At 32.1% G+C, this 71,642-nt stretch overlaps 7 protein-coding genes across 13 annotated transcripts in view; 4 read left to right on the forward strand and 3 right to left on the reverse strand.

Moving 5' to 3' along the window:
- The first annotated feature begins 2,073 nt into the window (after positions 1-2,073).
- LOC119610251 (paired amphipathic helix protein Sin3a) lies at positions 2,074-34,560 on the forward strand. Of its 4 annotated transcripts, none has more exons than XM_037965386.1 (12): positions 2,074-2,571; positions 8,133-9,408; positions 11,871-13,075; positions 13,138-14,828; positions 15,096-15,408; positions 15,473-15,616; positions 15,710-15,944; positions 19,471-20,294; positions 20,368-20,904; positions 20,984-21,253; positions 29,656-30,051; positions 32,873-34,560. In XM_037965386.1, exons 2-12 carry the CDS (start codon positions 8,814-8,816, stop codon positions 33,536-33,538), a joined length of 6,876 nt encoding a protein of 2,291 aa, XP_037821314.1. In that variant the 5' UTR covers positions 2,074-2,571; positions 8,133-8,813; the 3' UTR covers positions 33,539-34,560. The 4 variants fall into 4 exon arrangements, with proteins under 4 accessions (XP_037821314.1, XP_037821313.1, XP_037821312.1 ...); XM_037965385.1 differs by having other exon boundaries at positions 15,108-15,408; positions 19,453-20,294; XM_037965384.1 differs by having other exon boundaries at positions 19,453-20,294; positions 32,873-34,555.
- Positions 34,561-57,388: 22,828 nt separating this feature from the next.
- Positions 57,389-60,934, reverse strand: LOC119610255 (H(+)/Cl(-) exchange transporter 7). Its single transcript, XM_037965391.1, has 11 exons — positions 60,518-60,934; positions 60,227-60,412; positions 59,959-60,160; positions 59,606-59,871; positions 58,934-59,542; positions 58,778-58,871; positions 58,541-58,710; positions 58,085-58,471; positions 57,861-58,019; positions 57,704-57,787; positions 57,389-57,634 (listed from the first exon to the last, which is right to left on the reverse strand). The coding sequence occupies exons 1-11, from the start codon at positions 60,773-60,775 to the stop codon at positions 57,512-57,514; spliced, it is 2,538 nt and encodes an 845-aa protein (XP_037821319.1). The 5' UTR covers positions 60,776-60,934; the 3' UTR covers positions 57,389-57,511.
- A 2,416-nt stretch (positions 60,935-63,350) lies between these two features.
- LOC119610262 (protein kinase 4) lies at positions 63,351-66,309 on the reverse strand. Of its 2 annotated transcripts, XM_037965401.1 has the most exons (5): positions 65,631-66,309; positions 65,119-65,424; positions 64,283-64,426; positions 63,629-64,174; positions 63,352-63,553 (listed from the first exon to the last, which is right to left on the reverse strand). In XM_037965401.1, the coding sequence occupies exons 1-5, from the start codon at positions 66,090-66,092 to the stop codon at positions 63,542-63,544; spliced, it is 1,470 nt and encodes a 489-aa protein (XP_037821329.1). In that variant the 5' UTR covers positions 66,093-66,309; the 3' UTR covers positions 63,352-63,541. The 2 variants fall into 2 exon arrangements, with proteins under 2 accessions (XP_037821328.1, XP_037821329.1); XM_037965400.1 differs by having other exon boundaries at positions 63,351-64,174.
- Positions 66,310-68,256: 1,947 nt separating this feature from the next.
- On the forward strand, positions 68,257-69,072 carry LOC119610257 (putative ATP synthase subunit f, mitochondrial). The gene is made up of 3 exons (XM_037965394.1): positions 68,257-68,362; positions 68,440-68,525; positions 68,620-69,072. Exons 1-3 carry the CDS (start codon positions 68,286-68,288, stop codon positions 68,862-68,864), a joined length of 408 nt encoding a protein of 135 aa, XP_037821322.1. The 5' UTR covers positions 68,257-68,285; the 3' UTR covers positions 68,865-69,072.
- Positions 69,073-69,262: 190 nt separating this feature from the next.
- LOC119610256 (protein lethal(2)k10201) lies at positions 69,263-70,300 on the forward strand. The gene is made up of 2 exons (XM_037965392.1): positions 69,263-69,397; positions 69,482-70,300. Exon 2 carries the CDS (start codon positions 69,497-69,499, stop codon positions 70,229-70,231), a length of 735 nt encoding a protein of 244 aa, XP_037821320.1. The 5' UTR covers positions 69,263-69,397; positions 69,482-69,496; the 3' UTR covers positions 70,232-70,300.
- Positions 70,243-70,880, reverse strand: LOC119610258 (dolichyl-diphosphooligosaccharide--protein glycosyltransferase subunit 4). Of its 2 annotated transcripts, none has more exons than XM_037965396.1 (3): positions 70,671-70,880; positions 70,393-70,513; positions 70,243-70,326 (listed from the first exon to the last, which is right to left on the reverse strand). In XM_037965396.1, the coding sequence occupies exons 2-3, from the start codon at positions 70,494-70,496 to the stop codon at positions 70,305-70,307; spliced, it is 126 nt and encodes a 41-aa protein (XP_037821324.1). In that variant the 5' UTR covers positions 70,497-70,513; positions 70,671-70,880; the 3' UTR covers positions 70,243-70,304. The 2 variants fall into 2 exon arrangements, with proteins under 2 accessions (XP_037821324.1, XP_037821323.1); XM_037965395.1 differs by having other exon boundaries at positions 70,393-70,518.
- A 353-nt stretch (positions 70,881-71,233) lies between these two features.
- The window catches only part of LOC119610252 (transcription factor grauzone-like), a 3,188-nt gene continuing 2,779 nt past the window's right edge, over positions 71,234-71,642 (forward strand). For both annotated transcript variants that reach the window (XM_037965388.1, XM_037965389.1), the window contains exons 1-2: positions 71,234-71,393; positions 71,460-71,642. The exon at positions 71,460-71,642 is cut by the window's right edge. In XM_037965388.1, the coding sequence (XP_037821316.1) occupies positions 71,244-71,393; positions 71,460-71,642 (333 nt within the window). In that variant the 5' untranslated portion in view covers positions 71,234-71,243. The remainder of the gene's footprint in view (positions 71,394-71,459) is intronic.

Here is a 71,642-nt window from a genome sequence, read left to right on the forward strand (position 1 = left end):
TAGACTAGACTATAGACTAGACTATAGACTAGACTATAGACTAGACTATAGACTAGCTATAGACTAGACTATAGACATAGACTATAGACCTAACTATAGACTAGACTATAGACTAGACTATAGACTAGACTATAGACTAGACTATAGACTGACTATAGACTAGACTATAGACTAGACTATAGACTAGACTATAGACTAGAAATGCTAGACTATAGACTAGACTATAAGACTAGACTATAGACTAGACTATAGACAGACTATAGACTAGACTATAGACTAGACTATAGACTAGACTATAGACTAGACTATAGACTAGACTATAGACAGACTATAGACTAGACTATAGACTAGACTATAGACTAGACTATAGAATAGACTATAGACTAGACTATAGACTAGACTATAGACTAGACTATAGACTAGACTATAGACTAGACTATAGACTAGACTATAGACTAGACTATAGACTAGACTATAGACTAGACTATAGACTAGACTATAGACTAGACTATAGACTAGACTATAGACTAGACTATAGACTAGACTATAGATAGACTATAGACTAGACTATAGACTAGACTATAGACTAGACTATAGACTAGACTATAGACTAGACTATAGACTAGACTATAGACTAGACTATAGACTAGACTATAGACTAGACTATAGACTAGACTATAGACTAGACTATAGACTAGACTATAGACTAGACTATAGACTAGACTATAGACTAGACTATAGACTAGACTATAGACTAGACTATAGACTAGACTATAGACTAGACTATAGACTAGACTATAGACTAGACTATAGACCAGACTATAGACTAGACTATAGACTAGACTATAGACTAGACTATAGACTAGACTATAAACTAGACTATAGACTAGACTATAGACAAGACTATAGACAAGACTATAGACTAGACTATAGACAAGACTATAGACAAGACTATAGACAAGACTAAAGACTAGACTATAGACAAGACTATAGACTAGACTATAGACTAGACTATAGACTAGACTATAGATTAGACTATAAACTAGACTATAGACTAGACTATAGACTAGACTATAAACTAGACTATAGACTAGACTATAGACAAGACTATAGACTAGACTATAGACTAGACTATAGACTAGACTATAGACTAGACTATAGACTAGACTATAGACTAGACTATAGACAAGACTATAGACAAGACTATAGACAAGACTATATACAAGACTATAGACTACACTATAGACTAGACTATAGACTAGACTATAGACTAGACTATAGACTATACTATAGACTATACTATAGACTAGACTATAGAATAGACTATAGACTAGACTATAGACTAGACTATAGACTAGACTATAGACTAGACTATAGACTAGACTATAGACTAGACTATAGACTAGACTATAGACTAGACTATAGACTATACTATAGACTATACTAGACTATACTATAGACTACACTATAGACTAGACTATATTTTGGACTATATACTAGATAATAGGCTAGACTATAGGTTTGGGAAAACGATATAAATCTCCAAATGTTTGTTAAAAATCTCCAAATTTCCCACTTACCACTAAATTGCATCTTCAAACAATTGCCACAAAGAACGTAAGAGATGACGTTAAAAACGTCAAATTGGCAGCAGTGTCTATAATTTTCCTTGTGCTCTTGTAACAAACTCAACTCTCTTCTCTATAAAATTTTCCTCTAGATAAAATTGTTGTTGTCGTTTTTTTTTCGTGTGTTATATATACAAACAAACGTAAATACGTATATTTGTTTTATTGTTGCTTTGCTGCTTATATTTATAATAGTGTGTGTGTTTGTGTGTTTTTTTTTCTTCTATATGTGTAATATTATGTATGGTTGTGTGTTGTTATTGTATATAAAAATTGTTCAGTTTTGTTGCTGTATTTAAGTTGCTTGCCGAAAGTCATCATCTGTATTTTGTTCGTTTTTATTATTTTTTTTTTCATAGTACTTCGTGTGTATTCGTTAGTTGAATTTTTTAAAAGGTTTTGCATTTGTCGTCAGTGCCGTGGAAGTCGTCGTTTTTTTTAATCGAAATTATTAGCGGTTGTAGTCAGATGTATACAAAAGTTTTCTCGCCAAAAAAATGAATAAAAAATTGTGAAAATAATTATAATTAAAATCAGAAAATTTTACAAATAAAATTAACCACCAGCCAGCCATAGATAAAAGAAAAATTTTGTTACAAGAAAAGAAAATCTTGTAAAGTTAAAAATTTCAATAACAATTTAAGAAATTTATTAAAATTTATGTTCAAATGTTATGAAAAAGTAATGTATCATTTAAATATCATTCAACGTTTTATATTTAAAAGAAATAATCAGCTTTTTAAACAAATCTATTACTTGAATTTGAAAATTTAAAAGTGCAAAAAAAAATTGTTATTCTTTTGCGTTGTATATTGAAAAAAAGTTCAGAAAATATTGATAGTGCTGCTAACGACTGTCATATAAACAGTCACCAAAATTAATTATTAGTTAAATAATTGGTGTTATACTTTAAATTAATTCATTTACATAGTTTGCTGCTGATGTAAGTAAAAAAACCCCATAATTTTCTAAAAGTTTTAAATCCCATAGCGTTTTTTTTTTATTTTATTATTAATTTAATACAAGTTTTAATTTTTAAGAGGATTTTATTTTAATAAATTCAACGAAAATTACCATAATTGTGCAATAAAAACATAGCATTTTTTGTTTTAGAAAAATATCTATTTTTTGTATAAAAATACATATTTTTAGGTTAGGTCATTTTTTTTTTATTTTATTTTTCATTCAATTGGTTAATATACGTCGTTTTGTGAAGTAGTCGTTGTTCATTGTCGTCTTTTACTTTTGCCCCCCCTTCACCGTAAAAAAAAAATAATAAATATAATAAACACACACATATTTTTATATACATACAGAGTATACAAGTTTACATACTAATTTGAGTGGAAGTATATAAAAACATATTGACTTTGTGAGAAAGAGCAACAGAGAGAGGGAGAGAGATAATATTAAAAACTCAGTTATGTATAGTGTTGCCATCTTTTAAGTTTTGTTTATTATTGCAGTTATTTAAAAGGCAAACCTTAATGTTTAATGTTTCTCATTTGTTAAACAAATTATTTGCAACATTTTTGGATGTTTACTATCGAGAATTATTGCTATCTGTTGTTCGACATATGAACCAGTATTTAGACAAATTCAAGGAAGGCTTAAGAGCTTAGAGGTTTAGAACTGACTTGTCTGTCTATACCGGTAGGGCCACCCATGTCCACGAGGTCTAAACTGGGCACGAACTAAGAACTTCTCCCCTGTTAGTTAGCATCTTTTTCTCTTAGTTAGAGCTGCTAATGTAGAGTGCTTTGGCCCTTAGCGGCTTCTGTTTGGCCTTGGTGACCGTCGGTCGTAAATTCTCCTGTGGAGCGGGCAGTCCGATGTATGTCTGGCAGTAGGCTGTAACTTATCAAACGCACTGAAACTTCGAGCTACTTGTGCGCTAAAAACTAAACCGATCGGAAAACGATCTTAACACATCGTGGTCCTTTGAAACCAGGTACCTCCCAAGTCCTTAGAAACTCCTGCCTCAGGTACCGGCAAGGCAGTCCAGATTCAATCTATCACCAAACCGGTTTCCTCTCTGTGTCGAACATTTATGCAAGAGGGTCATTTGAAAAAAGATTCCGCGTCCCACGAAGCATCACCCTCGGCCTCAAGTTCAAGTTACGCCCTTAAAAAATGATTCGGAAATTATTCCGATATACGAATTCTGAAAACTCTTAAAAACTGATTATTTGAAAAACAATAACAAAATGTTTAGCAATCATAAATTGATCATCCTGATCTTTGAAATAAGATGACATTATTGTCATCATGACATTATTGTATTTGTTTATAAGAAGCCTAAAAATGACTCAAATTGCTAAAATATAATTAAAAAATGACTCAAAAAGACCAGTATTTCGACTCGAAAATTACTCAAAATAGATAAAAAAAAATAGAACTGATCAGAAATGTGGCTAATAAAAGACTCTTAGAAGAGTCGCTGATAGGGTACCATTTTCTCCCGACGAATGTGTTATGATCAGAAAATGAACACATATGTAGCTGAAGTCTTTTCAGCGTTTTACTAAGCATTGTGGTCTGGGTTTCATCCCCAGCAACACCAAAAACAGTTACTTTTAATTATTAAATTTCTATTAAAGATAAGATTCTTCCTTCGGTTATAAACCCATTTTACTAAATCGTCGCCAAAGTAAAACAAATATATATATTGGCTATACTTATCTTCAAATATACGGAAATACTGATAGTCGCTTTATATGTCGATGACACTGGAATTGATTAACGTCCTTTATAGAAGATTTCCTAAATTAGTAATTAACTTAGAGAAAGAATCAACAATTTACGGAGAAGCTGTAAAAATAATTAAATGCAATCAATATCAATATCCTTGTATAGTTGCTCTGGTAGTAAGTGTACAGAACGAAGTTAACAACTAATTATACCTAAGACCCTTTTGTGCCCCATTCGGGAAATAGAGATGACAAAACATTTGTATCAAGAGCTGCCCTAGGTATTGGAAAGTTCAAATGTTCCTGGGAATAGCAAAAATTATCAATACTTCCTTTAACTGATATCACTCGAACGCACATAAAGATCTTCAAGATGTTAATTGAGCAATGAACCATTATAGGACCTATGTAGCCCCATACCATGACCGACTATATATTATTATTATAGGTACATACTTGCTAAACTTGTCAACATTTTAATACACTAAAAGAAATTTGTAGATAAGTTTATTAATAAAATGTTGATCATTAATGGGGATTTATAACATTCCAAATAAAATTCCTTTCTATACCTTATATTATTAATTAAAATTTAATTGATAATACCCTGTTTTTTGCGCAATATACTCTCTCTCTTCTGTTTACATTTGTTTGTATTCAATTCTCTTCACCTTTAATAAACGCTCTCTCGAAGTGATTTTTGTATGTAGGCATTTTTGTTTTTGTATGGTATGTGGTGGTCTCTCCTCGGTGGAAAAAAAATAAATGAAAAATCAAAAACAACAACAACAACAAAACTTCTTTAAAAATGTACGTAAAATTATTCCTGCCTGATTGTTCATTGGTATCGTACGTACATACATCGTCATTGTTGGTGTACGACCAACCATCCATCTCTATCCATACCTTATCACTGGTACAGTTTACAAAAACAAAAAAACTTCTGAGAAGCAAAAATAACAATAACAAAATTAAATAAGAAGAATAATAAAAAAAGTGGTGTACATGATTAAAGAAAAAAAAATAAAGACAACAACTAACAAGATTTCTTTCTTCTTACATTAGGCATACAAACATGCACACATACTAGGTGTATGGGAGTGAGTGTAATGAGAATTTTTTTTGTATAGAAGAGAAAGAAAAATATATAGACGAATGTGTGTTTTCCATACGTGATGATGGAAATTTTAATCAATGACAAAAGATTATAATTTAAAAAAAAATATATAAAAACAAAAACTGGTGTTTATATTAATTTGGCGGTTTTCAAATTATTTTTAGCAAATTTGCAAAATTTGAAAATTAAAAAAATGGAATTTCTTTTTCTCCCCCACTTCGTTAATACTTCTTGGGTAATTTGGTGAAATACACGAGCAGTAAAAAATAAAACCAGTCATACGGAGCTAGCTGCTAGCTAATAAAGCCAGGCACAACAAAAATGTGTACATATTAAAAACAAAAACAACATGTATAGACAAGATTTAGTCATACTTTGCGCGCTTTTTTTATGTTTGTTTATGTATTAGTATTAGTATTATTTTTTTCTTTTTTATATTTTCTTATTAACTTCTTAAAGGGGTGTATATAAGATTCGTTTTTTTTTTCTTCTTTTTTTCATTCATTCGTATATTTAACTTACCTCTTTCTCCGTTTAATTTCAACAACAACAATAGTATTGTTTTCTTACACAAAATTATATTTATACACATTTAAATAAAAATACAACAGCTCTGTGTTTATTAAAAAATATATACACAGATTTGCAATTAAAACAACAACAACAACAAAAAAATACTTGATTTCACACACCTTCTGCCATTTAATGCATCCACATTTACTTTGTAAACTCCCTACCTTTTCCTCCTGTTTATTTCTTCTCCTATAACAGATACAGATAATCACCCCACTTACATTTATGATTTGTTGTAAATCCATATAAGCAAAAATAACAAACACACAAACTTATATGTTCACTCTCTTATTTTTTCACGACCTCAAACTTTTCTCTTTTACTCCCTTTTTTTTGCCTCGCTTTATTACAAATATATATATACAAATGTATGTACTTATGTAAAGTGCAATTATTTTGTTGTTATATTTTTCCCCTAAAGAGTTAAATCTGGAAAATATCCCTTTTTTTGAACTCTTGCTTTATTTTTGTTTTTTATTTTGGCGCTTATTTACTCTTTCTCATAGGCTTGTTGTTTTTGTGTTTTTTTTTTATCACAGTAGTGTTTTTTCTTTGAGAGTTTCTTGAGAAATTTGTATAATTTTTTGCAAACGTTTATAAAAGGGGGTGTTTAATTAATATTTGTTGTACAATTTGTGTTCACTTTTTAATATAGGAAATTATTTAAAAGTTTTGCAGAATATTTAAAATAAAAAATTAGCAATAAAATTTTAATAAAAATGTGTTGCTTGTGCAAAAAAAGAGTTAATAAGTAAAGTTTCCATTGAAAAGTGATTTTGTTGAGGAAAAACTCAATTTTTGTCAATATTTTCTAATAAATAAAGAATTTGTTTATCAGTAAACAATTAAATTTAATAAGAATGTTATAATCTGCCAAGTTTCATGATCGATGGGAATGGGAACTGAATGCCACCTGAAGTTTGTGACAACAAACGAACGGATGGACAGACATACATATTTATATTGAAAGTGATTCTGCCAAGTTTTTTACAATTAAAGTGAAGGGCTAATATTTCGGCTAGTAACCCGGGAATTTTGACCAATAGACTATTGTATTGTAGCAGAACTTAGAAGGAATAAATTCTATTTTGAATTCAGAGAAATATTAGCAAAATTTCTATGAAATATCTTTGAAATTGCAACAAAAAGTTTGAAAGTGTTATAGTGTTTCAAAGATGGCGTTCAGTATGTGAAGGAACATTAATAGTCCCAAGATTTATTGCTATTCAAGAATTTGAAGCGATTCTGTTTACGACTTACTTACAATTCCACTGCAATCGCTTCGGAATGACTTGCGACAAGGGATTGTCAACTCAGCTACACCGACTTTACACGTGTCGCTGCTGCTACAACAACAACGACTTCAATATGTTTCGAAAATGACTCCAAATACTAATGAGACTCACAAATACTAATCAAGAATGAGATAAAGTTAATCAAAAAAACAAGTAATAACACATTGATTGTTCCAAGATTGATTGATATTCATAAATCGGTTCTGTTGACAGCTTAAATATGATTCGAAATTTAACCGAGTTCCAATAATGTAAAAGTATTGCTTCATAGAAAACTCTTCAGAATTACTTTAACATCATAAAAGTGTTCAAAAAAAGGTGTTATGGACTTTGTTAACGTCCTAAAATTGATTGCTATTAAAAATTTTAAAGTGATTCTGTATGCGTTTGTTTTATTCTAATACAAAAGAATCGATTCACAGATATCAAATCAGAATTACTTTAACATCACAAGAGCGTTCCAAAGAAGGCTTTCCGGGATATAAAAGCAACAACAAATAGATGTTTCAAGATTAAGTGATATTTATGAATATGAAGGTGTTCTGTTCTAAAACTAATTCTAAACTTAAAAGCTTTACATATAGATCGAATTTAAGCTTAATTGTAAGCTCCCACAGATAGCAGATCGTTGGAAATTGTCCTATATAGCAAAATATTTGAAACATACTTGCATGAAGGATCATCGTCGCTTTTAGTTTCAATAGATCCTATATGTATTTATAATATGATTATTAGATTTTTACAAATCTTTAGCGATTTCAAATTTTGTTATTTACAATTATTTTCTTTCATAAAACTAATAATATTTTCTTTCTTTTTCTCATTTTAGATTTTGAAGAATTAATAATCGCCAATAAGTAGCAGGTCACTCCAAATTACACAGACCTTAACACTCCCAATTAAATACTACAACGTCAACAACAACACTAAATAAACTCTTGTTCAAATCGAACAATTGTTTATCATAGCTAAAGGATTACAAAAAAAAAAGAGTATACAAAATATAATAATTTGTATACACAAAATACACACATTAATTTAAAGTAAAACAAGTGTAAAATGCAAAATAATCCAATGAATAAACGACGTAATTATAATATACAAAAATTCAAAAAATACCAACAATTGCAATTGCAACAACATCAAATCTTACTAAAACAATTAGTAGTTACAAATATAGAAAAACGTTATAAGCGTTAGACAAAAATCTCCCCTATATTTATTAAAGATAATAATATTTATAATAATAAAAACAAAATAAAAATAGTAATAAAGTTTTCCACATACAAAATAAATAAACACTAATAAAAGTGTTATTCAATATTTATAACAAGTTACATACAAAATAAATAGAATTTGAAAAGATAAACTAAATAAAAAAAAAAAGACCGCTTAATTAAAAAAAAAAAGTTAGAAAAACCAAACAAGTTCACACTTTTTGCAACTTTCTCTCACTCTCTCGCTTACGCAAAAGTTTAAAAGCAAGATATTAAAAGTGAAACCATTAAAAATGATGAAACGTACTCGCGAAGAAGTACAATATGGTGCACGCCCAGGTCCTGGCGGTGTGGGTGGTAGTGGCGGCGGAGGAGGAGGAGGAGGTGGCGGTGGTGTTATTCCCACCACAGCTGGTGTTGTAGCGGGTACAGCAAATGTCACCACAGGCGCTTTAAATATCGGCACTGTTGTACCCGGTCCACATACAACAGCTGGTGGTGGTGGTGGTAATACTGCCATAAATGTTGGATTGGGAGCTAGCAATATAGCAACGGCAGGTTCCATTGCCCACCATCGTATATTGACACCACAACATGGTGGCGCTCAAACTATAGCCTATTTACCCTCGACAACACCCGTTACGGCAACTAATCTTAAGTCTGGTGGTGTTGTAGCTGACAGCAGTGCTGGCGGTAATAATGATGGCAGCAATACTGTCAGTGGTGGGGTCGGTGGCGGGGGTGTAGTAGGTACCGGCAGCGGCGGCGGTGGTGGTCGCATAACACAATTAAGTGGTGGTAACACAGTGGTGACATCAGGTGTTGGTGGTCCTGGTTCGGGAAATGCTAATACTGTTGTCCAACCTCAAACTGTACAGTATTCAACCTGTAAGTAAATTTTTTATCTTCATTTTTTTTATGATTTAAAGTATTTATTAAATTATTAGTATTAAAATTATAGAAGTTATTCTTTTCCTTACTTGGACATCTGTACTTTTCAAACCGATTCTATTAAGTTATTTTAGAAGTAATTTCTGTGTAGTGTAAGACAAAGAACTGGATCATAGAAAATCCTTTAGAATAGTTCCAAGATTGATTGCTATTCAAGAATTTGAAGTACTCCTGTTTGCATTTGTTCTAGAACAAATCGTAAACTTGAAAGCTTTAGAGAACATGAACTAGTTTGTGACCAGTCTAATGCAAAGTAATTTGTTAGCAGAAAACTTTTCGGAATTACTTTTGTGTCACAATAGAGTTCTAATAAAGGCGTTCTGAAAATAAAGGCGACTTCAACAGTTTCAGGGTGGATAACTATTCTTGATTTTCGATTGGTTCTGTTTGAATTCCTTGTAGAAGTAATGCTAAACTTGAAAGTTTAAGAGAACAAGAACTAGTTTATGACTAGGGAATGACTCATAGAAAACTCTACAGAATTACTTTAGCAACACAACAGTGTTCAAAAGAACGCGTTCTGGACGTTAAAATAGTTCCAAAATTTATTGCTATTCAAGCATATGAAGTTTTTCTGTTTGATTCTATAACAATTTCTTAACTTAAAAGCTTTAGAGAACAAGAACTAGTGTAATGTAAAGGGATTGGTTTATAGAAAAATCGTCAGAATTACTTAAGCTTCTCAATAGTCTTACAAAGAACACGTTCTGGATGTGAAGGCGACATCAATAGTTCCAAGATTGATATTCATTCATAAATTTGAAAGGGTTCTGTTTGTATTCTTTCTAGAAACAATTCTTTAATTGTAAGTTTTAGAAAACGTCAACTAGTTGAAGACTAGTGTAATGCCAAAGAACTAACTGGCAGAAAATCATTTAAAATTACTTTTGCACGACAACAGAATGCACTTCGGAAGCATAGGCGACATCAATAGTTCTAAGATTGATTGGTATTTATGAATTTGATGCGGTACTGTTTGAATTCGTTGTAGAACTAATTGTAAACTTTAAAGCTTTAGAAAACAAGAACTAGTTTATAAATAATATAATGCAAAAGGACTGATTCGTAGAAACCTCTTCAGAATTACTTTAACATAACAGTATTCCAAAAAACGCGTTCTGGACGCAAAAGCGACATCAATAGTTCGATTCCATGTGCATTTTTTTTATAATAAACTCTTTAAAATAACGTTAGCAACAAAGAACGACATCAATAGTTCCAAGTCATAGTGTAATGCAAAAGAACTAGTTCGCAAAGAACTCCTTTCGAATTTCTTCAGCATTACATAAATGTTCCAAAGGACGTGTTCTGGGCAGAGATACAAGCCGATGGGAAATGATCGGCGGCGGCGGCGCAACCATTTTGGGTCGGCGGCGGCGGCTTATTACAGAAAATATCGGCAGCGGCTAAATTGTAGGCTCAATTTAACTTTTTCTTTAGAAATTGACCTTATAAGGTTTATTATATTGAAAAATCTTTGTATAATAGTCTGTTACATATAAACCTGTCTCTATATAAGTTTTTTTCTGCAGAAAATGGACATTTATAGTAGTTTTCACTATTTTAATATTAGCACAATATTGTGTGGCAACTCTTTTCAATTTGCCATAAGAATTTAAAATAGTGGCAACTCCGTTCAATTTGGTGAAATTATGTTCTGAAATACATGTGTGATTCTAATCTTTATCAGCGACTACGTTTAAGCCGGCTTAGCTTTTGAGCCGAAAGAAGTCGGCGGCGGCGCGGCTTGCAAAATATTACCGGCGGCCAGCCGCCGCCGATTTGAGCCGTCTCGGCTTGTATCTCTGGTTCTGGGTTCTAAAGAATACTTATCAAAAATTAGACGAAGTTGATCCAAACGCGAGTAATAATACATCAATAGTTCCATGATTGATTGATATTCATAAAACGGAATAGGATTAGAAAATGACTCTAGAACCTTTCACTAATTCGATTGAAAAGTAACTCACAAATACTAATCCAAAATGAAAGCAAAGTTGATGAAAAGAGCGGGTAATAAAATATGATTAGCAAAAGAATATGATTATTTTAATCATGTAGAAGATCATTGAACTGATTCCTATAGAACACAGCAGAGGTGCTTTCGAAACTCAACGGTGTTTCAAAAAGCAACTTCCTGAAATAAGGAAAGATATTCAAGTTTTAAAAGTAGTACTCTCTGGCAGAGAGTCTCTGCAGAACTAGAATTAGTTATTTAAGAAGAAAACATATTTCTTCGATTCATATATCAAATTCAATAAAGTAATGTTATAGGATACCATAGATAGAAAAGCTTTGAAGAAATTTATTCCCTAATTATTTTTTTAAATTGATAAATGAAAACATTTACTTGCTATATAAACAAATCATTAACATTTCCATTTTTTTTACATTTGCAGCCTATAATGTCTCTTCCCTACCCACTGGTGGTACCATCAAGACAGGACCCGATGGTGGTGTACAAATTCATGTTACCGGCGGCACTGCCGGCTCCGTACCCATAGTAACCAATCCAACTGTGCCACAAACCGCCAACTCTGTACGTCAACGTACAATAAGTGGTACACAAAGTAGTAGTATATCGTCATCTTCACAGCCTCTCGTACAGCAGCAGCAGCAGCAGCAACAGGCAACAACAGCACAGACTCCACAATTAACAGGCGGCGGAACAACAGCCTCAACACCACAACCCGGTCAACCAGGAGCACCACCCCGCCTCAAAGTGGAGGACGCACTAAGTTATTTGGATCAAGTTAAGTATCAGTACTCGGATCAGCCGCAGATCTATAACAACTTTTTGGATATAATGAAAGAATTCAAATCACATTGTATTGATACGCCGGGTGTTATACAAAGAGTGTCGACTCTTTTTAAGGGTCATACAGAGTTAATCTATGGCTTTAATATGTTTTTGCCACCCGGCTATAAAATCGAAATTCATTCCGATGAATTGGGCTGTTCAGTACCAGTAGTATCAATGCCTTCACCTCCGGGATCGGCACCAGGAAGTGGTACTACCATACATGCAGTATCTGGTACGGCCATGACTAATTTGAGTCATAAAACAAGTAGTGGTGGCACTACAGCCACAGTACATCAACTACAGACTACTGGCACAGGGGTGGCGGTAAATCTAATGACACATGGCGGTGCTTCACTGTCACAAACAACCATACATGCTTTGCAGCCGCCCTCAGCAGCCGCACAACAATCGCCCAGTGGTGCAGCCGGTAGTGGTGGTCATACTCCCACTCATGTACCACATGCTAGTGCTTCGCCAGCACCGGCTCAAGTAACGGTGGCAGCTGTTAATGCGGCGCCACCACCCAATATGCCACAAAACTATTCGCGTGATCGTGAGCGCAGTACGACAGCTGCCAATATAGCCTCCACAGCCGGTGGCATGGTTGTGGGTGGCACACCAACACCTAATGCAATAAATGATCTTAATCCTCAGACGGGCGCTCAAGCTCATCACAATTTACATCATATTTCACAAGCTCATCAGTCCATGATGTTGGCAGAATCGGCAGCCGCACCGGGATCAGCGCCCCAACAGCCAGTAGAATTCAATCATGCCATAACTTATGTTAATAAAATAAAGGTAAGTTACGAAATAATTTACTATTAATATTAATTATAATAATATTCTGTTTTCACTTTCAGAATCGTTTCCAAAATCAACCCGAAAAGTACAAAAAATTCCTCGAAATTTTACATACTTATCAGAAAGAGCAAAAAGTCATTAAAGAAGGTTCAACGGGGGGAGTCAATCAGGGAAAAACCCTTACCGAACAGGAAGTCTATACCCAAGTGGCCAAACTATTCGGTCAAGATGAGGATCTTTTACGGGAATTTGGACAATTCTTACCCGATGCCACTAATCATCAAGCCCAACAGTATATGACAAAATCTCATAATGATCATAAGCGTGCTACGACAGCAGCATTAAGTGGTGGTGCCCATATAACAATGTCACCGGCGGGTGCTTCGGCCACTGGCTCACCTTTACACTTGAGCAGCGGGGCCACTTTGTCGCAAATCAGTGCAACATCTCATGCAGCGGCTTTGGGCAATCTAACGGCGGTAAATACCAGTGTCAGCTTAAAGTCTACCTACAATAACACGCAACAAAATCATATAATAAGCTCCGGTCGCGATAGTAGTAGTGGAGTACCCACGGGTGCTGGGCCAACGGGTGGTGATATTTATGATAAAGATTTTCGTGGTACTGGTCCAGGTGGAGTACATGTCAATGTTCATCATCAGGTGGGTTCACATCATCATTTGCCAGGTGCTGGAGCAGGTGGTGCTGGTGGCAATTTAAGCAGATCTTACGATACTAAAGATACACATCGCAGTAATCATCATGCGGCCTCTGTGGTAACAGGCGCACAAAAATACATGGCTCACCATCATCATCCACACAATCAAACCGCCTCAAATATGGCAGCCAATATGGGCAATATGACCAGTCATATTTCAAAGAAATCTCCCAGCTATAGTGGTCTCCCCTCGGGCATACCCTCCAGTGGTTTGCCTCATATGGGCGGCACTACAAATACTAGCAGTCTTAACTATGCCACTTCCCAAGTCAATGCCTATCACAATCAAATAACCCACACAGGGTCACGCAGGCATGCAGTCGATGATATAGGTGGTGTAGGAGGCCTGGGAGTACCACCGACAAAACGTCACAAACCCATCTGTCGTGATATTTCCTTCTCAGAAGCCTCACGCAAGTGCAGCATACAAGATGCTGCCTTCTTCGATAAGGTACGCAAATCACTGCGTAGTCCCGAAGTTTATGACAACTTTTTGCGTTGCCTAACGCTATACACACAAGAAATTGTTTCCAAGACTGAACTGCTCACACTGGTTACACCGTTCCTTAGTAAATTTCCAGATTTATTCCGTTGGTTTAATGATTTTCTCGGTCCACCCATTTCCCAAGTGTCAGGATCAACGTGTGGTGTTGGCGGCAATAGTGGCAGCGGCGCTGGTGGTGGCATTAACTCCGGTCATCATTTAGAGGGTTTACCCCTGCAAGCAGCCCAACGACAGAGTGGTGCAAACAGTAATAGCGGTTCTGCGGCGCATGCAGGCAATCTAAATGATCGTCAAAATAGTTTACAAAACAGTGATCATCATCAAGAAATTGATTTGTCATCGTGTAGACGTTTGGGCGCATCGTATTGTGCCCTGCCGCAAACGACAATACCGAAAAAATGTTCTGGTCGTACACCACTGTGTCGTGAGGTACTAAATGATAAATGGGTTTCATTTCCCACCTGGGCTAGTGAGGATTCAACGTTTGTAACATCACGTAAAACACAATTTGAGGAAACCATTTACAGGTTAGTTTGTCGTTTAAAGACTTTCGTTATTTTGTTTGTTATTAAGTTTTCTGACAATTTTATCACTAAAAATTCTCTGCTTTAATCTAGAGATTTTTACATTTAACAAAAGTTTTTAGTTTTTTTTTAACTCTTACAACCAACCTTTCCCCCTAAGCATTCGTTTTCTTTAGTTTTATACCCTTAACCCACAAACCAACACACATTTTTCTTTTATAATTTTTTTTAACTTAAAAAATCATTAAAACAATAAATTCTAAATGAAAGGAATATTCACAGAACTGAAGATGAACGCTTCGAATTGGACGTGGTTATCGAAACGAATAGTGCAACAATACGTGTCCTAGAAGGAGTACAAAAGAAAATGTCACGCTTATCACCCGAAGAATTGGCACGCTATCATTTAGACGACTATTTGGGTGGCACATCACAGACAATACATCAACGTGCCATTTATCGTATATACGGCGAAAAGGCCGGTGAAATTATACAGGGTCTTAAAAAGAATCCCTCCGTTGCGGTTCCTATAGTCTTAAAACGTTTAAAGGTCAAAGAAGAAGAATGGAGAAATGCTCAAAAGGTGAGTTTTAAAAGTAAAATACTTGTTACACGTGATAATAATTTGTTTATCTTTTTCTTTAAAGGGTTTCAACAAACAATGGCGTGAACAGAATGAAAAGTATTATCTTAAATCTTTGGATCATCAGTCTATCAACTTTAAACCCAATGATATGAAAGCATTACGCTCTAAAAGTCTATTCAATGAAATTGAAACACTTTACGATGAGGTAATATTGTAAACGACTTCTTTAAATACTTTTCAAAACGTAGATTATTTTCAATTCTCTATTTAACACTTCACTTTCCCGTTTTCCTTACAGCGTCACGATCAAGAAGATGAAAATGGTGAACCTAGCACTGGCCCACACTTAACATTACCCTATAAAGATAAGACCATCTTAGATGATGCTGCCAATCTCTTAATACATCATGTTAAAAGACAAACTGGCATACAAAAACAAGAAAAAACCAAAATTAAACATATTTTAAGACAATTTGTGCCTGATTTATTCTTTTCCACAAGGCAGCCCTTAAGTGATGATGAACGTGAAGATGGTATGTTTGTTATTTAAATTATTTTTATTATTTTTTTAATTTTATTGTTATTTTCCATTTGTTTTTTTGTAATTATATACTATTTGTATGTATTTCGTATTGAGAGTAAAGTATTTAAACAAAAGTAGCTGACCATATGTTCTATTAAAACGTTAATGAATGAGAGATGAAGTGAAATTGATTTTATTTCTCTTTTCTTTTAATACGTTTCACTAATTATGTTTGTGTATGAAATAAAATCAATAAAACGAAAAAAAACTTTGCCAGCTTGTTTTTATTTATTTCACTTCTATTGCTCTACGCTTTCTTTTGCGGTTTTAAGAACATGTGTGTTGAGTATTGCGAGAATACCGTTTTAGTTTCTTTTTATTTATAACATTTTTATACTAATTAAATGATTTTTTTTATAAATAAATGTTTGATTACTAAGAAATTTAGAAGTAAAGTAAACAAAAAACTGAAAATTGTGTTAATTTTAAACAATTAGAAGCAAACAATCTTAAGAAAACAAAAGTCAAACAATTCTCTCTCACCTTCTGTTAATATAGCCTAGACTATAGACTAGACTATAGCCTAGACTATAGACTAGACTATAGACTAGACTATAGACTAGACTATAGACTAGACTATAGACTAGACTATAGACTAGACTATAGACTAGACTATAGACTAGACTATAGACTAGACTATAGACTAGACTATAGACCAGACTATAGACTAGACTATAGACTAGACTAGACTATAGACTAGACTATAGACTAGACTATAGACTAGACTATAGACTAGACTATAGACTAGACTATAGACTAGACTATAGACTAGACTATAGACTAGACTATAGACTGGACTATAGACTAGACTATAGACTAGACTATAGACTAGACTATAGACTAGACTATAGACTAGACTATAGACTAGACTATAGACTAGACTATAGACTAGACTATAGACTAGACTATAGACTAGACTATAGACTAGACTATAGACTAGACTATAGACTAGACTATGGACTAGACTATAGACTAGACTATAGACTAGACTATAGACTAGACTATAGACTAGACTATAGACTAGACTATAGACTAGACTATAGACTAGACTATAGACTAGACTATAGACTGGACTATAGACTAGACTATAGACTAGACTATAGACTAGACTATAGACTAGACTATAGACTAGACTATAGACTAGACTATAGACTAGACTATAGACTAGACTATAGACTAGACTATAGACTAGACTATAGACTAGACTATAGACTAGACTATAGACTAGACTATAGACTAGACTATAGACTAGACTATAGACTAGACTATAGACTAGACTATAGACTAGACTATAGACTAGACTATAGACTAGACTATAGACTAGACTATAGACTAGACTATAGACTAGACTATAGACTAGACTATAGACTAGACTATAGACTAGACTATAGACTAGACTATAGACTAGACTATAGACTAGACTATAGACTAGACTATAGACTAGACTATAGACTAGACTATAGACTAGACTATAGACTAGACTATAGACTAGACTATAGAATAGATATAGACTAGACTATAGACTAGACTAAGCTAGATATAGACTAGACTTAGACTAGACTATAGACCTAGACTATAGACTAGACTATAGACTGACTATAGACTGGACTATAGACATGACTATATGACTAGAATATTAGACTATACTATGACTTAGACTATCAGCCTAGACTATAGATAGGACTATAGAATCGACTTATAGACTAGACTCTAGACTAGACTATAGACTAGACTATATACTAGACTATATACTAGACTATAGACTAGACTATAGACTAGACTATAGACTAGACTATAGACTAGAATATAGACTAGACTATAGACTAGACCTAACCGGACTATAGACTAGACTATAGACTAGACTATAGACTAGACTATAGACTAGACTATAGACTAGACTATAGACTAGACTATATACTAGACTATAGACTATAGACTAGACTATAGACTAGACTATAGACTAGACTATAGACTAGACTATAGACTAGACTATAGACTAGACTATAGACTAGACTATAGACTAGACTATAGACTAGAATATAGACTAGACTATAGACCAGACTATAGACTAGACTATAGACTAGACTATAGACTAGACTATAGACTAGACTATAGACTAGACTATAGACTAGACTATAGACTAGACTATAGACTAGACTATAGACCAGACTATAGACTAGACTATAGACTAGAATATAGACTAGACTATAGACTAGACTATAGACTAGACTATAGACTAGACTATAGACTAGATTATAGACTAGACTATATACTAGACTATAGACTAGACTATAGACTAGACTATAGACTAGACTATAGACTAGACTATAGACTAGACTATAGACTAGACTATAGACTAGACTATAGACTAGACTATAGACTAGACTATAGACTAGACTACAGACTAGACTATAGACTAGACTATAGACTAGACTATAGACTAGACTATAGACTAGACTATAGACTAGACTATAGACTAGACTATAGACTAGACTATAGACTAGACTATAGACTAGACTATAGACTAGACTATAGACTAGACTATAGACTAGACTAGACTAGACTAGACTAGACTAACTATAGACTTGTCTTTAGTCTAGATTGCACTATAGACAAGACTAAGTCAAGACTATGGACTACACTATAGTCAAGACTATGGACTACACTATAGTCAAGACTGTGGACTACACTATAGACTAGACTTTAGACCAGACTATTGACTAGACTATGGACTACACTATAGACTAGACTAGACTATAGACTAGACTATAGACTAGACTACAGACTAGACTATAGACTAGACTATAGACTAGACTATAGACTAGACTATAGACTAGACTATAGACTAGACTATAGACTAGACTATAGACTAGACTATAGACTAGACTATATACTAAACTATAGACTTGTCTTTAGTCTAGATTGCACTATAGACAAGACTATAGTCAAGACTATGGACTACACTATAGACTAGACTTTAGACCAGACTATTGACTAGACTATGGACTACACTATAGACTAAACTATACATAGATGTAAATTACCTGTAATCTTCCGTTATTCATATTTTATATTGTATATTACAATAATATTTATATAAAGTTAAACAAAATTAAATAGTCATTTATAAAATACTTATTAAATTTGTTATTTGAGTAATTTAGAATTTGTTTTTTTTTTTTCTTTCTTTTTCTTGTTTTTTTTTTCGATTTGTTTTTTTGAAATGCCTGCCTGCGCGTTTTGCATGATGAATTTACAAATAAATATAAACTTTATTTATGCATGTATAACTCTAAAACATCATATTTTGTAATGTTTTACCTATAACCAACTACTACACCTACTACCCAACTCCCTCTTACACTTCCCTTTAAAAACTATTGCCTTTAAAACCCGCCTTTGCTGTACTACCAATTCCCTCACCGCCTCTTCTTTAACCTTTATTTAAAACTATAAAGTATTTCCATTTTTATTAGATGACAATGATAAAATGGATGTAGATTCCATATCATGCAAACAGGATAAATATAAAAGCACAAATGTAACTGCAGCAACAACAATGTCATCAACAGCAGCAGGTACAGCGTCAATGACGACAACAACTTTAACAGCGGCTGGAACGACGACGGCTATTAAAACCGAAGTCGATGCTATGGAAACAAAAGATGCAACAGCAACAACAAGCACAACTCCCGTCATAAATCATACATCAAGCGAAGCCCTAACGACAACAGCAAATCCCATGGCCACAGCTGGCACAACGTCAAACACAGTAGCCGCTACGTCAACGTCAACGTCCTCCTCCAATACCAGCACCTCCTTGGCAAGTGATATTAAACATTTAGAGTCTAGCAATAATAAAAATGCTGAAACAGCTTCAGCCACCTCTATAGCAGTGGCCACCATAACCACTACTAGTGGTACAATGACAACTATGGCCAGTGCTAATGCTACAACATCTTCAACGCTGGGAGCCAGTGAAGGAAAAACTACAACATCGGCCGGCTCCTTAACAGGTGATTCAAATGCAAAATCTGAAGGTATAACAGCAGCTACAACGACAACAGCATTTGCCGGCAATAACAACAGTAGTTTAACAACTACCACAGCGGCCAATACAACAACTACAACAAGTGTATTGTCCAGCAGCAATTTGGCATCATCCAATAATACCACAACTACCGGTCACACGGGCATGGCTGTAACGGATGAGAGTATTAAAACGGAAATCAAACAAGAAGACGAAGAAATGCCCTGCTCCGATATACCAGTACCGCCCCATGCCATTAGCAAACACATGGTATGTATAACAGAATCTTATTTAATTTATATTACAAATTAACTAAAAAAATCCATTCTTTTCCTACCAACAGGATGAAGCCTACACGCTATTTTTTGCCAACAACAATTGGTATTTATTCTTTCGTCTGCATGCCATACTTTGCGAACGTTTGCGCACCATGTATGAGCGTGCCCAGCTAATAGCCGCCGAAGAAGAAAAATACAAACAAAATCGTCGTGAAAATATTGCTCAAGCTTTAAGACTGAAACCCAAATCCGAGGTTAGTGTTGAAGATTATTATCCAACCTTCTTGGATATGTTGAAAAATGTGCTAGACGGTAATATGGATTCAAATACATTCGAAGATCAAATGCGTGAAATGTTTGGCATACATGCATACATATCATTTACTCTCGACAAAGTGGTCTCGAATGCTGTCAGACAATTGCAAAATTGTGTTACTGAACGTACGGCCTTAGAATGTGTTGAACTGTTTCATTTGGAGCAAAAGAAAGGAGCAGCTGGTGGTCTTTGTCGCAATGCCCATAAAACATTTAATGCTGAAATGCAATATCAACATAAAGCAGAGGAAATATTACACGAAGAGAATTGCTTTAAAATCTATATTGTAAGTAAAAAAAACTAGATTTAATCTATTGCTCATTACCAGAGACTAATTTTTCACTTTTTTCCCCCTCTTTCCAAAGTACAAAATTGATTGCCACGTTACCATTGAACTTTTGGATACGGACAGTGAAGATGTTACCGAACGTGAGAAACCTGTTAATAAAGTTAAGACCTGGTCAAAATATGTTGAACGTTTAGCTAATCCTGCCTCTTCAGCAAATACAACAAATGCTAATTCACCCAATAATAACAATAACAACAATAATAATAACAATACCACAAATATGGATACAAGCAATAATTTAACAAACAACGAAATCAAATCTGAACGTTGGGATGAAGATGGAATGGTAAGTTGTAATAATGTTGTTGTAGTCTTTTAAAAGTGATTAGAATTTTTTACATAAAAAATATATTAGATATATTTATATAGTTTACTATATTATTACATTTAACTTGGATACACACAGATGTGGATAAAATAAGTTGGTATTCGTTTTGGGGAAAAAAAAAACTTGAAAAAAAAAAATATTTAAAAAACTTTAAAAGTTGAAATAATGATACAATAATATTTTTAAATTATAAAATAATAACTCAATAGACTGTTCAATAGAGCAGACAATAGGTTAATAGACTAGCCAATAGATTAGTCTATAGACAATATATTGTCCACAGCCCCCAGTCTATAAACTAATCTATAGACTGTACACAGACTATGGTCAAAAGACCATTCATTAGACTAGTCAAAAGACCGTTCTGTTCACAGACTAGTCAATACAAAGTCCAAAGAAAAGTCACATACAAGTCCATAAACTAGTCCATCGTTTAGACTATAGACCAGGCCATAGTCTAGTCTATAGACTACTTCATTGTCTAGTCTATAGACTACCTCATAGTCTAGGCTATAAACTAGTCCATAGTCTAGGCTATAGACTAGTCCATAGTCTAGGCTATAGACTAGTCCATAGTCTATGGTATAGACTAGTCCATAGTCTAGGCTATAGACTAGTCCATAGTCTAGGCTATAGACTAGTCCATAGTCTAGGCTATAGACTAGTCCATAGTCTAGGCTATAGACTAGTCCATAGTCTAGGCTATAGACTAGTCCATAGTCTAGGCTATAGACTAGTCCATAGTCTAGGCTATAGACTAGTCCATAGTCTAGGCTATAGACTAGTCCATAGTCTAGGCTATAGACTAGTCCATAGTCTAGGCTATAGACTAGTCCATAGTCTAGGCTATAGACTAGTCCATAGTCTAGGCTATAGACTAGTCCATAGTCTATGGTATAGACTAGTCCATAGTCAAGGCTATAGACTAGTCCATAGTCTAGGTTATAGACTAGCCCATAGTCTAGGCTATAGACTAGTCCATAGTCTAGGCTATAGACTAGTCCATAGTCTAGGCTATAGACTAGTCCATAGTCTAGGCTATAGACTAGTCCATAGTCTAGGCTATAGACTAGTCCATAGTCTAGGCTATAAACTAGTCCATAGTCTAGGCTATAGACTAGTCCATAGTTTAGTCTATATACTAGTCCATAGTCTAGGCTATAGACTAGTCCATAGTCTAGGCTATATACTAGTCTGTAGTCTAGGCTATATACTAGTCCATAGTCTAGGCTATAGACTAGTCCATAGTCTAGGCTATAGACTAGTCAGTCCATAGTCTAGGCTATAGATTAGTCCATAGTCTAGGCTATATACTAGTCCATAGTCTATGCTATAGACCAGTCCATAGTCTAGGCTATAGACCAGTCCATAGTCTAGGCTATAGACCAATTCATAGTCTAGGCTATAGACTTGTACATAGTCTAGGTTATAGACAACTTTATAGTGTAGTCCACAGTCTAGTCTATAGTCTAAGCTATGGACTACTACATAGTTTAGGCTGTAGACTAGTCCATAGTCTTAAGCTGTAGACTAGTCCATAGTTAGGCTATAGACTAGTACATAGTCTATGCTATAGACTTGTTCATAGTCCAGGTTATAGACTAGTTCATAGAGTAGTTCACAGTCTAGTCTATAGTCTAGGCTATAGACTACTCCATAGTTTAGCTTGTAACTATAGACTTGTACATAGTCTAGGTTATAGACTACTTTATAGTGTAGCCTATAATCTAAGCTATAGACTACTACATAGTTTAGGCTGTAGACTAGTCCATAGTTTTAGCTGTAGACTGGTCCATAGTTTAGGCTATTGACTACTCCTATAGACTAGTCATAGTCTATAGTCTAGACTTTAAACTAGTTAATAGTCTAGGCTATAGACTAGTCCATAGTCTTGGCTATTTCCAAAAATAATAATTTTAAAGAATTTACAATGTATGTATTTCCAGAAAATAAGCATTTTGAGCAATGTTCGAAAATTCAAACTTATGTATATTCGAAAATTCGAACTCATGTTCGAATAATTTTTAAAGCTGCTAAAATAATCTATAAATTGCGAGGATTTACACAAAAATATTTTTAAATTTATATGAGGACAATTTCTTAAATTATTTAAATTCGAACTTGAAAATTTTGTTAATAATTGTGAAATTTTTCTTGTTTTTTAAGGCAGTTTCTAAATATAAGCTTTTTAAGCAATGTTCGAAAATTCGAACTTAATTTCGAAAATTCGAACATAAGTTCGAAAAATTTTTTAAAGTGCTAAAATTATGTAAAAATCTCGAGGATTTATAAAAAAAATATTTTCAAATTTATTTTAAGGCAATTTCTTAAGTTTTTGCAATTTTTAACCTAAAAATCTTTAAAATTTTCTTTGAGTTTTCAAGTATTTTTAATAAAGTTTCAAAAAGTAAGCTTTTTTGGGCTTAAAAAAAGCTTTTTACTGATTTTTTTTATGTCTAACTTATTTTTGTCCATATCTGTAGGTATTTTATGAAAATATTTTTAAAAATTACTTTATTATAACTTTTCTATAACGTATTGGGAATGTGTTTTGGTTTTATTTTTTTCTACTACTTTTGTTATCATTTGTTTATGTTAATTAGCTATTTTATTTTAAATACTCTCTGCACTTAACAACATATTATTTTTTTTTTTTTTTTGGTAACTTTAAGTTTGTGTTTCTTTTTGTTTGTGCGTTTGTTCTACATACATTTTGTTTGTTTTTTTTTCTCTCTCTTCTTTTTTATATATATAATTATTAAAATTATTAAAATATATAAAATAAAAGCTTCAATAATATTTTCCTCTATTATTGATTGATTGATTGATTGATTGTAAAAAAATAAAATTTGACAAATTTTTTTCTTCAAATTAGAAACTCACTAATTAATGCTTTTTATGCATTTCTCTAATATTTTTTTCTTTTTTTCAATTCTCTCTCCGTACCAGGTCAAACCCAAGGCTTAAATTAATACAAAAAAAAAATTAATACAGAAAATAATTTAAAAGAATAAAATACTAAAACCGAATATTTATGTAGTGAAATTCCCAATAATTTTTTACTAAACTAAACAACAAGCGATGAAAATTTTTATAATTTCTAAACCTAGTAGAATTTTTGAACTAAAAACAAGCTCGCCTTTTTTTCCATTAAACAAAACATTAAAAAGTTTAATAGTATAAGTATCTGCCAAACCACTACCACCACTACTACTACTACTACCAACCACCAACAACCATTTCTATCACCATAACCAAACATCACCAACTTATCCATCCCACTACTACTACCACCACCACCACTACTACCTAAACTCATACACTTTTTTTTTAAATAACTTAACTTATTTAATTTGTTGTTTGTTTTTTTTATTTGAAAATCATTTTAACAAAATATAAAAAAAAAGTTTGTTTGTAAAAAAAAGTTTTTAGTTAATTAACGTAAAAAGAACACAATTAAATAAATAAAAAAACTTAACAGTTATAGGTATTTACTTATTAAATACTAAACCTGTTGAGTTTTTATTTTTTTTATATAAATAATTAATTAATTAATTGTTTAAGTAGTTTTATTTGTATATAAAACCCCCTAAAAATAATAATAATTTTAAAACGCGTAAATTTTTCACTTTATTTTTCTAAAAATAAGCAAAAATCCAAAAAAATAAACGCCAATTTTTTTATTATTATTATTACAAAAAAAAACTTATATATAAATTTGTAAAAAACTATAAAAAGCGACAAGAAAACTTATAAAAAAAAAAAATTATCTTAACAAAAATAATAAGAAGAAAAAAAAAAAACACAATTATGAAAAGTTAAAATTTTTTTAAATAAAAGTACTAAACATTAAAAAAAATGTAACACAACAACAAATTTGTTTTGTTTAATTAATCAACTTTGAAAATATGTTTTAACAGCAAAAAGAATATTGCGTTTTTTTAAACTAAAAGCATGTTTTACACTCCTAGACATTGCTTGATAACACAGGCCAACAAATTTTTAACCCAGAAAGCAAAGTATACTTTTCTAAAGGATTGAGCCGCTCTAAATCCAAATCTGGCCTCAAAATTATTCCATCACATCTGGTATTTGAGATATCATGACCTGAAAAAACGACATTTTTGAGATGTTATAACAACAGCAAGACAACTTTATTTATAAAATGTTTTATGCCATCTGAAAGTCCATTCTGTCAACTTTGAAATAAAGGAAAAACAACATAACATTTTTTCCTATAAAAATACTTTTTGAATTGTTTAAAAATCTGCTGCAGTTGTTGAGATATCATCCGTTGAAGTTGATGGATGGACGGACGGACAGACATCGTTAAGTCGAATGAGAAAGTGATTTTGAGTAGATTGTAACATCCTCAGATATGTGTGGATCCAATATTTTTGTTCGTTATAAACAATATTTATAAAGCATAAGTAACCTTCGCACTATAGTATAGTGTAGGGTATAAAATACCATGAATATACCGAAAACCAAGAGTTTTCTAGTTTTAGGTGAAGATATCTCAAAGAAGAAAGAAGATGTAATGTTAAGCCCTTATTTTAAAGTTCACAGAATGGACATTCACATGGCATATAGCACTTTATAAATAAAGTTGTCTTCGAGCTGTTATAAGGTCTCAAAAAAGTGACAAAAATGGCGTTATTTCAAATTTTAGGACACGATATCTCAAATCCCAGATGTGATAAAGAAAATCTGAGTTAAGATTCTGATTTAAAGCGGCTCAATCCTTTAGAAAAGTCTAAATTGGACTCAGTCTTTCGTTTTTTTTTTTTTCAAATTTGTTTTTGAGCATGATATTCTTTCGTTTTACAAAAACATATTTTCATTATTTCCGTTAAACGCTACATTAACGTAAATCAGGATAATAATAAATATATACTTAATAAACATAATTATAAAAAAAAAAATCTAAAAGGTAAGTTTTTTGTTCCATCATTCATAATAAAAATTAAATAATTGTTTTGTAAAACAAACATAAGATTATATGATAATATATAAAAAATTGGCTTGATAATTAAGTAAATTTTAATATAATTATTTTTTTTTTAATTTGTTTATAAAAGATAATCTGAAATTCATATAAAAAGTGTTATTTTGAATAGAAATAGATAAAATGATAAAAAATTTTAGGTTAGGGTGAAGTGTAAGGAGCTTGAAATATCATTTCGTGAAGAAACGCCTATCGATCTTGATGTGCGCTCAGTTAATCACTGTTGTAATGGAATTATCGTCCAATGATTGAGAAACTTACTACTTTTTCAATCAATGTTCCTTAGAAATGTTAGGTTAGGTTATAGGCAATGATGGGTTCATTGTGAATCCCTTCGATAAGAAGAGAATCAAAAATAAGAAACTAGAAAGATGCTAGAAGGAAGAAAGTAGTTAGTAGATAGTTAGTGAAGTTCATTTTAGCCTCCAACCGAAAGAACTAATCATTTCTCCTCTCGCTCCTTCGAGTTTTCGAATAGCCTGCAGAAGTCCGGTATAGTTGTGTTCTATAAGTCCCAATGACCTGTTAAAACCATTATCAGAATCCAAAGACTACACCTATAAGTACTATGATTGCCTTTGCATCTAGCAAGATGTTAGTTTTGGTTCAAAGGCAGCCAATCCTTGGGCAGTTTACTGGGCCTGATTTATTTGATCCTGATCCCCTTTGTACTGAGTATAAATCGCTGTTCCAAATAATTCAACTTATATATGATGTGAATAATGTCTTCATTATGCCAACTTCAACATTAGTCATTGTATTCAAAACGTAGTCTTCTAGCATGAGTGGCATTATATAGATGCCAGCTAGACATGGACATACAAATCATTTTGTATCAATAACTTACTTTTTGTAAGAGAGATGATAGTAAAGACATCGATTTCTTTATACCTTTTCATCGCGCGGGTTACTGACTAATTCCTCGACTATACAGTTACCCTAAAACTTGTTGTGAAAAGGGATCCATATTAGCATTATAGAAGAATATCTCATTTAGAAACATACTGTATTCGCTGATTAACTAAAAATATCGTAGACATTTGTTTGAATTCTAATAACAGCTTTGCTGTCCTTATATATACATACATACACATATCTCCCGATATGTAATAACCCTTGAGACAAATCACTGTTCATCCTATAGCAGATATTTCTGTCTAAAGAACACTACATTAGTTAGACAACCTGAGGATGATCTAATCTCGGACCCCTTAATGACGAAGCCAACACTAGTGTAAACACTCGTTACGCCATGAGGCGGGTGAATATTTTTATAATAAGCAATATTTTTCTGTGGAAGCTTACAATCAGAAGTGTGCTTTATTGCCTGCTACCACACTAATACTCAATAAAACAGTATTGGCTTAACGACCCCTTGAAAATCCAACTGATGTCTTTCGGGTTTAAATCGCTGCTGGTATCAACGTGTTTAACATTCTCACATCAATCTCTAGATTCGTCATATCCTGCTCCTTTTGCTTGTAGTCGTGTATGTTCCGTCAGGTGAGTTGCCAATCTCTACATTCGTCATATTCCGCTCCTTTTGCTTGTAGTTCTGTATGTTGTGTCAGGAGAAGTACAATTAAACTAACCTCAGGTTTGTTCCCATTGAGAGACTTCACATTATACTTTCGTTTATGTTATTGGTTTTGGTTGAAGGGAATTCTCTTGCCCATGCTTTTAAATATGCTCTTAATAACAAGTGAATTAACTCTTCCGTTCAGCAATAGTATTAAAGGCATTGCGATTTTCTAGTTCAGCACTAGATACCTCTGACAGATCATCATACAGTCTCCTTGAATTTCCTTGCCCTTAATAGCAACTGAATTAGCTCTTCCGTACAACAATAGTATCAAAGGCATTAAGATTTTCTAGTCTTGCACTAAATACCTCTGACAGATCATCATTGCTGTCCTAGGAGTAAAAGAGGAATATCTCCTACAGCGAACAAATGAGAAAGAAGATGATCTTGACAACTTTTACAGAAGTTGTACCAACAAGTACAGTTGAACTTTTACAACAACAATAACAGTACCTAAAAGGCAATTATATTTTCTAGTTTTGTCTACTAGTTATGCACCTCTGGCAAATCATCAAAGTATCGCAGTCTTAGGAATTTAAGAAGAAAGTCTCCTACAGCGGAACAATAACCAAGAAAATGGTTTTAATAACATCTACAGAAGTAATTATAGGGTAAAACAAGCTTTTTTGCTTGATTACAATGTTTACATTGCCTGGTGATGATAGCAATCTTGCTGCATTTTTCAATATCTTCCTGTTATGTTGTCGTTACAGTTCCACTGTGTTCGATAGTTCTTGACTAGAGAAAAAACTTTCAATTATGATTCGGTTCGTTCTGGGGGAAGATTCTATTGTTGTGGGTTACTCCATCTTTTATGAGAAAGCTTAAAGAACATGTTATCTGTTTGCACAGGAATTGTACAGTAGTAGTTTATATCCATAACGAATATTGAGGTTACTATGTTCACTATTTCATCAGCATCACAGTTATCTATTGAATCCATATGTCCCCGTAGCCAAACGAGTACGATTGTTGAATATCTATTTGATTCCGTATGAGAATACCTGGTATTCCTTAACTAATCTTAGTGATTTGATTGTAGTTTGGCTAACGATATTGATTAGATATTCTAATATTTCAACCTGAAATGGACAACAATCATTCTGAATCTAATTTAGTTTAAATGTCAGTTTAGAACATAATTTGTAAGTGAATTTTTAACCAGTTTGTTATTACTATTTCTAAAAACATATGTACATATTCTCCGACAAGTTTGTTTTACAAAACAATATTTAATTTTTATTTCTATTTCTTTCTTTACAAAACTCTTGTAGTTTCATTTATTATTATTTTTCATAAAATATACAATTATTTGTTTTATATAGAAAAATCCCCCCAAAAAATGAAAACATCTTGTTTATTAACCAATTAAGCACCACATTATTATTTCATTTTAACAAAATTTCCATAAAATTCAACATGTTTTCATAATTTTATATATTTATAAATTATAAATAATTTAATAATAATTTTTAATTAAGTATAATTTTTTATTTAATAAATTTAACATAATGTTTGACCTGGTACGCTTACAACATAAGCTTACTTGTCATGTATTAATTATAATTCTTATTATTAGTAATAATAAACAACAATTGAGATTAAACTATTAAAAAAAAATAATTAAAAATTTTTTATAATAATTTTAAACTTTTCTTTTTTACTTTTTAATTTAGCATGTTTATATTATTTAATTAAAAAAACTTATTTTGTTTTTCTTTTAAAAAAAAAAAAACTAATAATTTATTTTTGTTTAAATTTTTCTCTTAGGATTTGCACTTGTTGCGTAAACCACGTTTTCTTAAACGCAATAAACGTTCTGCCTGCCTAAGGGCTGAACAATTACGTTTGCTACAGGAACGTAAGTCTCTAATGGCAGGTGGTGGTGGTGGTGGTTCTTCCTCCACAGATTCTGCCTCAAGTGTGGGTCATTCTTCTTCATCGGACAATAATAATCCTTTAAATGCTGCCGCCGATTTACATAGTTTCTGGAGTAAACGTCCTCCAGAGCGTTTGGGTAGTTCGGCCTTAGTTTGCCCGGGTGGTGAGAAATACTTTATAAATGATCGTGATGAAATCAAATTAAATGCTTCCGGTCGTCAAGTGTTTGTTATCAATAAGAATCTCAAATTTTTCAAATTGGACTCGGTGCGAAAGGCTAAAATGGTGAGTAATGTTAAATTTTTATATTTTATAGTAAACAATTAGGGGATCTTAATTTGTTCCTATGGTAAACAGAAACATATATGAAACTGATTTATATTTACTAAAAAGGCTGGTCACTGCCGTTGCCTTTTCCTTTACTAATTTTCATGCAAAGACCACTAGGGGAGTTCGCTGAAAGTTTACCAAACTTTCTTTCCACCGCTAGTGTTTTAAGCAACTTGCTAATTCCCTTGCTTGATGTACTTTTGACCTCTGCTATTCATTCCGCATGAGCGCTTTAGTCTGATTGGTAAAACACCCTCACCAACTTGTTTCGATCTACAGATTGATATTATTGCCAATCCATCACTTTTTTGAGTGTTCACCGGTTTGGGGGCAATATTCACCCGTTGTCTCTAGGCAGTGGATCATCCCAGAACAACGGCATCGAATTTAGCAATGCTAAATGCCGCCTAAGAAAGTGCATATGCCTTGACGAGAACGTTGTTGAATCTGCCATTGCAACGGCCAGATAGACAGACTGTCGAGAGTTTTAACGTGAGCACCTGCCGTGTCGGCCTTATCCCACGGTGGTCTTTTTCATCCACAGGGTAGACTTGAGAACGGTCTACCATCGCCCCTTTTTCTTCAATGAAGAACTCAGGTGGCAATTTTTGCACATTGGCTATGACCGGTCCATGCGCAAGTACTTTGCTGGAGTACTCGAGCTATCTAATCTCTTGCCAAAGTAGTCACGTTGGGGAAAGACAGGTATCATGAGCAAGCTCAATCTACCCCGACATAATGTCGCCCAACCACACTACTATGGCTCTGTTGATTCGGCAACAGCACCTAGAGACGTAACCGGTGGACCGAAGCACGATCCATCAATAAGCCGTAGACATTGTTTTTACTCACAGTGACACGCTGTGGTAATTCTGATATGAACAGAGTATACTCTGAACATATCTGGACAAGGAAGGAAAATTAATCGGTATCACTTGTATATGATACCTTTCATCCATCATCATTCAACCCAGCACACTTCTCATTTATCCGACACATTCATAAGAGAAAAACATACGACACACTCATTTAGATATACGGGTGGACGAGGCCCGCATACCTCTACATTCATTCCGTATCATATACAATTGACACCAACCCATTTCCAACGCTTAGTCCCACAGTCACTCCTCTGTGGGGTATCTGTTGTTTTCGGCAACAGCACCGAACTTATCCCGAAATATTGACCATTATCATGCATCAGTCTTTTAACCGCAACTTACTCTTCCCGCGAATTTGGGTTTAAACCACAGCCACTACGTGGATCCCGAAGGTACCTCAACCAACTGACCAGCCAGGACATAGTCCTGCGGGCAACTGGCCACCCGTAGTACCAGATTATGCGGTTCTCTGGTCTGACCTCCAGCAATTTATGCAAGGACTTAGCCAGGCAGTAGACTGTAACCAATTTTTCAGCCCCGGTCAGACTGGAGGTATTGGCCACCTCTTTATACCCCGGGATTGCAATAACACCAAGGCGGAGGTCTCGCCAAGATAACATGCCCCCGGGGGGGCCAGATAGACAAGAAAATTCAGCGTCCCGTTCCTCGCCTTTCTGTTTCTTATGGCCGGTGTTATTAATATCTCGTAAAGGGCCCTCAACATCTACCTGTCGAACAAGCTATGGACAATCTTCTCTAGAGTTTCCTCTAGTTTCCCCTAGCCTCAGCAGGTTAAGCTTTCTAGAGAACAGAACCCACTTCAACAACTTTCTATAGATTTCACCAAAGGAGTCAAAAAATAATCCTAGAAGACCATTCACATTCTGGTCATTCAGTACCTTTCATTCATGCAGGATCGTAATGTCACGTCTAAGTCCTCCATTTTGGTGTAATATCAGGGGCTAATATTTTCGTCTCCATTGTAGTGTAGTGATATAGTCGTTAAGATGGTCCAACCTAATGTTAAATAGTGCTGCGAACAAGCCATAGAATAGTTGCCCAAGGAATTTATAGCGAATTGTCTCCTAATGGATAGGTCAGTGACATAGAAGGTATCCTATTTAATGCTTTGTCATCTTCCTTATCATAAAAAACTTGCAGAAGTTAATCTATCGAGTGTTGGTTATAGTGAGTACATACCAGTCTGACTGAGGTCCAAGGGATTCAATCCAAGCAGCTTGCACGCTGCTGTATCCCCCAGTCTATCGTGGAAAATATTTTCCAGCCATTTCCGCCTGAGACTTTAAATTATAAGACAGTGATAGATTGTGTGCTTAATTGTCTATAGTTTCTGAACATAATCGATTCTGAATGTTATCTTGATACAAAATTTCGGAATGAAAATTACTACTAAACGCCAATTCACTCCTCTCCCCTTTTTGAGACATTCGTATACACAGAGAGTTTACCTTCCAATCTCGTACTATTCGTGATTGTGAAACCGTAGATTCTAAGGAAGAAGATTTTATAACGCGTCTACAATACTTGTATGTCCGATAGATCTGCAGGACCAATCTCGTACTTTTCAAGGTTATGAAACCGTAGTTTCTAAGGAAGCATGGTTTGGAAAGATTTTATAATTCGTCTATAATACTTGCATGTTCGATAGGTCTGGAGGACCTACATTAAGCCTCAAGTCTGTTGTCAGTCCTAATTTTCAACAGATCCGTTGGAATCCAGTTTAGCAAAGTGATTAAAGGCTTCTATTGAAGTCGTTTCTAGTGATCCCATTATAAGGATTATAACTTGATCAAACACTGATCACTGCTATAATCTAACACTAACCCGAATTTAATTAATTTATGCTTCCTTCTCTCTCTCTCTCTCTTCCACAGTGTCATCTACGTATTACCCAATGTAAATTCAAACGTTTCCAACAATTTGCTCAACGTTGGCTAACAGCCCACGTTACAGCCGAACAGCAGCAACAATGCAACGAATGGTTATTGGGCAATAACAACAACAATACGACAATAACAACATCCACCTCCACCTCCTCGTCAACAACAAATACTTGGTTATTACCAAAAACCAAAGTAATTGTACAAAATGATTTAAAAAAGACACCCTATCGTCCATATCAACGTTATAAAGTATTAAGCAGCAGTGTCGTCAATACAACAGCAGGAGGAGGAGGCATTAATAATCTAAATATTTTAAATACAACAACTAGCAATTTGTATAATGCAGCCGTTAGTAGTTTAGTTAATGCTAGTATGGCCAATATTAATGTAAGTTTGGTTAACACAAATACCACTACTACACCAACAACAGGAGGTGGAGGAGGAGGAGGAGGAACAGCAGCCATAACAGCTACAGGAGTAAATTTAAATACTTTAGCTAGTGTAACCTCCCTAAATGCCAATGCCACTGAATCAGGCGCAACGAATGTGGCAAATTTAGCACCTACACCTCATTGCAATAGTGTGGCAGGTCTGGCCCAGTCTTCAGTGGTAGTGGTACAAGAACAACCGGCTCAAGTTAGACCCATGGAAAGTTAATTATTATAAAACCCTAAATACTAAATAACAATTTATAAAAAAAGCTTCCAAATGTTGTTTTTAACATAAAAACTCCCTTGCATTTTCTTTTTAATTTTAAATAAAAATTTCATTTCTTGTTTTTTACAAATTAAAAATATATAAAAAATTGCAAATTTAAGTTTTAAGTAAAATATAATTAAAAATATATATTCTATAGCTGTATAGTCGAGTTTAATTAAAAACAATGAAATATTATTATTATAAAAAAAAATCAGCTAAAATTAAAAATTAATGATTCCTTATTTAGAAGAAAACAAAAAAAAAAAAGAAAAACAATTATGTTATTCTTTTAAATTAAATTGTTTAAACAAAAACACACTTGTAAAAAGTCACTATTATATTTAAAATAATTTAGCTAAGAGTAATTATAACAAAATAAATTTATAATTATATTAATATAAAATGTTTCTATAAACGTTGTAATTTTAATTTAAACATTTACAACAATTTACTTCTTTTTTACATTTTACTGTTACATAATTACAATAAGTTAACTATTAATTAATTTGCCTGTAAAATGTGCTTTTTAATTATGACCCCCCCCCCTCCAAACAAATATATTGAATATGTATATGAAAACCCATTTTTTTTATTATTATTATTTGTCATAACTATAAGCTTCATTTTCTTTTAAAATATGAAATCCCTTTAAACTATACAGCAATTGAGAAAACACACACACACAAACCCATAAAAAGAGTAGAAACCACTTGTAAACTTGTTTAAAAACTATTTAGTTATACTTACTATATTTAATTCTCTTTAATTTCTGTGTGTTTCATTTATAATTATTTCTTTTTCTAGGCTTGATAAGTTTTTTTTTTAAATAATAATGTTTACTAAAATTATAAGTTATATTTCTATGCTCTTAATAATATTATAAATAAAATGTTTAATTTTTAAGTCAGCATATATATATATATAAAAAAACATAAATTTTGAGTAAACACAAATAAAAAACAACAATTCTAGTTTAAAACAATAAAAATTTTAACATTTTTGTAAAAATTGTTTGCAGTTTTAATACACTTTTTTGGGGAGGACATCAAAGTGATTACAGATTTTTATTGTTTTTGCTCTAACTCTTATAGTTTCCCAGAAAAATGGACTTTTATGTTTTCACTCAATAAATCAGTTTTTGATGGTTAATCAAAGTGATCACAGATTTTCATTGTTTTTGCTCTATCTCTTATAGTTTCCCAGAAAAATGGACTTTTATGTTTTCACACAATAAATCAGTTTTTCATGGGAAATCATAGTGATCACAGATTTTCATTGTTTTTGCTCTATCTCTTATAGTTTCCCAGAAAAATGGACTTTTATGTTTTCACTCAATAAATCAGTTTTTGATGGGAAATCAAAGTGATCACAGATTTACATTGTTTTTGCTCTATCTCTTATAGTTTCCCAGAAAAATGGACTTTTATGTTTTCACTGAATAAATCAGTTTTTGATGGGAAATCAAAGTGATCACAGATTTTCATTGTTTTTGCTCTATCTCTTATAGTTTCCCAGAAAAATGGACTTTTATGTTTTCACTCAATAAATCAGTTTTTGATGGGAAATTAAAGTGATCACAGATTTTCATTGTTTTTGCTCTATCTCTTATAGTTCTCGAGAAAAATGGACTTTTATGTTTTCACTCAATAAATCAGTTTTTGATGGGAAATCAAAGTGATCACAGATTTTCATTGTTTTTGCTCTATCTGTTATAGTTTCCCAGAAAAATGGACTTTTATGTTTTCACTCAATAAATCAGTTTTTGATGGGAAATCAAAGTGATCACAGATTTTCATTGTTTTTGCTCTATCTGTTATAGTTTCCCAGAAAAATGGACTTTTATGTTTTCACTCAATAAATCAGTTTTTGAAGGGAAATCAAAGTGATCACAGATTTTCATTGTTTTTGCTCTATCTGTTATAGTTTCCCAGAAAAATGGACTTTTAAGTTTTCATTCAATAAATATGTTTTTGATGGGAAATCAAAGTGATCACAGATTTTCATTGGTTTTGCTCTATCTCTTATAGTTTCCCAGAAAAATGGACTTTTATGTTTTCACTCAATAAATCAGTTTTGATGGGAAATCAAAGTGATCACAGATTTTCATTGTTTTTGCTCTATCTCTTATAGTTTCCCAGAAAAATGGACTTTTATGTTTTCACTTAATAAATCAGTTTTTGATGGTTAATCAAAGTGATTACAGATTTTTATTGTTTTTGCTCTAAATCTTATAGTTTCCCAGAAAAATGGACTTTTATGTTTTCACTCAATAAATCAGATTTTCATGGGAAATCAAAGTGATCACAGATTTACATTGGTTTTGCTCTATCTCTTATAGTTTCCCAGAAAAATGGACTTTTATGTTTTCACTGAATAAATCAGTTTTTGATGGGAAATCAAAGTGATCACAGATTTTCATTGTTTTTGCTCTATCTCTCATAGTTTCCCAGAAAAATGGACTTTTATGTTTTCACTCAATAAATCAGTTTTTGATGGGAAATCAAAGTGATCACAGATTTTCATTGTTTTTGCTCTATCTCTTATAGTTCTCGAGAAAAATGGACTTTTATGTTTTCACTCAATAAATCAGTTTTTGATGGTTAATCAAAGTGATCACAGATTTTCATTGTTTTTGCTCTATCTCTTATAGTTTCCCAGAAAAATTGACTTTTATGTTTTCACTGAATAAATCAGTTTTTGATGGGAAATTAAAGTGATCACAGATTTTCATTGTTTTTGCTCTATCTCTTATAGTTCTCGAGAAAAATGGACTTTTATGTTTTCACTCAATAAATCAGTTTTTGATGGGAAATCAAAGTGATCACAGATTTACATTGTTTTTGCTCTATCTGTTATAGTTTCCCAGAGAAATGGACTTTTATGTTTTTACTCAATAAATCAGTTTTTGATGGGAAATCAAAGTGATCACAGATTTACATTGTTTTTGCTCTATCTGTTATAGTTTCCCAGAGAAATGGACTTTTATGTTTTTACTCAATAAATAAGGTTTTGATGCGAAATCAAAGTGATCACAGATTTTCATTGTTTTTGCTCTATCTCATATAGTTTCCCAGAAAAATGGACTTTTATGTTTTCACTCAATAAATCAGTTTTTGATGGTTAATCAAAGTGATCACAGATTTTCATTGGTTTTGCTCTATCTCTTATAGTTTCCCAGAAAAATGGACTTTTATGTTTTCACTCAATAAATCAGTTTTTGATGGGAAATCAAAGTGATCACAGATTTTCATTGTTTTTGCTCTATCTCTTATAGTTTCCCAGAAAAATGGACTTTTATGTTTTCACTGAATAAATCAGTTTTTGATGGTTAATCAAAGTGATCACAGATTTTCATTGGTTTTGCTCTATCTCATATAGTTTCCCAGAAAAATGGACTTTTATGTTTTCACTCAATAAATCAGTTTTTGATGGTTAATCAAAGTGATCACAGATTTTCATTGGTTTTGCTCTATCTCTTATAGTTTCCCAGAAAAATGGACTTTTATGTTTTCACTCAATAAATCAGTTTTTGATGGGAAATTAAAGTGATCACAGATTTTCATTGTTTTTGCTCTATCTCTTATAGTTTCCCAGAAAAATGGACTTTTATTTTTTCACTCAATAAATCAGTTTTTGATGGGAAATCAAAGTGATCACAGATATTCATTGTTTTTGCTCTATCTGTTATAGTTTCCCAGAAAAATGGACTTTTATGTTTTCACTCAATAAATCAGATTTTCATGGGAAATCAAAGTGATCACAGATTTTCATTGGTTTTGCTCTATCTCTTATAGTTTCCCAGAAAAATGGACTTTTATGTTTTCACTTAATAAATCAGTTTTTGATGGTTAATCAAAGTGATCACAGATTTTCATTGTTTTTGCTCTATCTCTTATAGTTTCCCAGAAAAATGGACTTTTATGTTTTCACTCAATAAATCTGTTTTTGGTGGGAAATCAAAGTGATCACAGATTTTCATTGTTTTTGCTCTATCTCTTATAGTTCTCGAGAAAAATTGACTTTTATGTTTTCACTCAATAAATCAGATTTTGATGGGAAATCAAAGTGATCACAGATTTTCATTGTTTTTGCTCTATCTCTTATAGTTTCCCAGAAAAATGGACTTTTATGTTTTCACTCAATAAATCAGTTTTTGATGGGAAATTAAAGTGATCTCAGATTTTCATTGTTTTTGCTCTATCTCTTATAGTTTCCCAGAAAAATGGACTTTTATGTTTTCACTCAATAAATCAGTTTTTGATGGGAAATTAAAATGATCACAGATTTTCATTGTTCTTATAGTTTCCCAGAAAAATGGACTTTTATGTTTTCACTCAATAAATCAGTTTTTGATGGTTAATCAAAGTGATCACAGATTTTCATTGTTTTTTCTCTATCTCTGATAGTTTCCCAGAAAAATGGACTCTTATGTTTTCACTCAATAAATCAGTTTTTGAAGGGAAATTAAAGTGATCACAGATTTTCATTGTTTTTGCTCTATCTCTTATAGTTCTCGAGAAAAATGGACTTTTATGTTTTCACTCAATAAATCAGTTTTTGATGGGAAATCAAAGTGATCACAGATTTGCATTGTTTTTGCTCTATCTCTTATATTTTCCCAGAAAAATGGACTTTTATGTTTTCACTCAATAAATCAGTTTTTGATGGTTACTCAAAGTGATCACAGATTTACATTGTTTTTGGTCTATCTTTTATAGTTTCCCAGAAAAATGGACTTTTATGTTTTCACTCAATAAATCAGTTTTTGATGGGAAATCAAAGTGATCACAGATTTTCATTGTTTTTGCTCTATCTCTTATAGTTTCTCAGAAAAATCGTATTTTATGTTTTTACTCAATAAATCCGTTTTTGATGGGAAATCAAAGTGATCACAGATTTTCATTGTTTTTGCTCTATCTCTTATAGTTCTCGAGAAAAATGGACTTTTATGTTTTCACTCAATAAATCAGTTTTTGATGGGAAATCAAAGTGATCACAGATTTGCATTTTTTTTGCTCTATCTCTTATAGTTCTCGAGAAAAATGGACTTTTATGTTTTCACTCAATAAATCAGTTTTTGATGGGAAATCAAAGTGATCACAGATTTTCATTGTTTTTGCTCTATCTCTTATAGTTTCTCAGAAAAATGGTATTTTATGTTTTTACTCAATAAATCCGTTTTTGATGGGAAATCAAAGTGATCACAGATTTTCATTGTTTTTGCTCTATCTCTTATAGTTCTCGAGAAAAATGGACTTTTATGTTTTCACTCAATAAATCAGATTTTCATGGGAAATCAAAGTGATCACAGATTTTCATTGTTTTTGCTCTATCTCTTATAGTTTCCCAGAAAAATGGACTTTTATGTTTTCAGTTAATAAATCAGTTTTTGATGGTTAATCAAAGTGATCACAGATTTTCATTGTTTTTGCTCTATCTCTTATAGTTTCCCAGAAAAATGGAATTTTATGTTTTCACTCAATAAATCTGTTTTTGGTGGGAAATTAAAGTGATCACAGATTTTCATTGTTTTTGCTCTATCTCTTATAGTTTCCCAGAAAAATGGACTTTTATGTTTTCACTCAATAAATCAGATTTTGATGGGAAATCAAAGTGATCACAGATTTTCATTGTTTTTGCTCTATCTCTTACAGTTTCCCAGAAAAATGGACTTTTATGTTTTCACTCAATAAATCAGTTTTTGATGGGAAATCAAAATGATCACAGATTTTCATTGTTTTTGCTCTATCTCTTACAGTTTCCCAGAAAAATGGACTTTTATGTTTTCACTCAATAAATCAGTTTTTGATGGGAAATCAAAGTGATCACAGATTTTCATTGTTTTTGCTCTATCTCTTATAGTTTCCCAGAAAAATGGACTTTTATGTTTTCACTCAATAAATCAGTTTTTGATGGGAAATCAAAGTGATCACAGATTTTCATTGTTTTTGCTCTATCTCTTACAGTTTCCCAGAAAAATGGACTTTTATGTTTTCACTCAATAAATCAGTTTTTGATGGGAAATCAAAGTGATCACAGATTTTCATTGTTTTTGCTCTATCTCTTATAGTTTCCCAGAAAAATGGACTTTTATGTTTTCACTCAATAAATCAGATTTTGATGGGAAATCAAAGTGATCACAGATTTTCATTGTTTTTGCTCTATCTCTTACAGTTTCCCAGAAAAATGGACTTTTATGTTTTATGTTTTCACTCAATAAATCAGTTTTTGATGGGAAATCAAAGTGATCACAGATTTTCATTGTTTTTGCTCTATCTCTTACAGTTTCCCAGAAAAATGGACTTTTATGTTTTCACTCAATAAATCAGTTTTTGATGGGAAATCAAAGTGATCACAGATTTTCATTGTTTTTGCTCTATCTCTTATAGTTTCCCAGAAAAATGGACTTTTATGTTTTCACTCAATAAATCAGTTTTTGATGGGAAATCAAAGTGATCACAGATTTTCATTGTTTTTGCTCTATCTCTTACAGTTTCCCAGAAAAATGGACTTTTATGTTTTCACTCAATAAATCACTTTTTGATGGGAAATCAAAGTGATCACAGATTTTCATTGTTTTTGCTCTATCTCTTACAGTTTCCCAGAAAAATGGACTTTTATGTTTTCACTCAATAAATCAGTTTTTGATGGGAAATCAAAGTGATCACAGATTTTCATTGTTTTTGCTCTATCTCTTATAGTTTCCCAGAAAAATGGACTTTTATGTTTTCACTCAATAAATCAGTTTTTGATGGGAAATCAAAGTGATCACAGATTTTCATTGTTTTTGCTCTATCTCTTATAGTTTCCCAGAAAAATGGACTTTTATGTTTTCACTCAATAAATCAGTTTTTGATGGGAAATTAAAGTGATCACAGATTTTCATTGTTTTTGCTCTATCTCTTATAGTTTCCCAGAAAAATGGACTTTTATGTTTTCACTCAATAAATCAGTTTTTGATGGGAAATCAAAGTGATCTCAGATTTTAATTGTTTTTGCTCTATCTCTTATAGTTTCCCAGAAAAATGGACTTTTATGTTTTCACTCAATAAATCAGTTTTTGATGGGAAATTAAAGTGATCTCAGATTTTCATTGTTTTTGCTCTATCTCTTATAGTTTCCCAGAAAAATGGACTTTTATGTTTTCACTCAATAAATCAGTTTTTGATGGGAAATTAAAGTGATCTCAGATTTTCATTGTTTTTGCTCTATCTCTTATAGTTTCCCAGAAAAATGGACTTTTATGTTTTCACTCAATAAATCAGATTTTGATGGGAAATCAAAGTGATCACAGATTTTCATTGTTTTTGCTCTATCTCTTACAGTTTCCCAGAAAAATGGACTTTTATGTTTTCACTCAATAAATCAGTTTTTGATGGGAAATCAAAAGTGATCACAGATTTTCATTGTTTTTGCTCTATCTCTTACAGTTTCCCAGAAAAATGGACTTTTATGTTTTCACTCAATAAATCAGTTTTTGATGGGAAATCAAAGTGATCACAGATTTTCATTGTTTTTGCTCTATCTCTTATAGTTTCCCAGAAAAATGGACTTTTATGTTTTCACTCAATAAATCAGTTTTTGATGGGAAATCAAAGTGATCACAGATTTTCATTGTTTTTGCTCTATCTCTTACAGTTTCCCAGAAAAATGGACTTTTATGTTTTCACTCAATAAATCAGATTTTGATGGGAAATCAAAGTGATCACAGATTTTCATTGTTTTTGCTCTATCTCTTACAGTTTCCCAGAAAAATGGACTTTTATGTTTTCACTCAATAAATCAGTTTTTGATGGGAAATCAAAGTGATCACAGATTTTCATTGTTTTTGCTCTATCTCTTATAGTTTCCCAGAAAAATGGACTTTTATGTTTTCACTCAATAAATCAGTTTTTGATGGGAAATCAAAGTGATCACAGATTTTCATTGTTTTTGCTCTATCTCTTACAGTTTCCCAGAAAAATGGACTTTTATGTTTTCACTCAATAAATCAGTTTTTGATGGGAAATCAAAGTGATCACAGATTTTCATTGTTTTTGCTCTATCTCTTATAGTTTCCCAGAAAAATGGACTTTTATGTTTTCACTCAATAAATCAGTTTTTGATGGGAAATCAAAGTGATCACAGATTTTCATTGTTTTTGCTCTATCTCTTATAGTTTCCCAGAAAAATGGACTTTTATGTTTTCACTCAATAAATCAGTTTTTGATGGGAAATCAAAGTGATCACAGATTTTCATTGTTTTTGCTCTATCTCTTATAGTTTCCAGAAAAATGGACTTTTATGTTTTCAGTTAATAAATCAGTTTTTGATGGGTAATCAAAGTGATCACAGATTTTCATTGTTTTTGCTCTATCTCTTATAGTTTCCCAGAAAAATGGACTTTTATGTTTTCACTTAATAAATCAGTTTTTGATGGGAAATCAAAGTGATCACAGATTTTCATTGTTTTTGCTCTATCTCTTATAGTTTCCCAGAAAAATGGACTTTTATGTTTTCACTCAATAAATCAGATTTTGATGGGAAATCAAGAGTGATCACAGATTTTCATTGTTTTTGCTCTATCTCTTATAGTTTCCCAGAAAAATGGACTTTTATGTTTTCACTCAATAAATCAGTTTTTGATGGGAAATTAAAGTGATCACAGATTTTCATTGTTTTTGCTCTATCTCTTATAGTTTCCCAGAAAAATGGACTTTTATGTTTTCACTCAATAAATCAGTTTTTGATGGGAAATCAAAGTGATCTCAGATTTTAATTGTTTTTGCTCTATCTCTTATAGTTTCCCAGAAAAATGGACTTTTATGTTTTCACTCAATAAATCAGTTTTTGATGGGAAATTAAAGTGATCTCAGATTTTCATTGTTTTTGCTCTATCTCTTATAGTTTCCCAGAAAAATGGACTTTTATGTTTTCACTCAATAAATCAGTTTTTGATGGGAAATTAAAGTGATCTCAGATTTTCATTGTTTTTGCTCTATCTCTTATAGTTTCCCAGAAAAATGGACTTTTATGTTTTCACTCAATAAATCAGTTTTTGATGGGAAATCAAAGTGATCTCAGATTTTCATTGTTTTTGCTCTATATCTTATAGTTTCCCAGAAAAATGGACTTTTATGTTTTCACTAAATAAATCAGTTTTTGATGGGAAAGTGATCTCAGATTTTCATTGTTTTTGCTCTATCTCTTATAGTTTCCCAGAAAAATGGACTTTTATGTTTTCACTCAATAAATCAGTTTTTGATGGGAAATTAAAGTGATCACAGATTTTCATTGTTTTTGTTCTATCTCTTATAGTTCCCAGAAAAATGGACTTTTATGTTTTCACTCAATAAATCAGTTTTTGATGGGAAATTAAAGTGATCACAGATTTTCATTGTTTTTGCTCTATCTCTTATAGTTTCCCAGAAAAATAGACTTTTATGTTTTCACTCAATAAATCAGTTTTTGATGGGAAATTAAAGTGATCACAGATTTTCATTGTTTTTGCTCTATCTCTTACAGTTTCCCAGAAAAATGGACTTTTATGTTTTCACTCAATAAATCAGTTTTTGATGGGAAATCAAAGTGATCACAGATCTTCATTGTTTTTGTTCTATCTCTTATAGTTTCCCAGAAAAATGGACTTTTATGTTTTCACTCAATAAATCAGTTTTTGATGGGAAATCAAAGTGATCTCGGATTTTCATTGTTTTTGCTCTATCTCTTATAGTTTCCCAGAAAAATGGACTTTTATGTTTTCACTCAATAAATCAGTTTTTGATGGGAAATTAAAGTGATCACAGATTTTCATTGTTTTTGCTCTATCTCTTATAGTTTCCCAGAAAAATGGACTTTTATGTTTTCACTCAATAAATCAGTTTTTGATGGGAAATCAAAGTGATCTCAGATTTTCATTGTTTTTGCTCTATCTCTTATAGTTTCCCAGAAAAATGGACTTTTATGTTTTCACTCAATAAATCAGTTTTTGATGGGAAATTAAAGTGATCTCAGATTTTCATTGTTTTTGCTCTATCTCTTATAGTTTCCCAGAAAAATGGACTTTTATGTTTTCACTCAATAAATCAGTTTTTGATGGTTAATCAAAGTGATCACAGATTTTCATTGGTTTTGCTCTATCTCTTATAGTTTCCCAGAAAAATGGACTTTTATGTTTTCACTCAATAAATCAGTTTTTGATGGGAAATCAAAGTGATCACAGATTTTCATTGTTTTTGCTCTATCTCTTATAGTTTTCCAGAAAAATGGACTTTTATGTTTTCACTTAATAAATTAGTTTTTGGGAAATCAAAGTGATCACAGATTTTCATTGCTTTTGCTCTATCTCTTATAGTTTCCCAGAAAAATGGACTTTTATGTTTTCACTTAATAAATTAGTTTTTGGGAAATCAAAGTGATCACAGATTTTCATTGTTTTTGCTCTATATCTTATAGTTTCCCAGAAAAATGGACTTTTATGTTTTCACTCAATAAATCAGATTTTGATGGGAAATCAAAGTGATCACAGATTTTCATTGTTTTTGCTCTATCTCTTATAGTTTCCCAGAAAAATGGACTTTTATGTTTTCACTCAATAAATCAGATTTTGATGGGAAATCAAAGTGATCACAGATTTTCATTGTTTTTGCTCTATCTCTTACAGTTTCCCAGAAAAATGGACTTTTATGTTTTCACTCAATAAATCAGATTTTGATGGGAAATCAAAGTGATCACAGATTTTCATTGTTTTTGCTCTATCTCTTATAGTTTCCCAGAAAAATGGACTTTTAAGTTTTCATTCAATAAATCAGTTTTTGATGGGAAATCAAAGTGATCAGAGATTTTCATTGTTTTTGTTCTATCTCTTATAGTTTCCCAGAAAAATGGACTTTTATGTTTTCACTCAACAAATCAGTTTTTGATGGGAAATCAAAGTGATCTCAGATTTTCATTGTTTTTGCTCTATCTCTTATAGTTTCCCAGAAAAATGGACTTTTATGTTTTCACTCAATAAATCAGTTTTTGATGGGAAATTAAAGTGATCACAGATTTTCATTGTTTTTGCTCTATCTCTTATAGTTTCCCAGAAAAATGGACTTTTATGTTTTCACTCAATAAATCAGTTTTTGATGGGAAAGTGATCACAGATTTTCATTGGTTTTGCTCTATCTCTTACAGTTTCCCAGAAAAATGGACTTTTAAGTTTTCACTCAATAAATCAGTTTTTGATGGGAAATCAAAGTGATCACAGATTTTCATTGTTTTTGCTCTATCTCTTATAGTTTCCCAGAAAAATGGACTTTTATGTTTTCACTCAATAAATCAGTTTTTGATGGGAAATCAAAGTGATCTCAGATTTTCATTGTTTTTGCTCTATCTCTTATAGTTTCCCAGAAAAATGGACTTTTATGTTTTCACTCAATAAATCAGTTTTTGATGGGAAATTAAAGTGATCTCAGATTTTCATTGTTTTTGCTCTATCTCTTATAGTTTCCCAGAAAAATGGACTTTTATGTTTTCACTCAATAAATCAGTTTTTGATGGGAAATTAAAGTGATCACAGATTTTCATTGTTTTTGCTCTATCTCTTATAGTTTCCCAGAAAAATAGACTTTTATGTTTTCACTCAATAAATCAGTTTTTGATGGGAAATCAAAGTGATCACAGATTTTCATTGTTTTTGCTCTATCTCTTATAGTTCTCGAGAAAAATGGACTTTTATGTTTTCACTCAATAAATCAGTTTTTGATGGGAAATCAAAGTGATCACAGATTTTCATTGTTTTTGCTCTATTTCTTATAGTTCTCGAGAAAAATGGACTTTTACGTTTCCACTCAATAAATCAGTTTTTCTTGGGAAATCAAAGTGATCACAGAATTTCATTGTTTTTTCTCTATCTCTTATAGTTTCCCAGAAAAATGGACTTTTATGTTTTCACTCAATAAATCAGTTTTTCTTGGGAAATCAAAGTGATCACAGATTTTCATTGTTTTTGCTCTATCTCTTATAGTTTCCTAGAAAAATGGACTTTTATGTTTTCACTTAATAAATCAGTTTTTGGGAAATCAAAGTGATCACAGATTTTCATTGTTTTTGCTCTATCTCTTTAGTTTCCCAGAAAAATGGACTTTTATGTTTTCACTCAATAAATCAGATTTTCATGGGAAATCAAAGTGATCACAGATTTTCATTGCTTTTGCTCTATCTCTTATAGTTTCCCAGAAAAATGGACTTTATGTTTTCACTCAATAAATCAGTTTTGATGGAAATCAAAGTGATCACAGATTTTCATTGTTTTTGCTCTATCTCTTATAGTTTCCCAGAAAAATGGACTTTTATGTTTTCACTCAATAAATCAGTTTTTGATGGGAAATCAAAGTGATCACAGATTTTCATTGTTTTTGCTCTATCTCTTATAGTTTCCCAGAAAAATGGACTTTTATGTTTTCACTCAATAAATCAGTTTTTGATGGGAAATCAAAGTGATCACAGATTTTCATTGTTTTTGCTCTATCTCTTATAGTTTCCCAGAAAAATGGACTTTTATGTTTTCACTCAATAAATCAGTTTTTGATGGGAAATCAAAGTGATCACAGATTTTCATTGTTTTTGCTCTATCTCTTATAGTTTCCCAGAAAAATGGACTTTTATGTTTTCACTCAATAAATCAGATTTTTCATGGGAAATCAAAGTGATCACAGATTTTCATTGTTTTTGCTCTATCTCTTATAGTTTCCCAGAAAAAAGGACTTTTATGTTTTCACTAATAAATCAGTTTTGATGGGAAATCAAAGTGATCACAGATTTTCATTGTTTTTGCTCTATCTCTTATAGTTTCCCAGAAAAATGGACTTTTGTGTTTTCACTCAATAAATCAGTTTTTGATGGTGAACTCAAAGTGATCACAGATTTTCATTGTTTTTGCTCTATCTCTTATAGATTTCCTAGAAAAATGGACTTTTATGTTTTCACTCAATAAATCAGTTTTTGATGGGAAATCAAAGTGATCACAGATTTTCATTGTTTTTGCTCTATCTCTTATAGTTTCCCAGAAAAATGGACTTTTATGTTTTCACTCAATAAATCAGTTTTTGATGGGAAATCAAAGGCAGTGATCACCGATTGTCATTGTTTTGGCTCTATCTTATAGTTCCTTGAGAAAAATGGACTTTATGTTTTCACTCAATAAATCAGTTTTTGATGGGAAATCAAAGTGATCACAGATTTCATAGTTTTTGCTCTATTTCTTATAGATCCAGAAAAATGGACTTTTATGTTTTCACTCAATAAATCAGTTTATTGATGGACTTTATGAAACTCAAAGTAATCAGAGATTTTCATTGTTTTTGCTCTATCTCTTATAGTTTCCCAGAAAAATGGACTTTTATGTTTCACTTACCATCGAATCAAAGGATCAAGATTTTCATGTTTTGCTCTATCTTATGTTCCAGAAAATGGATTTATGTTTTCATGATAACTCAGTTTTTAATGTTAATCAAGTGATCACAGATTTTCATTGTTTTTGCTCTATCTCTTATAGTTTCCCAGAAAAATGGATTTTATGGTTTAACTCAATAAATCAGTTTTTTATTGATGAGAAATCAAAGTGATCACAGATTCATTGTTTTGCTCTATCTGTTATAGTTTCCCAGAAAAAATGGACTTTTATGTTTTCACTCAATAAATCAGTTTTTGATGGTAATCAAAGTGATCACAGATTTTCATTGTTTTTGCTCTATCTCTTATAGTTTCCCAGAAAAATGGACTTTTATGTTTTCACTCAATAAATCAGTTTTTGATGAGAAATCAAAGTGATCACAGATTTTCATTGTTTTTGCTCTATCTCTTATAGTTTCTCCAGAAAAATGGACTTTTATGTTTTCACTCAATAAATCAGTTTTTGATGGTTAATCAAAGTGATCACAGATTTTCATTGTTTTTGCTCTATCTCTTATAGTTTCCCAGAAAAATGGACTTTTATGTTTTCACTCAATAAATCAGTTTTTGATGGGAAATCAAAGTGATCACAGATTTTCATTGTTTTTGCTCTATCTCTTATAGTTTCCCAGAAAAATGGACTTTTATGTTTTCACTCAATAAATCAGTTTTTGATGGTTAATCAAAGTGATCACAGATTTTACATTGTTTTTGCTCTATCTCTTATAGTTTCCCAGAAAAATGGACTTTTATGTTTTCACTCAATAAATCAGTTTTTGATGGGAAATCAAAGTGATCACAGATTTACATTGTTTTTGCTCTATCTCTTATAGTTTCCCAGAAAAATGGACTTTTATGTTTTCACTCAATAAATCAGTTTTTGATGGGAAATCAAAGTGATCACAGATTTTCATTGTTTTTGCTCTATCTCTTATAGTTTCCCAGAAAAATGGACTTTTATGTTTTCACTCAATAAATCAGTTTTTGATGGGAAATCAAAGTGATCACAGATTTACATTGTTTTCGCTCTATCTCTTATAGTTTCCCAGAAAAATGGACTTTTATGTTTTCACTCAATAAATCAGTTTTTGATGGTTACTCAAGTGATCAAAGTGATGAGAAATCAAAGTGATCACAGATTTACATTGTGTTTTGCTCTATCTCTTATAGTTTCCCAGAAAAATGGACTTTTATGTTTTCACTCAATAAATCAGTTTTTGATGGGAAATCAAAGTGATCACAGATTTCATTGTTTTTGCTCTATCTCTTATAGTTTCCCAGAAAAATGGACTTTTATGTTTTCACTCAATAAATCAGTTTTTGATGGGAAATCAAAGTGATCACAGATTTTCATTGTTTTTGCTCTATCTCTTATAGTTTCCCAGAAAAATGGACTTTTATGTTTTCACTCAATAAATCAGTTTTTGATGGGAAATCAAAGTGATCACAGATTTTCATTGTTTTTGCTCTATCTCTTATAGTTTCCCAGAAAAATGGACTTTTATGTTTTCACTCAATAAATCAGTTTTTGATGGGAAATCAAAGTGATCACAGATTTTCATTGTTTTTGCTCTATCTCTTATAGTTTCCCAGAAAAATGGACTTTTATGTTTTCACTCAATAAATCAGTTTTTGATGGGAAATCAAAGTGATCACAGATTTTCATTGTTTTTGCTCTATCTCTTATAGTTTCCCAGAAAAATGGACTTTTATGTTTTCACTCAATAAATCAGTTTTTGATGGGAAATCAAAGTGATCACAGATTTCATTGTTTTTGCTCTATCTCTTATAGTTTCCCAGAAAAATGGACTTTTATGTTTTCACTCAATAAATCAGTTTTTGATGGTAATCAAAGTGATCACAGATTTACATTGTTTTTGCTCTATCTCTTATAGTTTCCCAGGAAAAATGGACTTTTATGTTTTCACTCAATAAATCAGTTTTTGATGGTTACTCAAAGTGATCACAGATTTTCATTGTTTTGCTCTATCTCTTATAGTTTCCCAGAAAAATGGACTTTTATGTTTTCACTCAATAAATCAGTTTTTGATGGGAAATCAAAGTGATCACAGATTTTCATTGTTTTGCTCTATCTCTTATAGTTCTCAGAAAAATGGACTTTTATGTTTTCACTCAATAAATCAGTTTTTGATGGGAAATCAAAGTGATCACAGATTTTCATTGTTTTTGCTCTATCTCTTATAGTTTCCCAGAAAAATGGACTTTTATGTTTTCACTCAATAAATCAGTTTTTGATGGGAAATCAAAGTGATCACAGATTTTCATTGTTTTTGCTCTATCTCTTATAGTTTCCCAGAAAAATGGACTTTTATGTTTTCACTCAATAAATCAGTTTTTGATGGGAAATCAAAGTGATCACAGATTTCATTGTTTTTGCTCTATCTCTTATAGTTTCCCAGAAAAATGGACTTTTATGTTTTCACTCAATAAATCAGTTTTTGATGAGAAATCAAAGTGATCACAGATTTTACATTGTTTTTGCTCTATCTCTTATAGTTCTCCGAGAAAAATGGACTTTTATGTTTTCACTCAATAAATCAGTTTTTGATGGGAAATCAAAGTGATCACAGATTTTCATTGTTTTTGCTCTATCTCTTATAGTTTCCCAGAAAAATGGACTTTTATGTTTTCACTCAATAAATCAGTTTTTGATGGGAAATCAAAGTGATCACAGATTTTCATTGTTTTTTCTCTATCTCTTATAGTTTCCCAGAAAAATGGACTCTTATGTTTTCACTCAATAAATCAGTTTTTGATGGGAAATCAAAGTGATCACAGATTTTCATTGTTTTTGCTCTATCTCTTATAGTTTCCCAGAAAAATGGACTTTTATGTTTTCACTCAATAAATCAGTTTTTGATGGGAAATCAAAGTGATCACAGATTTTCATTGTTTTTGCTCTATCTCTTATAGTTTCCCAGAAAAATGGACTTTTATGTTTTCACTCAATAAATCAGTTTTTGATGGGAAATCAAAGTGATCACAGATTTTCATTGTTTTTGCTCTATCTCTTATAGTTTCCCAGAAAAATGGACTTTTATGTTTTCACTCAATAAATCATGTTTTTGATGGGAAATCAAAGTGATCACAGATTTTCATTGTTTTTGCTCTATCTCTTATAGTTTCCCAGAAAATGGACTTTTATGTTTTCACTCAATAAATCAGTTTTTGATGGGAAATCAAAGTGATCACAGATTTTCATTATTTTTGCTCTATCTCTTATAGTTTCCCAGAAAAATGGACTTTTATGTTTTCACTGAATAAATCAGTTTTTGATGGGAAATCAAAGTGATCACAGATTTTCATTGTTTTTGCTCTATCTCTTATAGTTTCCCAGAAAAATGGACTTTTATGTTTTCACTCAATAAATCAGTTTTTGATGGTTAATCAAAGTGATCTCAGATTTTCATTGGTTTTGCTCTATCTCTTATAGTTTCCCAGAAAAATGGACTTTTATGTTTTCACTCAATAAATCAGTTTTTGATGGGAAATCAAAGTGATCACAGATTTTCATTGTTTTTGCTCTATCTCTTATAGTTTCCCAGAAAAATGGACTTTTATGTTTTCACTCAATAAATCAGATTTTGATGGTAATCAAAGTGATCACAGATTTTCATTGTTTTTGCTCTATCTCTTATAGTTTCCCAGAAAATGACTTTTATGTTTTCACTCAATAAATCAGTTTTTGATGGGAAATCAAAGTGATCACAGATTTTCATTGTTTTTGCTCTATCTCTTATAGTTTCCCAGAAAAATGGACTCTTATGTTTAACTCAATAAATCAGTTTTTGATGGGAAATCAATGTGATCACAGATTTTCATTGTTTTTGCTCTATCTCTTATAGTTTCCCAGAAAAATGGACTTTTATGTTTTCACTCAATAACTCAGTTTTTAATGGTAATCAAAGTGATCACAGATTTTCATTGTTTTTGCTCTATCTCTTATAGTTTCCCAGAAAAATGGACTTTTATGTTTTCACTCAATAAATCAGTTTTTGATGGGAAATTAAAGTGATCACAGATTTTCATTGTTTTTGCTCTATCTCTTATAGTTTCCCAGAAAAATGGACTCTTATGTTTAACTCAATAAATCAGTTTTTGCTGGGAAATCAATGTGATCACAGATTTTCATTGTTTTTGCTCTATCTCTTATAGTTTCCCAGAAAAATGGACTTTTATGTTTTCACTCAATAACTCAGTTTTTAATGGTTAATCAAAGTGATCACAGATTTTCATTGTTTTTGCTCTATCTCTTATAGTTTCCCAGAAAAATGGACTTTTATGTTTTCACTCAATAAATCAGTTTTTGATGGGAAATCAAAGTGATCACAGATTTTCATTGTTTTTGCTCTATCTCTTATAGTTTCCCAGAAAAATGGACTTTTATGTTTTCACTCAATAAATCAGTTTTTGATGGGAAATCAAAGTGATCACAGATTTTCATTGTTTTTGTTCTATCTCTTATAGTTTCCCAGAAAAATGGACTTTTATGTTTTCACTCAATAAATCAGTTTTTGATGGGAAAGTGATCTCAGATTTTCATTGTTTTTGCTCTATCTCTTATAGTTTCCCAGAAAAATGGACTTTTATGTTTTCACTCAATAAATCAGTTTTTGATGGGAAATCAAAGTGATCAGAGATTTTCATTGTTTTTGCTCTATCTCTTATAGTTTCCCAGAAAAATGGACTTTTAAGTTTTCATTCAATAAATCAGTTTTTGATGGGAAATTAAAGTGATCACAGATTTTCATTGTTTTTGCGCTATCTCTTATAGTTTCCCAGAAAAATGGACTTTTATGTTTTCACTCAATAAATCAGTTTTTGATGGGAAATTAAAGTGATCACAGATTTTCATTGTTTTTGCTCTATCTCTTATAGTTTCCCAGAAAAATGGACTCTTATGTTTAACTCAATAAATCAGTTTTTGCTGGGAAATCAATGTGATCACAGATTTTCATTGTTTTTGCTCTATCTCTTATAGTTTCCCAGAAAAATGGACTTTTATGTTTTCACTCAATAACTCAGTTTTTAATGGTTAATCAAAGTGATCACAGATTTTCATTGTTTTTGCTCTATCTCTTATAGTTTCCCAGAAAAATGGACTTTTATGTTTTCACTCAATAAATCAGTTTTTGATGGGAAATCAAAGTGATCACAGATTTTCATTGTTTTTGCTCTATCTCTTATAGTTTCCCAGAAAAATGGACTTTTATGTTTTCACTCAATAAATCAGTTTTTGATGGGAAATCAAAGTGATCACAGATTTTCATTGTTTTTGTTCTATCTCTTATAGTTTCCCAGAAAAATGGACTTTTATGTTTTCACTCAATAAATCAGTTTTTGATGGGAAAGTGATCTCAGATTTTCATTGTTTTTGCTCTATCTCTTATAGTTTCCCAGAAAAATGGACTTTTATGTTTTCACTCAATAAATCAGTTTTTGATGGGAAATCAAAGTGATCAGAGATTTTCATTGTTTTTGCTCTATCTCTTATAGTTTCCCAGAAAAATGGACTTTTAAGTTTTCATTCAATAAATCAGTTTTTGATGGGAAATTAAAGTGATCACAGATTTTCATTGTTTTTGCGCTATCTCTTATAGTTTCCCAGAAAAATGGACTTTTATGTTTTCACTCAATAAATCAGTTTTTGATGGGAAATTAAAGTGATCACAGATTTTCATTGTTTTTGCTCTATCTCTTATAGATTCCCAGAAAAATGGACTTTTATGTTTTCACTCAATAAATCAGTTTTTGATGGGAAATTAAAGTGATCTCAGATTTTCATTGTTTTTGCTCTATCTCTTATAGTTTCCCAGAAAAATGGACTTTTATGTTTTCACTCAATAAATCAGTTTTTGATGGTTAATCAAAGTGATCACAGATTTTCATTGTTTTTGCTCTATCTCTTATAGATTCCCAGAAAAATGGACTTTTATGTTTTCACTCAATAAATCAGTTTTTGATGGGAAATTAAAGTGATCACAGATTTTCATTGTTTTTGCTCTATCTCTTATAGTTTCCCAGAAAAATGGACTTTTATGTTTTCACTCAATAAATCAGTTTTTGATGGGAAATCAAAGTGATCACAGATTTTCATTGGTTTTGCTCTATCTCTTATAGTTTCCCAGAAAAATGGACTTTTATGTTTTCACTCAATAAATCACTTTTTGATGGGAAATCAAAGTGATCACAGATTTTCATTGCTTTTGCTCTATCTCTTATAGTTTCCCAGAAAAATGGACTTTTATGTTTTCACTTAATAAATTAGTTTTTGGGAAATCAAAGTGATCACAGATTTTCATTGTTTTTGCTCTATCTCTTATAGTTTCCCAGAAAAATGGACTTTTATGTTTTCACTCAATAAATCAGATTTTGATGGGAAATCAAAGTGATCACAGATTTTCATTGGTTTTGCTCTATCTCTTATAGTTTCCCAGAAAAATGGACTTTTATGTTTTCACTCAATAAATCAGTTTTTGATGGGAAATCAAAGTGATCACAGATTTTCATTGTTTTTGCTCTATCTGTTATAGTTTCCCAGAAAAATGGACTTTTATGTTTTCACTCAATAAATCAGATTTTCATGGGAAATCAAAGTGATCACAGATTTTCATTGTTTTTGCTCTATCTGTTATAGTTTCCCAAAAAATGGACTTTTATGTTTTCACTCAATAAATCAGTTTTTGATGGGAAATCAAAGTGATCAGAGATTTTTATTGTTTTTGCTCTATCTCTTATAGTTTCCCAGAAAAATGGACTTTTATGTTTTCACTCAATAAATCAGTTTTTGATGGGAAATCAAAGTGATCAGAGATTTTTATTGTTTTTGCTCTATCTCTTATAGTTTCCCAGAAAAATGGACTTTTATGTTTTCACTCAATAAATCAGTTTTTGATGGGAAATCAAAGTGATCACAGATTTTCATTGTTTTTGCTCTATCTCTTATAGTTTCCCAGAAAAATGGACTTTTAAGTTTTCACTCAATAAATCAGTTTTTGATGGGAAATTAAAGTGATCACAGATTTTCATTGTTTTTGTTCTATCTCTTATAGTTTCCCAGAAAAATTGACTTTTATGTTTTCACTCAATAAATCAGATTTTCATGGGAAATCAAAGTGCTCACAGATTTTTATTGTTTTTGCTCTATCTGTTATAGTTTCCCAAAAAATGGACTTTTATGTTTTCACTCAATAAATCAGTTTTTCATGGGAAATCAAAGTGATCACAGATTTTCATTATTTTTGCTCTATCTCTTATAGTTTCCCAGAAAAATGGACTTTTATGTTTTCACTGAATAAATCAGTTTTTGATGGGAAATCAAAGTGATCACAGATTTTCATTGTTTTTGCTCTATCTCTTATAGTTTCCCAGAAAAATGGACTTTTATGTTTTCACTCAATAAATCAGTTTTTGATGGTTAATCAAAGTGTTCTCAGATTTTCATTGGTTTTGCTCTATCTCTTATAGTTTCCCAGAAAAATGGACTTTTATGTTTTCACTCAATAAATCAGTTTTTGATGGGAAATCAAACTGATCACAGATTTTCATTGTTTTTGCTCTATCTCTTATAGTTTCCCAGAAAAATGGACTTTTATGTTTTCACTCAATAAATCAGTTTTTGATGGGAAATCAAAGTGATCACAGATTTTCATTGTTTTTGCTCTATCTCTTATAGTTTCCCAGAAAAATGGACTTTTATGTTTTCACTCAATAAATCAGTTTTTGATGGTTAATCAAAGTGATCTCAGATTTTCATTGGTTTTGCTCTATCTCTTATAGTTTCCCAGAAAAATGGACTTTTATGTTTTCACTCAATAAATCAGTTTTTGATGGGAAATTAAAGTGATCACAGATTTTCATTGTATTTGCTCTATCTCTTATAGTTTCCCAGAAAAATGGACTTTTATGTTTTCGCTCAATAAATCAGTTTTTGATGGGAAATCAAAGTGATCTCAGATTTTCATTGTTTTTGCTCTATCTCTTATAGTTCTCGAGAAAAATGGACTTTTATGTTTTCACTCAATAAATCAGTTTTTGATGGTTACTCAAAGTGATCACAGATTTTCATTGTTTTTGCTCTATCTCTTACAGTTTCCCAGAAAAATGGACTTTTATGTTTTCACTCAATAAATCGGTTTTTGATGGGAAATCAAAGTGATCACAGATTTTCATTGTTTTCGCTCTATCTGTTATAGTTTCCCAGAAAAATGGATTTTTACGTTTCCACTCAATAAATCAGTTTTTCATGGGAAATCAAAGTGATCACAGATTTTCATTGTTTTTGCTCTATCTCTTATAGTTCTCGAGAAAAATGGACTTTTATGTTTTCACTCAATAAATCAGTTTTTGATGGGAAATCAAAGTGATCACAGATTTTCATTGTTTTTGCTCTATTTCTTATAGTTCTCGAGAAAAATGGACTTTTACGTTTCCACTCAATAAATCTGTTTTTCTTGGGAAATCAAAGTGATCACAGAATTTCATTGTTTTTGCTCTATCTCTTATAGTTTCCCAGAAAAATGGACTTTTATGTGTTCACTCAATAAATCAGTTTTTGATGGGAAATCAAAGTGATCACAGATTTTCATTGTTTTTGCTCTATCTCTTATAGTTTCCCAGAAAAATGGACTTTTATGTTTTCACTTAATAAATCAGTTTTTGGGAAATCAAAGTGATCACAGATTTTCATTGTTTTTGCTCTATCTCTTTTAGTTTCCCAGAAAAATGGACTTTTATGTTTTCACTGAATAAATCAGTCTTTGATGGGAAATCAAACTGATCACAGATTTTCATTGTTTTTGCTCTATCTCTTATAGTTTCCCAGAAAAATGGACTTTTATGTTTTCACTGAATAAATCAGTCTTTGATGGGAAATCAAACTGATCACAGATTTTCATTGTTTTTGCTCTATCTCTTATAGTTTCCCAGAAAAATGGAGTTTTATGTTTTCACTCAATAAATCACTTTTTGATGGGAAATCAAAGTGATCACAGATATTCATTGTTTTTGCTCTATCTCTTATAGTTCTCGAGAAAAATGGACTTTTATGTTTTCACTCAATAAATCAGTTTTTCATGGGAAATCAAAGTGATCACAGATTTTCATTGTTTTTGCTCTATCTCTTATAGTTTCCCAGAAAAATGGACTTTTATGTTTTCACTGAATAAATCAGTCTTTGATGGGAAATCAAACTGATCACAGATTTTCATTGTTTTTGCTCTATCTCTTATAGTTTCCCAGAAAAATGGACTTTTATGTTTTCACTGAATAAATCAGTTTTTGATGGGAAATCAAAGTAATCACAGATTTTCATTGTTTTTGCTCTGTCTCTTATAGTTCTCGAGAAAAATGGACTTTTATGTTTTTACACAATAAATCAGTTTTTTATGGGAAATCAAAGTGATTACAGATTATCATTCTTTTTACCCTATCTCTTATAGTTCTCGAGAAAAATGGACTTTTATGTTTTCACTCAATAAATCAGATTTTCATGGGAAATCAAAGTGATCACAGATTTTCATTGTTTTTGCTCTATCTCTTATAGTTTCCCAGAAAAATGGACTTTTATGTTTTCACTCAATAAATCAGATTTTCATGGGAAATCAAAGTGATCACAGATTTTCATTGTTTTTGCTCTATCTCTTATAGTTTCCCAGAAAAATGGACTTTTATGTTTTCACTTAATAAATCAGATTTTGATGGGAAATCAAAGTGATCACAGATTTTCATTGTTTTTGCTCTATCTCTTATAATTTCCCAGAAAAATGGACTTTTATGTTTTCACTCAATAACTCAGTTTTTGATGGGAAATCAAAGTAATCACAGATTTTCATTGTTTTTGCTTTATCTCTTATAGTTCTCGGGAAAAATGGACTTTTATGATTTCACTCAATAAATTAGTTTTTCATGGGAAATCATAGTGATCACAGATTTTCATTGTTTTTGCTCTATCTCTTATAGTTTCCCAGAAAAATGGACTTTTATGTTTTCACTCAATAAATTAGTATTTCTTGGCAAAATCAAAGTGATCACAGATTTTCATTGTTTTTGCTCTATCTCTTATAGTTTCCCAGAAAAATGGACTTTTATGTTTTCACTCAATAAATCAGTTTTTGATGGGAAATCAAAGTGATCACAGATTTTCATTGTTTTTGCTTTATCTCTTATAGTTTCGCAGAAAAATGGACTTTTATGTTTTCACTCAATAAATCAGTTTTTCATGGGAAATCATAGTGATCGCAGATTTTCATTGTTTTTGCCCTATCTCTTATAGTATCCCATAAAAGGGGAAATCAGAGTGATCACAGATTTTCATTGTTTTTGGATTTTTATGTTTCCTCTACAAAACTAGATAAATTATTTAAAGAGAAATTTGTATAAAACTAAAATCCTTTTATTAATTTTAAAATAAAAACAATTTGTTAAGGGCTAAAAAGAAAAGTTAAAAACTTAAAATGACTATAAACATTGTGATGATGCCTTATTTGAAAATGATTATTTATACAAGAAATCTTTACGAGTTATAATACCAGAAACACGATTTTCACGATCCACAACAATTAAATGACGTAAACCCAATGCACGGAATTTATTAAAAATTTTCGGTACAGAATCATGCTGAAAAATGAAAAAAAAAACGAATTAAATAATAGAAAATTGAATAGTTTTCTTAATAGGATAAATCACCTCTCTTGAGCATACTGGTGAGGGATTCATAAAGATATCCAAATTGACCGTATAATTTACTTTATCATCAGACATGCGAACTTTCTAAAAACGAAGAGAGATAAACATTAGATGTAAGTAAACTAAAGAGTTTGAAAATCTTATCTCAGATACTTACATCTATCGAAGGATAGCGTGGATAAACATCTCTAAATGATTGAATAGTAGTGTCATTTATCCAGAAACGTTTCTTTTCTTCATACAATGACTTTAAAAGTATAACAATCAATTGAGAACGCAATATAATACCACAAACACGACCAGTAGAACGATCATTCTAAAAATTTAAATTTCAACCCATTAGATGATAATAATTATTAAACTCCTCTGCAAAACAATTACCCCTTCAACATCTTCGACGACGGGAAAACCATTATGTTTATAACGATTTAAAATATCATAAATGTAATTAGCTTTATCTCTCAGCTTGATGCAAACAACCGGAGAACTCATAATATTCGAGGCCTTTAAACCCATATAGTGCGGCAGAGGTTCCCAAGGTAACATGGGTACATGATTGACTTCAATTTGTATGTCATAGATGCCTTCATTAAAGTAATCGCCCACCCATTTGGCGCTAATTAAAGTGATGATAAGAGGGAAAAAGAAAGAAGTTTCAATGCCTGTAGTTTCCATAAGTATAACCGTCAAACTTATGGTCATGCGAAGAACACCACCTAAATTTGCTGCTGCTCCAATAAGAGCATATTTGCCAGGATTTAAAAACAACTATAAATGCAATAGACAAGTTTTTTAAATAGGTAGGCAAATGTTAAATTAATATTTAAGCCTACTTACTGCTTGAGGACATAAATAAAATATGACCATTGCTACAGAACGTCCCCAGGCGGCTCCTACTAAAACGGTGGGTATAAATACACCTAAACTTACATTTAAGCCGAATGTAGAACAAGATAAAAAGTAATAAACCAAGGTAAACAAGGCTAAAGTAAGAATCTTATGGGAGCCTATTAAATGAAACAATAAAAGTTAATATCTTTACAGAAATATTAGTATTTAAAAGTTTAAACTAACCGGGGGGATCATGAAATAATGAACGAACTGTTGCTTCGGGCGTCTGGAACCATAAAGCCGCTACAGCATTGTACTCATTATCCTCACAAAATAACTAAAAATCAAAAAAGACATTTTAACTTATATAATTGTTCTTTTCATTTTCTATAAACTCACCTGTGTAGGATAATCGGTGGGATCATTACCCAGTGGACGACAATCATTAATGAAATATATCATAGCACATGCCAGCGATACTCCAATCATTGAAACTAATATAGCCTCCAGAACACGAGCAAATTTAAATTTTATATATCTGGCACGAAATTTATTGATTTTTGTATTAAAACTATTCCAAGCGGCGCCCAATAAACCCCCCGTTATGCCAAATAACATAAAAATAGGTAATTCAAAGTATTCGAATGTTAGTGGTTGTTCAAATTTACCCAAATTGAAGAGACCGGTAAATGTAAAATCACTTAAACCATGATAAGCGGACAAAACAATATTCAACGTAAAGGAACTAATGATTGAAGCGATTAAAGTACGCCAAATGAGATTCTGATTCCAGAAACTAGCAGCCTCTTCCAGAGAAAATAACATGCCACCAATGGGTGAACCGAAGGCAGCTGCTACACCAGCAGCTGCACCACCCAATACAAAGTCGCGTTTTTCGTGATCATCACGAAATGCTTTAAAAACACGAAAATCCTTAACAAATGTGGTACTTTTGCCTTGTGAAATACCAGCTGCCACTACGGCACCAGCATGTATCATGGGACCTTCCTAAATGTTTCAATTAAATCATAATAATCATGTTAACTGTTAATAAATTGACATCAACCCTACCTTTCCACCCGCTAATCCTCCCACCACAGAAGTAACTACACCTATACACTTAATGGCCAACGTTTTAATTCGAACAATTCGTGGTATTTTGACACCATTTAGATAACTTTTGACTTGTGGTATACCACTGCCTGCGGTAATGGGTTCCAAATAGGTTACCATGGCCGCACCTATTCCTACGGGCACAATACTTAGACCAATCCAGTATAAGTAGGGCAACACTAAGTCACCAGAGTTCGTTTCATGGGGAACATTGATGTCGACAGCTATAAAAAAAACAATTCTTCGTGAAAAAAACTCAACTACAGAAAATTACTCACTAATAGAACCTTTATAATTTAAATTAAACTTACAATGTTTAAGAAATTCATATTTCCTGGCTGACAACTCCTCAATTACAATATCAATGGCACAGGCAATCAACGCTGTTATAATACCAATTTGTATGAAAATAATCCAACGTAAAATGTCTTTACGTATCGAAAAACGTGTATTGCTAGTGAGCTGTTGTTCCTTTTGAAATAAAACATTCTCACAGACATCATAATCTAAACTCTAAAATAAAATAAAATATAATTAAATTTGGATAAACATTAATGCATTTATATTTAATTAACAAACCTCATAGATGTCCTTCCGTTCGGCGGCAGTTTCATTAATAACAGCGGTGCGAGATCGTAAACGAAATGTGGGTTGTTGCTGAGAAGGAGGTGGTAGTGGTGAACCCGCTTGTACTATCGGTTGAATTTCTGCGGAAGTAACTGCTAAATCGGAATTATTAACAGCTTGAGCAGAAGTTTTAAAAACCTAAATAGAAAAAAATTGATACATGTTTACATAAATACTGTCTGTATGAGTCATGCATTGCAATTTTAATGCAATAAATGCTAGAGTGTTATCAATGTTACATACAATTGGTTCCTCCTCCACTATATGACCTGATGATGAAGTATTATCCATAATTTCTTTGTTCTCAGCCTTCGAAGGGATCTCATTTTTGTTTGTTTTTAGTTCTTTGTTCGTTTTCTTAAAACTACTCGATAGCATTTGATCATCATCAGATTCTGCTTCCACATCTTCATCAACATAGGCACTTGTTGAAAGTTTTTTCTTTATATCTGTTTCCCCGTCAATATTTATTAACACTTCTTTATCACTATTAAATTCCATTTTAATGTTTCCCTCTAAAATTTATTAACTTAAAATATCATACTTTTAGTTGTATTTAATATTTGCATTATTATTACATACAATCTGTAGTTGTAATAAAATCTTTATCTTGAAAAATGGGAAAAACACTATTAAATCCGATATAAAAAACAATGAAAACAAATTTATGGTAGATTGTCATCAATATAAACAAACACAGATATGCATTTTTTAGGAGTAGTTTCAGAATAGTAGTAAATTTTTTAACCCAATAAAGGCAGAACTAAAATATGTAATGAATGATTGGGAGAATGTGAAAACTGTTATTTTTTTACAAAATGAAATGGACATTCGTAATTCAGCTCTGGGTGGAGGAAGACCATCGCCCGTCGCTGCCATTATCGCTTAAGGGTAATCAGACCGTCCTTTTTGCTCTGCCTTCGAGAGTTTTACGGTTCAAACCGCATTAGCCAATGTGTGACGTCAGATAACTGTACCGAGTTACGGTTTTTTGAAGTGCATGTTGACCATATGTAATCGTGTTAAAAGTTTTTAATTTTGATTATGGTGGAGAACCAAAAAAAAACTTAAATTTGTATTCTGGCCAGTCGTAGTGGAAAAATAAGAGTTGGTGTTGTGAATCATCGATTCGGGCCAAGTTAATGACTATAATCCGCATTATGGAATATACTATAGCCTGAACCATAGAACTACCTATATCTAGTTCGGACTACAGAACTATAGTCTGGACTATAGAAGAGACTATAGTCTCGTATAGAGAATAGACTATAGTCTGGACTATAAAATAGGCAATAGTCTAGACTATAGAATAGAATTTAGTCTGTACTATAGAATAGACTATAGAATAGACTATAGTCTGGACTATAGAATAGACTATAGTCTGGACTATAGAATAGACTATAGTCTGGACTATAGAATAGACTATAGTCTAGACTATAGAATAGACTATAGTCTAGACTATAGAATAGACTATAGTCTAGACTATAGAATAGACTATAGTCTGGACTATAGAATAGACTATAGTCTGGACTATAGAATAGACTATAGTCTGGACTATAGAATAGACTATAGTCTGGACTATAGAATAGTCTATTCTATAAGACTATAGTCTGGACTATAGAATAGACTATAGTCTGGACTATAGAATAGACTATAGTCTGGACTATAGAATAGACTATAGTCTGGACTATAGAATAGACTATAGTCTGGACTATAGAATAGACTATAGTCTGGACTATAGAATAGACTATAGTCTGGACTATAGAATAGACTATAGTCTGGACTATAGAATAGACTATAGTCTGGACTATAGAATAGACTATAGTCTGGACTATAGAATAGACTATAGTCTGGACTATAGAATAGACTATAGTCTGGACTATAGAATAGACTATAGTCTGGACTATAGAATAGACTATAGTCTGGACTATAGAATAGACTATAGTCTGGACTATAGAATAGACTATAGTCTGGACTATAGAATAGACTATAGTCTGGACTATAGAATAGACTATAGTCTGGACTATAGAATAGACTATAGTCTGGGACTATAGAATAGACTATAGTCTGGACTATAGAATAGACTATAGTCTGGACTATAGAATAGACTATAGTCTGGACTATAGAATAGACTATAGTCTGGACTATAGAATAGACTATAGTCTGGACTATAGAATAGACTATAGTCTGGACTATAGAATAGACTATAGTCTGGACTATAGAATAGACTATAGTCTGGACTATAGAATAGACTATAGTCTGGACTATAGAATAGACTATAGTCTGGACTATAGAATAGACTATAGTCTGGACTATAGAATAGACTATAGTCTGGACTATAGAATAGACTATAGTCTGGACTATAGAATAGACTATAGTCTGGACTATAGAATAGACTATAGTCTGGACTATAGAATAGACTATAGTCTGGACTATAGAATAGACTATAGTCTGGACTATAGAATAGACTATAGTCTGGACTATAGAATAGACTATAGTCTGGACTATAGAATAGACTATAGTCTGGACTATAGAATAGACTATAGTCTGGACTATAGAATAGACTATAGACTATAGTCTGGACTATAGAATAGACTATAGTCTGGACTATAGAATAGACTATAGTCTGGACTATAGAATAGACTATAGTCTGGACTATAGAATAGACTATAGTCTGGACTATAGAATAGACTATAGTCTGGACTATAGAATACACTATAGTCTGGACTATAGAATACACTATAGTCTGGACTATAGAAAAGGCTAGTCTGGACTATAGAATAGGCTATAGTCTGGACTATAGAATACACTATAGTCTGGACTATAGAATAGGCTATAGTCTGGACTATAGAATAGGCTATAGTCTGGACTATAGAATACACTATACTAATAGACTATAGTCTGGACTATAGAATAGACTATAGTCTGGACTATAAAATAGACTATAGTCTGGACTATAAAATAGATTTTTTTTTGGATTATAGAATAGACTGTAGAATAGATTACAGTCTGTACTATAGAATAGAATAGTAGTCTAAACTGTATAATATTGTATTAAATGAAAGGCATTATTTGCTACTTTTTAAAACTAAATAAACTTTTTATTTCAAAGAAAAAATCTTACATCCTTACATCTAAGTATATATTCTAAATAATACAAATTTTGTACTTCATTTGGAAATAATTCTTTGGAACTTTTTAATGTGGTTTGATTTGAATTTAATATGAATGTATAACAACAGCATACACGTTAGTTAGCACAATATCTTACCAATTAAACTGAAAACCAGGATTTAAATATTTAAATTTTGCTATATCTAAAAACATACGATTAGATTCAATTTGATTACGTACATTCATTTCACGTTGTATATCGCGCAGCGAATTTTCAACTTGCATTAAAAGCTCTTGCCATTTTGCAGAGTTATTATTATTATTGATGTTATCACCATTACCAACATTACGTTCAACATTAATATTATCACTATTTGTTTTTTGAGAACCAGCTCTATTATTAATATTATTGATACTATCATTTTGTGAATCGTTTTGTACTATGCTATCTTCAGAATTTGAAAATATTCCCGAATCAGTATGCGTAGTAAGATCTATGGCTTCTGTTTCGTTCACTAATGGAAAGTGCTCCGGCTTAATAATGGACAAGTTATGATGATGAAAAGGTAGACTAGTGTAGGGTCGATTAATTTCCATATCATAGTGATGATTACTCGAATAACTACTCACAACACTGGGGCATGATAAGGAAATCGATGATGTTGATACATTTGTAGCATGATTTTCACAAATATATTCATTTTGTTGCATATTGTTTATAGTAGATAAATTTGTTGGTTGATTGGTTAAATTATTGAAATTATTAAAGGATGCTTGAGTTGTATTCTACAAAAAAAAAAAAGTTATTAAATATAAAATAACAATTGTTTTTGTATGTATATGTAAATAAATACAGTTATTCTACTTTATTTGGTAAATTACATGAGTACTTACTTCATGTAGCTGTTGTTGTTGATTGTTATTCGAGAGAGATTCTTGATTCTCAGAAGATTTTAAACTGTAGTTTATTGGCTGCTCAGATTCTTCATTTGTTGTTAATTTTCCTATCGGCATAACGACATAATCTGTTTTATTCCACTTAAAAAAATTTAGAAAATAACAAACATTTAGTAGACTTTAGTATGGATTATAGTTTAGTTTGTAGTCTGGAATAAACTATAGTCGGGACTATAGAATAAGCTAAAGTCTAGACTATGGATAAATTATGGTCTGAGCTATGGATAAACTATAGTCTGAAATATAGTCTGGACTATAGTTTGGACTATAGAATAAACTATAGTCTGGCCAATAGAATATACTATATATAGTCTGGCCAATAGAATATATGTATACTATAGTATGGCCTTTAGTAGTCTATTCTACTTTATAGGCTGTACTATAGAATAGACTAAGTTTGGACTGTAGGACTAAAGTCTGGACTATCAGCTATTGCAAATGTACCTAACAAACTGATTTTACCATTAATTCATGTTAACAAATTACAAATATTTTGTAGGTATTTAACATTTTCAAATTCACTATAAAAGCAATTATTTTTAGTGTTTTTTTAATAAATATGCTAAATTTCTTTAACTAGACATTTATAAATTATCTGCATAGGATTTACTCTCGGACTGATAGCTTAATTTTTTAACTAAATATGAATGCAGGGTTGCTGAGTGTTAAATATGCCATAACTAAGTATGTCATGGTAAGATTCGATCCAGCCAAACATACATACATTATATTTATTTCTTTATTGTTTGCAAAATATGTCGGTATTTACTTACATTTTGCATTTCGGCAGCCTCTCTCTGTTGCATTTGATGTCTTTGAAAAACAGTCTTTATCTTTAATTTGTGTGTATGCAATAAACTCAAATCCGATGTTGTGTCCAGCGTTATTTGGGAACCTGGTGTTGGGGTTATCATTTCGGATTTCCCTTCATGCTTAAATGAGCAACCGGCATTTGTAGTTGTACGATTACGATTGTTACGGTGGGTAATTTTACGATTGCGCATTAAACGATCGCGTCGTTCCAATAGAGCATTAACTTTCATATCGTGCAGTTTTTCCAATAGATCTGGATGGCGTCTCTAGATAACGGTAATTAAAAATTTTTACATTCAAAAAACTGCTGTTACGTAAATAGTATATGCATGCATTCCAAAGCTACACAAATTTAATCACTTCTGAACTTTCTAAATAAAAACTGCTGTAGAAATAGAACGGAACCGTTTTTGCCACAAATAAGCCTAGCTAGGTATAATCAATTAATAAGGATTTAATTAATAAAACTAACCTTTATATGCATATGAAAATTTCCCGTTGATCGAACACTGCCCCTATAGACACGATCTGGGGGACAGTGACAACATTTGACGGTAACATTTTCACCATCTTGTGTTTGTATTTGATACAATTCACCATTCAAAATGTATGGAATATGTACATGACGTACGTGTATTTTACTTAAATCCCTCGTATCTGAATATTGAGTAGAATTTAAAAGACCACTATTATCACCACCAATCACCAAACTATTGTTTTGTTGCATCGTCGACATCACATTTTGATTGTTATTTACATCGCAAAATGTTGCAGTAGATATTTCACTAGTATTTTCACTATTTTTTAAGGGCACTTGAACTTTAGTTATGATGGCAGAGGAGGAGGAAGATTGCATAGCTTCAGCAGAATTTAATAAGTCGGTTATAATATTTGTGTCATCATTAGATGTTTCTTCCGATACCATGTGATTCATAATTTTAAATTTAAAACCAAGTTTTACCTAAGCCCGCTTGCAACGGATAACAATTTGTAAATAAATTGTCAATTATTTTAAAGAACATTTTTTCGGTTGCTAACTTTGAGTTTCGAGTTTATCTCTTGCCCTTGAAATAGAGAACCAAAATTCGAATCAATTCGTTTTTTGGTTGTTTTTTTTTTCCTGCCATTTACTATCCCTTTTGTTTGTGTTGTTAATATCATTTTGATGTTTTTGTTGTTATTTTTGTTTTGTACAAATTCTCATTTCATCCAATATTTTTTTAGTACTCACACACGATGCATCCCATAGAACATGCAAAAAAATCTTTACAAACCGTTAACTTTTTTCAAGAATGCGAAAGGATTGCCAGGCTGCAATAAAATGTGAACTTGATGGCACATTATCAAAGAAGTCGCTGTATTTTTCAAGACAATTTATCCCGCCGCTGACCGGTATGACGACTTTAGCCCTGTGTATGTTGACTCAGTTTGAGTCAAAGTCAAATTAGAATATTAATTCGATTAAATAATGCCAACTACTACTTATGTACGTACATATGTAGTTTAAATTTTGCGTTATTGCCATAATACCGTGTAATACCCCATTTACACTTACAGCGAAATCTAGTAGATTTGATTTAAAATCTTGTTCAAAATCTAGACCGTTTGCACTTCTTTTTGACATTAGGAATATCAGAAAAGAACACAATTGTTCTATCAAATAATTGTGTTTCGAAGTTAAATTAAACCGAAATTAGAATAAATTAGTTCTTTTTTATTTTCATAAGCTTTGGTTTCACATTCAGAAAGTGCCAAATTTTGCTTTTGTGAAATATTTCATTTGCACAAAAAGTACGTTTTGAAAAAAGTACCAAATTATTCCCGAATTTGGCCCTAAGTAGGGCTTGGAATCACAGTTCCAAAAACAACACCATTTAGTGTACCTAAAACTGACAATTTGTAAATTTTTTTTTTTAAATTGGCTCGTAGAATTCTATTAATAAATATTCATACATATGTAGGTACAAACCAATAAAAAGAAAACAATATTTTACAAATATTCCGTGTTTAAATCTATATAGCACAGATATAACTCAAACGATTCAAATCTGCATTCATTTCTTCCGGAAAAATTGTACTGAATTCGCTGCAGTTTTTCACACCAATCACGCCAGTGACCCGTGTGATGACTTTTTGCGATAAAAAAGTCGTCATACCAAGTCTTCATCTTACTTACTTGACGGACGGACGGACTGACGACGGACGACGGACGGACGGACGGACGGACGACGGACGGACGACGGACGGACGGACGGACGGGGGGACGGACGGACGGACGGACGGACGGACGGACGGACGGACGGACGGACGGACGGACGGACGGACGGACGGACGGACGGACGGACGGACGGACGGACGGACGGACGGACGGACGGACGGACGGACGAGGACGGACGGACGGACGGACGGACGGACGGACGGACGGACGGACGGACGGACGGACGGACGGACGGACGGACGGACGGACGGACGGACGGACGACGGACGGACGGACGGACGGACGGACGGACGGACGGACGGACGGACGGACGGACGGACGGACGGACGGACGGACGGACGGACGGACGGACGGGACGGACGGACGGACGGACGGACGGACGGACGGACGGACGGACGGACGACGGACGGGACGGACGACGGACTACTTACTTACTACTTACTACTACTTACTTACTTACTTACTTACTTACTTACTTACTTACTTACTACTACTTACTTATTAATTACTTACTTACTGGACTTACTTACTTACTTACTTTACTTACTTACTTACTTACTTACGTACTTACTTACGTTACTACGTACTTACTTTCTTACTTATTACTTACTTACTTACTTACTTCTTACTTACTACTTCCTTACTTAATTACTTACTTACTTACTTACCTACGTACTTACTTACTTACTTACTTACTTACTTACTTACTTACTTACTTACTTACTTACTTACTTACCTTACTTACTTACCTACTTACTTACTTTACTTACTTACTTACTTACTACTACTATTTGGATATTACAATTTTTTCGATTATTTGATATGTTCGTGTAAAAATTAGAAACAACCGTTATTAGATGAAGCAGAGTTGCTTTTAAACTCCCCACAAAACTTGGCACAACTTTATTCATGATAATTGTCCAATTTGACATTTATTTGTGGATTGTATTGTTTTTACCGTCACTGACAGTCTTGGTAGAATTCAGGTACGGTAGCACGACTAACATTTTTTTCGATAAATTGAGAAATATTACTTAATAAAAATATATTAATTTTATTTTAGAAAAACAATGGCTTTCGGTGATTATCCAGCTGAATATAACCCTAAGGTACATGGACCTTATGATCCAGCACGCTATTATGGCAAAGGTAATAAAATGACGACTATAAAACCGAAAACACATTATTACATTACGTAATATAAAGAAACGAACTAAAGAATCCTTGTCTATTTTTCTTGCAGCTGATGTACCATTGGGTCAAGTAAAATTGGGCGAATTGGGTGCCTGGATTTCACGCCGTAGCAAGACTCCAAGTGCTATTGCTGGTGCCATGAGCCGTGCCTGGTGGCGTTGGCAACACAAATATGTCCAACCCAAGCGCGCTGGTATTGCTCCCTTCTTCCAAATCACCGCTGTCGCTATGACATTCTTCTATACCATTAACTACGGCAAGATGAGACACCACAGAAATTACAAACATCATTAAACATTTGAAGGCCTGGCCTTAGCATTAAACCCGGTTAGCGCTTTTTGAGCATGTATAACATGTTTAATTGTTGCAGCGGGAACGAAAAAGATAAGCAAGTGTTTTTGTGTAACATTTGCTCATACTCTATTAATAACATTTCACGTATTTAATTAATAAAGAACTTTAAATGTTTTGGAAAGAATAAAAAACTATAAATCCAAATTGAGAGCACATACATTTTTTCCAAAAGTTACCTAACCTCAAAAAAAGTTAAATTGATTAAATCAAGTTAGATAGTAGACAAAAAGAGTTTTTTGCAGTTTTCTGCATAAAGATGTTACAAGTAAAAAATATATTAGGGGTTTGCAAAATTCATCTATATAATTAAAAAAGTTATGCATAAAAAATAGCCTGTTTTCCATCTGAAGAGTTGCCGGACTGATTATTCAAAATAGAATTTGACAGCCTGACTTATGGGAGAATTTTTTTACATATGGTTTCTGACAGTTAAGAATTAAATTCGATAAGCATAAACTCAATCAGCTGTTGAAGTAAGTACATCTTGTATGAATTCATCTTGTGAAACTGTAGTTTTGTTTACATTTTATATACGTATTTGCGGTATTTTTTTACAGTTGCTGGCAGCAGATATGTTAAATGCAAAAGAAATCTTGGATTTATTAGAAAAATATCCAGAAGGTTATCTTAGGCCGGACCATTATCTATTTACGGCAAGTAATTCAAATCTTTTGGAAACCTATAAAAAACTTGGAGCAATAAGCAGCAAAGAAGATGAACTACTAAATGTTTCACACAATAGTTGCGGCGCCAGTGAGATTTTTTGCAATATTCTTGGCTGCTGCATGATCTTCGATAGTGTAGCTTCTTACCAGAGCCATTACAATGTAATGCATCGTTTTATTTGTGCCGAATGCAAAAAATCTTTGCCTACGGAACATTTATTAGATTTACACATATCAGAGCACCATGATTCCTACTTCAAGGCTAGAGTAGATAGAGGTGAACGTTTATTTAAATGCTATTTGGAGGAATGTAAAGAAATATTTGAAAATGCTATGCAACGCAAAGAGCATTGTATAAAACAACATAAATTTCCCAGTAATTTTAGATTTGATCAAATGGTCAAAAATGGCCAACATAAAAAGGATAAAGCATCACAGAATAGCTCCAAACAAATGGCAATGGAGGTGGTTGAAGCTTTAAAATCGAAAGAGTTTCAACATAAGGAATTGAAAATGATTTCATTTGGCCATCAAAAAGAACGTACATTTCGTCCTAGAAATGGTCCAAAACCCAAACCCGATGCCGGCAAGACTTTGGAAAATATGAATACTTTGAAAGAAGCTTTGGAATCAATGAACTGATATAGTATACATTTGTTATTACATTTTTTAAAATATTTATTGAATAAACATACAAAATTAAAATCTAAAGCTTTTACTTATTCTTTGAGCTAATCCTGTAACAAAATAAACAACAAAATTAATATTAATATTGACAAAAGAAAATTGTAGCATTAACTTACTTGCTGCTGGAATTGGCATTGATGTAGTGATATAAAACCACTAGCAGGAATAAGAATACTCCCAAAACATTGGAGAATATGGCTAATTGGACATCTGTAATCATATTGTGGTAGGGGCTGTCTACGCTAGAAGTAAAGAAAATTTTGGACACGTCATATACTCTGAGTATCTTTATCAAATGATATTAAAATGCTGCTTATTAGCAGATTTTAAATCATATTTCAATCTACTGGTTTATTTTAGTTTTATATTTTAATATTTAATCATTTTTTTGCACCTTTTTGTGGATAAATAAAAAAATATTAATAATTTTATGCCGGTTTGCACAGTTTGTTTTTTCTTTTTTTTGTTGATAGAATATTCTGTTTTTCACAACAGTGATGGTAATTTAGCTATTTTATTGAGGCATGTTTAGCATTAGTGAGAATTATAGCGATTTCTTCAGCGTTGTAATTGTTAATAAGTCTAAAGTTTAGACATTTTTTTTAGGAATTAGGAACCGCTTTTCATTTTTCTTTTTTTATATCTACTTTGTATAACAGATCATTGGCCTGGCGAAAAGATATAGGTAAGAAATTTTTCACGTAATTTAAGCAAATAATCATTTATCAACTGGAATGGATATCATAATTTACGACACGGCCACACATCAAATTTGCCTGACTCAAACGGTAAGTTTTTATATTAGGTTAGTGAAAAAACTCACATGTATATATGCGGTGTGAGTTTTTTTTACTAACACAATCAAAAAACTTACCGTTTGAGGCGCTTTACAGTAAACCTCCAAACATTTCTAAATCCTGAAAAAATATTTTATTTACTTTAGTTGGCAACCTTTTGTCAGTCTCAAATGAAATTTACTGATTTGTTTACAAATAAAAGTATTGAAATGGTTTGTTTTGTTTGCACAGAAAATGCTAATCAAACTTTAGCAATATTTCGAGATGGGGAAATTAATTCCAAAATTGCTGTAATTATTGAAAAACATCTACGTCTAAAAGCAAGTAGAGAAACAATAAAAATACACTTGAAACGAGATTTTGATAGCCAGAAAATTTCTTTACAGCCACAGCTAATTGAGAAGCAGGAGGAAGCTTTGGAGATATGCAATCAATGTTGGGAAAAACTACGTGACTTTAATGAGTTCTTTGAATATGTGGCAAAAGTTCACAAAGAACAAACGGAATATTTACCGGGACAATTGGAAAATATTCATCGCCCGTATCCTTCAGCAATTGTTCCGCCAAAT

This window comes from Lucilia sericata, unplaced genomic scaffold (assembly GCF_015586225.1).
Source record: "Lucilia sericata isolate MDLA Ls3-8-SP2 unplaced genomic scaffold, ASM1558622v1 Contig001144F_arrow, whole genome shotgun sequence".
NCBI lineage: Eukaryota > Metazoa > Arthropoda > Insecta > Diptera > Calliphoridae > Lucilia > Lucilia sericata.

Bases quoted from the DNA above. Each gene is read 5' to 3' on its own strand.
- LOC119610262 (XM_037965400.1), bottom strand. From the start codon at position 66,092: ATGAATCACATGGTATCGGAAGAAACATCTAATGATGACACAAATATT. The intron at 65,425-65,630 runs GTTAGTTTTATT...ACCGTTATCTAG, and splicing joins ATTTTCATATGCATATAAAG to AGACGCCATCCAGATCTATT. The intron at 64,427-65,118 runs GTAAGTAAATAC...AATTTTTTTAAG, and splicing joins AGGCTGCCGAAATGCAAAAT to TGGAATAAAACAGATTATGT.
- LOC119610258 (XM_037965396.1), bottom strand. From the start codon at position 70,496: ATGATTACAGATGTCCAATTAGCCATATTCTCCAATGTTTTGGGAGTA. The intron at 70,327-70,392 runs GTAAGTTAATGC...ATTTTGTTACAG, and splicing joins AATGCCAATTCCAGCAGCAA to GATTAGCTCAAAGAATAAGT.
- LOC119610256 (XM_037965392.1), top strand. From the start codon at position 69,497: ATGTTAAATGCAAAAGAAATCTTGGATTTATTAGAAAAATATCCAGAA.
- LOC119610257 (XM_037965394.1), top strand. From the start codon at position 68,286: ATGATAATTGTCCAATTTGACATTTATTTGTGGATTGTATTGTTTTTA. The intron at 68,363-68,439 runs GTACGGTAGCAC...ATTTTATTTTAG, and splicing joins ACAGTCTTGGTAGAATTCAG to AAAAACAATGGCTTTCGGTG. The intron at 68,526-68,619 runs GTAATAAAATGA...TTTTTCTTGCAG, and splicing joins AGCACGCTATTATGGCAAAG to CTGATGTACCATTGGGTCAA.
- LOC119610251 (XM_037965384.1), top strand. From the start codon at position 8,814: ATGATGAAACGTACTCGCGAAGAAGTACAATATGGTGCACGCCCAGGT. The intron at 9,409-11,870 runs GTAAGTAAATTT...TTACATTTGCAG, and splicing joins AACTGTACAGTATTCAACCT to CCTATAATGTCTCTTCCCTA. The intron at 20,295-20,367 runs GTATGTATAACA...TCCTACCAACAG, and splicing joins ATGCCATTAGCAAACACATG to GATGAAGCCTACACGCTATT.
- LOC119610255 (XM_037965391.1), bottom strand. From the start codon at position 60,775: ATGGAATTTAATAGTGATAAAGAAGTGTTAATAAATATTGACGGGGAA. The intron at 59,872-59,958 runs GTAAGTTTAATT...TTTTTTTTATAG, and splicing joins ATATGAATTTCTTAAACATT to CTGTCGACATCAATGTTCCC. The intron at 58,711-58,777 runs GTTAGTTTAAAC...TTCATTTAATAG, and splicing joins ATTATTTCATGATCCCCCCG to GCTCCCATAAGATTCTTACT.